At 37.6% G+C, this 72,089-nt stretch overlaps 3 protein-coding genes across 5 annotated transcripts in view; 2 read left to right on the top strand and 1 right to left on the bottom strand.

Moving 5' to 3' along the window:
* Window positions 1-2,193: 2,193 nt before the first annotated feature.
* gpd2 (glycerol-3-phosphate dehydrogenase 2 (mitochondrial)) lies at window positions 2,194-44,737 on the bottom strand. Of its 2 annotated transcripts, XM_067459238.1 has the most exons (18): window positions 44,618-44,737; window positions 42,815-42,919; window positions 41,067-41,075; window positions 38,894-39,065; window positions 38,387-38,511; window positions 34,669-34,766; window positions 33,778-33,941; window positions 29,245-29,406; window positions 28,357-28,501; window positions 28,050-28,243; window positions 21,817-21,951; window positions 20,145-20,320; window positions 19,514-19,645; window positions 14,655-14,813; window positions 12,758-12,870; window positions 12,416-12,494; window positions 9,964-10,062; window positions 2,194-4,364 (listed from the first exon to the last, which is right to left on the bottom strand). In XM_067459238.1, the coding sequence occupies exons 2-18, from the start codon at window positions 42,911-42,913 to the stop codon at window positions 4,239-4,241; spliced, it is 2,187 nt and encodes a 728-aa protein (XP_067315339.1). In that variant the 5' UTR covers window positions 42,914-42,919; window positions 44,618-44,737; the 3' UTR covers window positions 2,194-4,238. The 2 variants fall into 2 exon arrangements, with proteins under 2 accessions (XP_067315339.1, XP_067315340.1); XM_067459239.1 differs by lacking the exon at window positions 41,067-41,075.
* Window positions 44,738-46,362: 1,625 nt separating this feature from the next.
* nr4a2b (nuclear receptor subfamily 4, group A, member 2b) lies at window positions 46,363-50,933 on the top strand. Of its 2 annotated transcripts, XM_067458320.1 has the most exons (8): window positions 46,363-46,482; window positions 46,822-46,922; window positions 47,180-48,060; window positions 48,692-48,821; window positions 48,959-49,122; window positions 49,312-49,514; window positions 49,612-49,790; window positions 49,877-50,933. In XM_067458320.1, the coding sequence occupies exons 3-8, from the start codon at window positions 47,182-47,184 to the stop codon at window positions 50,110-50,112; spliced, it is 1,791 nt and encodes a 596-aa protein (XP_067314421.1). In that variant the 5' UTR covers window positions 46,363-46,482; window positions 46,822-46,922; window positions 47,180-47,181; the 3' UTR covers window positions 50,113-50,933. The 2 variants fall into 2 exon arrangements, with proteins under 2 accessions (XP_067314421.1, XP_067314422.1); XM_067458321.1 differs by lacking the exon at window positions 46,822-46,922 and having other exon boundaries at window positions 46,374-46,482.
* A 20,680-nt stretch (window positions 50,934-71,613) lies between these two features.
* stk24b (serine/threonine kinase 24b (STE20 homolog, yeast)) overlaps window positions 71,614-72,089 on the top strand; it is a 27,828-nt gene continuing 27,352 nt past the window's right edge. The window contains exon 1 of the mRNA XM_067459224.1: window positions 71,614-72,089. This exon is cut by the window's right edge and continues 229 nt beyond it. The gene's annotated coding sequence lies outside the window, so the exon portion shown is untranslated.

A 72,089-nucleotide genomic window follows, 5' to 3' on the forward strand; every position in this document is an offset into this window, starting at 1 on the left:
GAATCTTTTCTCTGAGCATGTGGGTCTGATGACTGTCTGACTCATCAGCCTCAAACCTGGAACACCAATATCCATTCACACCGCTACAAAAACAAAACAGAGATCTTGCATTGATAGCAGAGCAACACAAAGATGTCTCTAGCAAAATCTTGGAAGGAGTTGCAAATTCCTCCACATCCCACAATGCTTTGTTTCATTGTTGTGCTGTGCATCACCTCGTTGGCATGCCGACAAAGGGAATCCTCCAGTCACTGCCAGTAACAGGGCACCTCCGCAGCCACATTACAGCGGTAACAAAACCGATATCTTCTGGCCTTTTCTAAATATCTGTGATTCTATCATATAACATTTTTTATGTTCTATCATGTTGTTTGAAATCCATAAATTCAGTACATTATTGGGTCAGTTCAGTTCAGTTAAGTCTTTATTCATTTCCCGAAGGCAATTTGGTTGCAGCAAACAGGCATACACATAAAAACAGTGTCACACACACATACACGAAAAAAGGAGAAAAAAGGTACACAATAAATACATTTAACTAGAATTGAAAAACTTTACTTTTTTTCCCCACACACTATATATTAAGTGTCTTTAAACCAGCCAGCAGCCATATCACCCTGTACCTCAAGACCCACTGAAGCTACGCAGGGCTGAGCCTGGTCAGTACCTGGATGGGAGACCAACTGGGAAAACCAGGTTCCTGCTGGTAGAGGTGTTAGTGAGGCCAGCAGGGGGTGCTCACCCTGTGGTCTGTGTGGGTCCTAATGCCCCAGTATAGTGATGGGGACACTATACTGTCAATAAGCACCATCCTTCAGATGAGACGTTAAACCGAGGTCCTGACTCTCTGTGGTCATTAAAAATCCCAGGATGTCCGTCGATAAATAGTAGGGGTGTAACCCCAGCATCCTGGCCAAATTTGCCCATTTGTCCCTGTCCATCATGGCCTCCTAATAATCCCCATATCCTGATTGGCTTAATCACTCTGTCTCCTCTCCACCAATCAGCTGGTGTGTGGTGAGTGTTCTGGCACAATATGTCTGCCATTGCATCATCCAGGTGGATGCTGCACATTGGTGGTGGCTGAGGAGATTCCCCTTTATATATAAATGTAATGAATTATTATTAATTATTACTATTAAAGTATTAGCTCACTTAAAAAATAAAAATTCCCTGTTATTTTACTCACCCCCCACCTTATCCAAGAGGTTCATGTTTTCTTTCTTCAGTTGAAAAGAAAAAAAGCTTTTTTGGGGAAAACACCATTATACCATTTTCTCTGCACCGTATTTCTCTGCAACAACAGTATATATGTTGTCTGAGCTGTAATAAGCTACCCCCCCCCCCCCACACACACACACACAAAGAGGTGCTTTTTGATTATAAATTCAGTTTTTGTGTAACTCAAGCCATGTGTGTTCTAGGTTCGTCTTTTAGAAATATGATATTTATAGGTAGCGTAGTCAATATTAACATGAGAACTGTGTGTGTTATGTACTCTTTAAGTCACCCCTTTAGATAATGGGACTGAGAACCAAAATAGTTTGGTTACCAACATTCTTCAACATATCTTCTTTTATGTTCCACTCATAAAAAAAAAAAGAAAAGAAAGTCATTCAGGTTTGGAACGACATTAGAATGTGTAAATAATGACTTTTTTTTTTATAAAAAAAAAATGATTTAATGTTTGGGTGGCCTATCCCTTTAAGGTACTTTGCCAGGACCTCTGCTTGATTTAATATGCATGCAGTGTAATTATATCGGATTCACAGGGCTATTCCGACACCATCTGAAATGAGGATTAGACATAGCTGCAGACCTGGGATGCTAGTTTAATTGCATTTTGCTAGGTGCTGATCGCACTGGAATGGGCCGCACTCGTCTCCCACTGTCAAAGAGTCTATACAGGGATTATTAGGCAGGCGTATGACGAGATGCCCTGCTCCTGAAAGGCCTTCCTGGCTCAGACACCTGTTAATCAGCTATTTTACAGACATATAGTGGTGGCTTTAGAGTCAATTAGTTGACATCTTTCATTCAAATGAATGGCTGGGGGAAAGAAATGGTGTATGTGCGTGCTTACGTGAGATGGAGACATTAAATGCTTCAACCGCCACAAACATTATGTGAGAAATATGAAGTCACTGAGCATAATGACAGTCCATCACATAATAAAGGAACGTCAAAACAATGCAGAAGGCAACCAGATACCTTTAATTACAGATTTGTGTTTTTTAGGCTTTGAAGAGTGATTTACTGTACATTTTTTCATACAATATGAATTTCTTTCATTCAGGATCAGGCTGAAATTACATCCTGTCGGGACAAACAATAAATTAGTTTAACTGCTCCAGCTCTCATATGCAAAAGCCGACAAACCTGACAGACAACACTGACCCTAGAAGATCTCTGTGGTTTTCATGTAGCTTAAAAAACCCCTCAAACATATCATGATGGATTTAAAGTGTTCATTGCATGATGAAAACAAACCAAAGCAGATTATAAAACAGGAGCAGCTTCATTGTACAAAACATTTCTTTTAAATCATCAAGCTTTAAGCATTCAAGTTCATTTAAAAGCAGTTTCCATCTGAAGTCTGAACATGAACATCTAAATATAAAAATACATAAGCAAGTTAAACCACAAAAATACACAGTCAAGTAAAAGATTGCACTCAGTTAGTGTGCGTTTTGACATGCAAAGTTCATTAAGTGTCTCTTTTAAGGGATAGTCATCGGTCATCATTTACTCATTGTTTCAAGCCTGTATGCCTTTCTTTCTTCTGTGGAACATGAAAGAAGATATTTTGAGGAGTGTTTCTTTTCCACACAATGGGAGTCAAGGGGAACTATTTGGTTACCAACAGTCCTCATGAAATCAAAATTGTCCTTATTTACTTTGTTAGCCAACTTGTCTTGGGGGGGAACAATTATTAATCCGTTAATACACACAAACATTTTTTTTCCGTGGTAATCTTTAAATCAAAATCTTAAAAGTAACTTCCAGTTTGAAATGGCGTTCCGTCTCAGATGATTTCAGTTCGAGGGCTTGGGTTTGAATATCCTTAACCGCTCCCCTCCAACCGCTAGTCTGCTATGAGCGAGAGACGGGGAGGAGGAGCGCTGAGGTAAAACCCTGCCCTCTATTCAATATTCCATTTCACTTGGAAATACGTCAAATCACTGAAATAAAGCAACAGTTGCAACTTCGGGTCCACTGGGACTTAAAAATATCTTCTTTTATGTCCCGCGAAGAAAAAGTCATACAGGTTTAGAACAACATAAGGGTGAGTACATGACAGAATTGTAGTTTTGGGTGAACTATCCCTTTAAGTAGAAAGGCACATTAAATACATTCCCTGTTATCCTCTACATCAAGTTTACAGTTATACGATTTTGGATAACCAATTAATGGATAACCAATTACTTTTACAGGCAGGGTTTTATGATCATGAGAAGCATTCTAAAGTGGAGTTTCAACGGTTCGTGGATTTGAATAAGGGATAAAACGTTCAACATTCAAACAAGTGCTCTTATATTTCATTATAATCTGTAAAAACCCTCTTGTTGAAACAAAGCCAATGCAGTCCCAAACCACTGTACACAACCTGATTAAGACTCATTCAAATAACTGATCTGTATGCAATAGCATACATTCAACATAATGTCATTAATTAAAAATATTTGAGACAGGAATAAATAATGTCTTGAAATAATAGAGTAGTGCAGAACAGTACAAATGTAGCAATATGCAGCGTAAAACAGCAAAATTCACACAGTGCATCGTTTACCTCAGAAGACACCAGGAGCCCTTGAATCTTACTATGTTCAGAAGCAAATAATCTGGATTAATGAAATGGCACAACAGAAAGCTCACAGGATAAAGCTGCTCAGAGAAACATTAAGGAGACAAATCTATTCATGCGCTCTTGTTTACACAACATGGCACTGCATGCATTAGATAAAAATATATACTCAAATATTTTTAAATAATATATTCTGCTCTAATAATATATTTTTCTTTCGAGTAAATTTAAATAAGCATGCTAAACAAAAGCTTTACAAGATTTTTTAGAAACGAGTGTAGTCAAAGGCAGCCAGACGGTTGGGTGAGATAATGACTTGAGAGGATGTGCTTGTGATCTGACCGGCGTGGGCAGTGGTCAGAGCTTTTTGGTGTTTATCCAACTTTTTGGTGGGAGTTGTTGTCTGGTGGATCTTTTTGTTTGTAGTTGGGATTCAAACGCCGCCTCCGCTGCGGTCGACTGTGACGGGTCCTCTCAGGTCCAGCCCCTCCTCGGCCGTCTTCATCAGGATAGCCAGACGACTGTCGGAGATTTGGCCTCTCTGGACAGCACTCATGAGCTAACCGATCAGAGAGAGGCACAATCAAACAGGTGATGGTATCTTAATGGTTTCACACAGAGGCATTAAAGGGTTACTTCAGTGATTAACATATGGCTTTGTATCAGTAGAAACCCTGGAGTAGGTTGTTTCTGCTAAAATTCCTCCCATGACGCAAATATCGTCAATTTGCGCCATCAGAGGAATTGTTGATCAGAGGCTAAAGACTACAACCAGCAGAGGGAGCCATTTCCGCATGTTTTCAACTGCCGTGTGGGGGGTGGGATATCACACTCACAGCACTCAACTCGCAGCTGCAGCCTCAGGCATTCATGTTTAAACTGTGTGGCTAGCAGAGCAAAGCAAGTCGTTAAACTTCTCAAACTAATTCCTATGAAAGTTAAGCTTTAAAAGGCATGAACTGAAAACGCACCAGATTGAACATGCTCTGTGAATCTATGCCGCAGACGCGTTTACCTCAGCTCTCATCACGAGCTCATCCATGACTGTCAATATATCTGACTCCTGCAGCGTTTTGGGCTGTGAGACTCCCTCAGCGGCTAAATCACATATTGAACACACACGTTCAGTTTTTAATTGTAGTGTCTGTTCTCTAACTGAACTGATTTTATGAAAATGAGCGCGGTCGCGTTGGGAAAGTGATCAGTGATTCAGTAATCTAGTAGCCATGGCTTTGGGAGTGGCCTCGTAGGGCAGCGAAGCATTCTGGGAATTGTTGTCTTTCATCCCCATGAGACAAAAATACGTTTTCTGTCTTTTCTAAGTCTAGAAAGCACTAAATAAAAAAAAAATAATTTCACATTTCTACTACATTAATGACCCAGTTTAAATACAGATTCATCTTCCCAGCGCTGAATTACTCCTTTAAGGTTAAAAGGCACAATATACTGATTTTAAATACACCTCCATTGAAAAGTTCATGTGCTCTCATAATCTTTCATTTAAAATAACTTCCCCTCCCTGTTGCAGTGACATCTCTTCTCAGATGAGTGCAGGACAAAGTGTCGCTCACATGACATCACAGCAATAGCAAACCACAACCATTCAATCAATTTTCGATGGACATAATCAAGCCTTGCCCTTCATTTTTTCTTGTTTGTGAAGCCGTTTGACTGCAACAATAGGGTACATGCCGACGACAAAATATTTTGCATTTATATACTACAATTTAAAATGTTCTATTTTAATATATTGTAACAGTGATGGTAAAGCTGAATTTTCAGTGTCATTACTCCAGTCTTCAGTGTCACACGATCCTTCAGAAATCATTCTAATGATCAGGAAATATATTCAATGCTGAAACAAAACAGTTGTGCTGCATTAGAAAAATATATTTTTTAAAAATTATAAATAAATGCTTCCTTTCTACTGTTATACGAGCGATCACAGGGAAAAGTGACATATGTGCGATGCAAAGTAATGACAAATTGTAGCCTGGTTAAAACCCAGACAATTCTCAGTAGTAACTGAGTTATGGTCTGGCAAAGTTTCATAGACAAATCATTTCAAAGGGGCGTCACCAACGGACGATGACGTAGCAGAGCGACGGAGAATCATCAGAGACATTCTCTGTTTGGGATTTCAAGGAAGATGTTGCAACTTTTGCCGTTGTTGTAAAAAAAAAAAAAAAGATAATAGTTGGTGTCCACCGACACTCCATCAACATTTTTGCAAAATTTGGAACACCTAATAGCATCTCAGACCGACTGAAACATCTCGGATTGACGGTCGAATAGAAAACATCAAGCTCTGATCGCATTTGCCCCCGCTTTAAGACATTTGTATTGTGATTAAAACGCGATTTGCAATATTTTGAAAATAAAATACTATTTGAGGAGTCTTTGGATAATTGTGTCTCACAAACTTTATTCAAATTCAGTCATTTCAGATGTGTTAGAACATTTTCAGACTTGAGCATAGTTACGCTAGTTATTTATTTACAATTTTTACTTCACTACCAGATCTAGTGTGAGTAAATAAGCACAGAAAGGCCAGATACACAGCTGCTGTGTGGTGTTAGCACATGATCACACTCCCCATCCTCCTCATCAAAGTAGCTGGTGTAATCCACCTCTGGTAGCCGAGTGTTGTTCTTTGCTTGGGTTTTAACGAAAAGGAAATGTTTAAATAGCTTAAAACAGATGTTAAAGCTGATTCGAATGAGTGATGTTCCACGGCGGCATCCATCTTTGTAATGTACAAAATCTGCTTTTCCTTTCACTGGGCTGTCCTCATCGTGTCAAGTCTGCCCCAATGTTTCTGATTGGTGCCGCGATTTCGATGGATTAGAAATGGGCTTGAATGGGCTCTTAGCCAGACTACTTGCAAAGCAAATCTAAATTAGCTGGATGTTTGGGTTTTCCCAGGCTAGACAAATTGGGTCATCCCTTGATATCGGATCTCTATCAACTATCAGTTAAGGATTATACTAAATACATTCAAACAATTTTGATTTAAAATATAGTGAGGAAAATAAGTATTTGAACACCCTGCTATTTTGCAAGTTCTCCCACTTAGAAATCATGGAAGGGTCTGTCCACTGAGAGAGACATAATCTAAAAAAAATATCCAGAAATCACAATGTACGATATTTTTTGCTATTTATTTGTATGATACAGCTGCAAATAAGTATTTGAACACCTGTCTATCAGCTAGAATTCTGACCCTCAAAGACCTGTTAGTCTGCCTTTAAAATGTCCACCTCCACTCCATTTATTATCCTAAATTAGATGCAACTGTTTGAGGTCGTTAGCTGCATAAAGACACCTGTCCACCTCATACAATCAGTAAGAATCCAACTACTAACATGGCCAAGACCAAAGACCTGTCCAAAGACACTAGAGACAAAATTGTACACCTCCCACAAGGCTGGAAACTGCAAAGCAGCTTGGTGAAAAAAGGTCCACTGTTGGAGCAATCATTAGAAAAATGGAAGAAGCTAAACATGACTGTCAATCTCCCTCGGACTGGGGCTCCTCGTGGGGTCTCAGTGATCCTAAGAAAGGTGAGAAATTAGCCCAGAACTATGACTATGACATCATGGTTTGAAATCATGCATGGCATGGAAGGTTCCCCTGCTTAAACCAGCACATGTCCAGGCCCGAATTAAGTTTGCCAATGACCATTTGGATTATCCAGAGGAGTCATGGGAGAAAGTCATGTGGTAAGATGAGACCAAAATATAACTTTTTGGTCATAATTCCACTAAACATGTTTGGAGGAAGAAGAATGATGAGTACCATCCCAAGAACACCATCCCTACTGTGAAGCATGGGGGTGGTAGCATCATGTTTTGGCAGTGTTTTTCTGCACATGGGACAGGGTGACTGCACTGTATTAAGGAGAGGATGACCGGGGCCATGTATTGCAAGATTTTGGGGAACAACCTCCTTCCCTCAGTTAGAGCACTGAAGATGGGTCGAGGCTGAGTCTTCCAACATGACAATGACCCGAAGCACACAGCCAGGATAACCAAGGAGTGGTTCTGTAAGAAGCATGTCAAGGTTCTGCCATGGCCTAGCCAGTCTCCAGACCTAAACCCAATAGAGAATCTTTGGAGGGGGCTCAAACTTTGTGTTTCTCTGTGACAAGCCAGAAACCTGACTGATCTAGAGAATATCTGTGTGGAGGAGTGGGCCAAAATCCCTCCTGCAGTGTGTGCAAACCTGGTAAAAAAACTACAGGAAACGTTTGACCTCTGCAATTGCAAACAAAGGCTACTGTACCAAATATTAACATTGATTTTCTCAGGTGTTCAAATACTTATTTGCAGCTGTATCATATAAATAAATAGTTACAAAAATCATGCATTGTGATTTCTGGATTTTTTTTAGGTTATGTCTCACACAGTGGACATGCACCTACGATGACAATTTCAGACCCCTCCATGATTTCTAAATGGGAGAACTTGCAAAATAGCAGTGTTCAAATACCTATTTTCCTCACTGTATGTATAGCTTACTATATAGTATAGTGCATAATAATTGAACATAATTTCTTTGACATGATAAACTGAACATTAATAATAATAATATAGCCTATTTTTTTAACATTCATCAATCTGAATGAAGTAAAATATTTGGACTAGTGCTGGGGAAAAATGAATCATGATTATTCGCATCCAAAATAAAAGTTTGTTTACATAATATATGTGTGCGTACTGTGTTTAATTATTATGTATATATAAATACACACACATGTGTGCATGTATATTTAAGAAAAAAATTATAATAAAAAAAATATACTTCTATATTAGATAAATGATATATACAGTATATACATACAAATATTTCATAAATATAGACATGCATGTGTGTGTGTATTTATATGTACATAATAATTATACAAGGTACACACACACACACACATATATATATATATATATATATATATATATATATATATATATATATATATATATATATATATATTATGTAAACAACACAAACTTTTATTTTTGAATGCGATTAATCATGATTAATTTAACTCGTAATCTAACACTTAATTCAACATTAATTAAATATGATTGTGAATACATGCATGGTAAGTGCAAATCATTATATAAACTGTGCTAATCAGGCTAATTAATCAGGCTAATCAGGTATCTATGCTTAGCTAGTAAATAAGATAACTACAGACGTTAATGGTCCTTACAACATAGTTTAAACAGCATTTTAAAATCAGCATAACATGATTTTGTAGGAATTGTAATCAGGCACTAAATAGAGTACCTATTAAAAGTAATTTGAGCTAATGGGATCGCTTGGGGTCCTAGCAGAGACCCCAATTCCGAAAGGAAGACCTGATTTCACCAAACCGGATCTCTGTGCTTTAGTGTTACTTCTCGCCAAGCTTAACAACACACTTACGTCACGTGTCACAACGTCCCTCGCGTGATCTCTCATATGGCAGTAGACCAGAAGCATTGACTTATAATCAAAAAATGTATACAAATATTTTCTATTGTTTTGCTTCAGACAGAAGACATTGCTTGGCCATATGAATTACGGTCACAATCACTGCGTGTGCTTTTATAAGCATCAAACGAGCTGCACCCCATTCACTTGCATTATATGGACTCAACAAGATTGATTATTTTCTTAAAAATCTTTCTTTGTGTTTATCTGAAGAAAATAAGTAATGTACATCAGGGATGGCATGAGGGTGAATAAGTGATGAGAGAATTTCAATTTTTGGGTCAACTATCCCTTTAAAGGTTACTGGTTCAAACTCTAGAAAGGGTGATTATTACTTTTAACACCTTTCTCCTGAACCATATATATTAAACTAATTGATGTTTCACTATGGTAAAAAGTACAGAATGGTGCTGCTCATTATTAATTAACTGAAACGCTAGAGACTGAGACACCAGATCAACTTCATTCTCATTCTGACATAAGTAAAACATTTCAGAGCTACTAATCACTGTGAACCCATCGGATTATGACAAAACATGGATGTTCTGACACGTAGATAACAAGCACTTTTATTTTTGAGGATTTCACACCTACAACTACAAATCCTGCCTGAAAAGCAGGGCGACACCGAGACAACCTGTAGTCTAGAAATAGCTATTATTACAGCTTCTAAGGGTTCATACCTGTAAGAACTCATCCAGTTCCACTTGTCCGTTTTTGTTGAGGTCCACCTCGTTGAGGATCTCGTGGAGGGCGTTCTCATCAATCTGAATGCTGAGTTTCTAAAAGAACACAAAATAGTGATAAAATCGGTATCTAAGAGACATCAGAGTCAGGCTTAATGAAAATGTTAAGGACTGCATGAGAACCAGGGACAATGGCCCTCATTTATCAAAAGTGCGTACACCAAATTTCCAGCGTACACCTTGCGTACACCCAAACCCATGGTGACTTTGAGATTTATCAATATGGACGTTGGCGTACGGCACGCTCAAATCCTACGCTAGATCCGGAGGTGGTGTACGCACGTTTGAGTTAGTGTGAAAATGCCGGGAAAACAATTCCTAACACCACAAAACGCACTGACAAAGATATGCTATATTATGACCCACTGTTAAAAACCACAATGACAACATTCAGTGTTTATTTTTGTGCAACATGAACGTCAATGTTTAATTTGAGTGACTTTACCAAAGCGTTTGATCTGTAGGCATATGTATTCCTCCAGTGGCGAGCCTGTGCGCTTTATCTGACGTTTCAGGCCCGCCTGGCCCGGCAGCTGCGCACGGACTGGGACTACAATAATTCAGACTGACAAAATAAAAAAATGACCTTCTTCTTTTAAATAATAATAAAATCAATAAAAACGACATTCTTCTTCTGAATAACAAGCGTCATTAAGAATAATAATCATAATAATAATAAGAATGTTACAAATTGTCATGTAAATATTATTGTGAATGAATGGTATTACTACACATCACATCATCATCCCTATTGTACACCCCAATACATGTGCCGTGATACGAAATTAAATGCTAATTGTTTCAAAACGTGCTGTAAAATAATGCATTGTGATGGTAATTTCTCATCCAAACAGCTTTAAACTGCTGGAGTGCGCTTCTCAACCCCCACACTAACAGTAGCTACTCGTAATTTGGGTCCATATTTTGTTTTTGTGAGCGCCTTTAATCCCACTCTTTAAACTCCCAAATAAAACAATTTCGGGTTTTTTTCCCACTTCCCTGGTGATGGTCTCGATGGGCGCGTCTCAATCATCTCACTAGTTCAGTAGTCAGGCCACTGATCAAGGAGTCAGCCCGTTGACTTATGTCCTAATCAGTGCCCTGACTAAGTGGACTAAAGAGATGATTGAGCGCGCCCGATCTCCACGTCGGAGAAGTTTCGCCTCTTTGCCGTCTTCTGTTTGTCCATGGCGTAAAATGAGGGCGTGGGGGAGGCGGAGACTTGAATATATAGGGGCGTGTTATTCTAATGACGATCGTTTTCAGCCGTGGGATTTATCCAGGGCAAGTATTGCGTACACCTGAATTGCAGAGGTACGCACAGCTTCATAAATCAGGCGGTGAGAGGAGTGTAAGCATAATCTTACGCCAACATATACACCCGTTTCTACGCAAGATTGATAAATGAGGGCCAATGAGAGCTGAGAGAACGAAGGCTAATGAGCAATTTAAGAGAGGAATTATCTAAAATCATATTCTTTGGTGATAAATGCAAACATGTGCTTCAGTTCTCCAGCAGCTTTCCAGAGAAACTGTTGCTCTCCATTCCACTATCACTCTCAGTGGTGGAGCAGAAGATGTTTAAGTACAGGTCATCTAGTTGTTTAAATGCATATGTGTAATGTAATTGTAATTATGTAATTACACTGTAACAATTTTGAAAGAAGGCCCTTATGCTCATCAGCTTTCATCAAAATACGGTAAAAACAGTCATACTGTCAAATAGTATTATTATGTTTTATTTTATTATTTGTTATTTTCTAAGCAGTTTGCTGCTTTATATTTCTGTGGAGATGTGGTAAATTGTTTTAGGATACATTGATGCAATGTTAATTTTGACAGCAAATTTTAATTTAGTTTTAGTCATAGACTTTCGAATAAAATGCCATTAAGTTGTATTCATATTTTAGTCATTTAAATGGTTTCGTTTAAATTTACAATACATTTAGTTCACTAAAATATAACCGTCAGTCAATAAGAAATAAAAATAAGAATAAATAAATACTATAGAACAAAGATATAAATAAAATACACAATGCTTGAAGTTTGTCAGGTAGGTCAGTTATCTAACAGTAGTATATAAGAATTACTACCTACAGACACTGAATAAAGTAATCAAATGTAAAATAAAAGTGCATTGTCTGTCTATAAACCCTTATTAAAGCCACTTTAAGAACTAGCACACAGATCCAAATATGATTTTCTCCCAACTGTTAACTTTCACTTAAGCCTGCATTTGGCCTATCCTGATTAGCTAAAATGACGTTAGCCAAGCGTTTAAGAGGTATATATATTGACTAACAATGTTATATGTTTGGGAAACAATGTTATATGTAAACAAAAAATGCTAGCTGTAGAATATGGTTGTAACATTAAGATTATATCTCACCTCTAGCACCTGCTGGACATCCAGTGTTGTGATAAAGCCTTTACTCTCCTTATCAAATTTGTAAAAGCGCTTCTTAAACCTGTTATACACAAAAAAAGACAATATTAGGAGAGTGGGAGATGTAGGCTCTTGCACATGCGAACACAGGCGTAGTCGCGCACACACACACACACACACACACACACACACACACACACACACACACACACACACAAACACACACACACACACACAAACACACACACACACACACACACACACACACACACACACACACACACACACACACACACACACACACACACACACACACACACACACACACACACACACACACAATACCTTGCAACCTCTTGGCCAGTGAGTGAGATCTCTGTAGTCTTGCTGAGCTGCTCAGAGCGAGCTTTATAACCCATCTCCAGGTGCAGGAACTTCTGTGCTGCCTCCAGTTCTTCCTATAGACAAACAAAAACACACTGTGCACAACTTTCCAAAGGATCAAATGGATAAAATAGATTTTTTTAATACATTATTCAAAAAATTTACGAAACATTTGTAATTAAAATAACACTTATTTAAAAAAAATTACCTGAGAAGTATTTTATACAATTTAGTTTTTATGGATATTTTAATATATTTATTCTACAAGCTAAAAAGGATATTGAATGATTTTCAGCAATGTAATGTGTAAGACACAAATGGCATTCATAGTCCGTATCTAATATTTTTCAATGTCTTTTACCTTTGACAGTGTTAAACATGGTGTCACGTGGATGGTAATATGCATGCAAATGATATGTAGATGAGGCCATGCATATCAAAACTAGGCATGGTAAGCTCCATATATAGGGATTTCGGGGAGGAGACAGGGTGGAGAAGCACGTACGCACAATCTGCGGCTGGCTGTGATTTATAAAGCGTTTTTTGCGCAGGTTCTGGCGTACGCATGGTTTTATAACTCAGAATTTCTTTGTGCGTACGCAAAATCTAGCTTTTGTACGTACGTACACTTTTAGGGTGAAATCTACGCAAAGTTTTATAAATGAGACCCCAGTGAAGAGAATGAAACTGACACGGAAGCTAGGGCTACGTTCAGACTGTCAGTCCAAATCAGATTTTTGTGCATATCCGACTGAAATCTGATCAGATTTAGCGAGTGTTAATGGCTAAACAAAAACAAACAAACAAACAAACAAAAATCACATGAAATGCGATTTTTACAAATCTGAGCAACATTCATGTTGCTTGAAATCCTATTCCTATAATCCTACGGTGTATCCAAAAACGCAACATCATCGCCATAGAAACCAATGCAAATATTCCAGACAACTAAAGATTGGCATGGACCCATAAACCTGGACAGACTGTCCTGATGAAACCGGCGGTGATTAGTTTAGCATGAATTTGATGTAAACTATAGATCTATAAAACATTCATATACTGCATATAGTTCATAGAGCCCATAATGTATGAGGCCTAAAGTTACAGCATGAAATAATATATTTACCTATAGCATTCTACATTTTGATCTCACAATTCTGACTATTTTATTACCCTGTTAATATCTCACAATTCTGTGAAAAACCGTCAGATTAGCAGGATATAAACTAGTATTTGTGGGATAAAAAAATCAAAATTGCAAAAAAAGGTCAGAATTGTGAGATATAAACTCACTAATTACCTTTGCAGAGCTGTGATATACCTGAGCTGAATCAAGGCTCCCAGCAGAGCATTGTGTCGCTGTCCGTTCATGTGTGTGATGGGTGTGGTGCACCTGCATTGTGAGCAGATCGGAGCGCTGAACTCATGGGAACTGAACAGTATCAAAGCTGCACAGTGATCGGTGCTATTATTAGTGCTTCTGTTTATCAGACAGGAAACCCACGACCAACGTGCAAAAGCTGGGGTAACTCTATCACCTCCTTACAAACGCACTACACGCACACTCCTGTGAGCACAGACGTAATAGCCATAGTCATCCAGAGGTGTTGTGCTGGGAGTTCATTGTACAACTGGATTGTGTTCTTATCCTGAAGGGGAGACTCCTTGTTAGAAAGACTATTTAAGAGTCACACTAACAATAGCTGCAGTCTATTATTAGCTCTTAACTAAATTAACCTGGCTGAGACCTTTAGCATTCGGTCAGGACAAAAAAAAAAGTTGTGCTCAGGGCGAGGGTCGCAGGTTTGTGCAATCAATCTGCATTCTAAAGAAATATACCATGATAGAAATGACATACTTTCATTTTTTGCTCAGTCCACTTCAGTTCTTTGCCCATGATCGCAACGATACGTGGCAGAGCCTCGTCTGCAGCCTGTACGTTCAGAAAGCCCAGTCGTGTTCGACGAGCAATCACATCGATGGCTGTACATGCATACTCCTTTATAGCATACTGCACCTAAATCCAGACAGAAGGCATCACAGTTTTAAAAATAAAATGGAAGACCTTTTTAAGACCTGCACAAATAACGTGAATACCATAGTTCCATAAAAAAAACTAATACATAGAATCTCAAATAAATCTTGTATCTTAGATTATATTACTTAATTAAACAGAACCACATTTAACTGAAAAACAGGATAACTGCAAATTTAAGTTTTATTCAATATGTTTTGAAGTTGATTTATGTACTAGCATTTGAATACATATGGATTAGAGATGGATCAATATTGGATTTTGCTCAAACAATAATAATTTGTTTAAAAAAAGACAAAAACAGATTATTGTGCTGATACTAGTAAAATCTACATATTGAAATGGATAAATAATGGCTTTGGCCCACAGAGAGAGAGAAGCCACAGTAGTTTACATTGAACTAAATGCCATATGCATGCCAATTTATTGTATAATGAAAATTTTAATAATATCCAAAAGATTTTGTAGGGCTGGGTATTGTTCAAAATCTTTCGATCCGGTGCCAATTTCGATACTGGTTCTTAAAGGTGCACTATGTAGTATTTTTGCAGTAAAATTTCCAAAAACCACTAGGCCAGTGTTATATATTTTGTTCAGTTGAGTACTTACAATATCCCAAATGTTTCCAACTATTTGTAAATTGTGAGAAAATTGCTATTTTATCTAAGGATCGGGACATTTCAGCATTGCGTTTAAACGAGTAGCCTGTCATATCTGCGTTACCCTCGGTTTTATTCTGCAGACGTCGCAGCAGCGCCGAGCGAACGCACAGAGTAACGTCATAACATAATTTTAAACACACTTAAATGTATCTAATATAATAAACAGTGCTGCTTTACCTTATAATCATGACCGGAAAAAGCGGAAGTGCACGCGCGGCGACTGTGTCCCGTCCCGTCATAAAAATCCCGGTACTCGCGAGCCGTGTGTTTGTTTAACAATCGCTCAAGCGGCCGTGCTCAGCTCCACAACACTCGGTCCTGCTCTGCTTTAAACTACAGTAACGTTAATAACCGCATCCATGAACATGATTTCTGCGCGAGTCCTATTTTCTATAGTCTGTGAGGTGAAGACTACATGTCCCAAGATACTGTGCTCACACTTGGCGTCATCAAACTACGCCTTTGTTTAGAATAGGCACCCTCCAGTGGATGGAAAGTTGCATAGTGCACCTTTAACAATACTTTTTTCGATACCATATGCAACCAACTAGCAGCACAAGCTAACATACATAAAGTGGTAGTCAACGTTATGAGGATCCATTCAGCATATCTGTTAAGTATTTCCCTGAGCAGGACTGTATGCGAACCTCGCTTAGGCCCACATCTTCCAAGCAGGCCAGGGCCGGCCAAACGAACCATGCCAGGGCACGGAACGGAGCGTTCAAACGAACCGGGCTTTGGGGCTCAAATGCGCTCGGGCACAGTTCAGAGCATCTAGTTTAAGTACATCGCTGCCTTTGGTTGCAATACTCTTATATGCATATGTTGCACTTTGCTGACTCGGCATCCACTTTTATAAAGTGTAGCCACACTTCAGACCTCTTTGGAATTGTAAAATGATGCAAAAAACAACTAAACTTGTGTTGTGTCTAGTCTAGTGCAACTGCGAGTATCTTCAGAAATCCTCCCCGTGATGTTGTGGTGAACAGCCAATCACCAGTGCTTTAGGTCCTTACATACAAGTACGCTACAGGCTCACACTGACACAGCCGGTTGGCTTTTGGAACCAAAATTCAACAAGAGTAGATCATAAGCAATCCCCTGGACTAAATGTAACCTGCTCTGAAACCATGAGCCTGTAGAACTTGCATATTTAATTAAAATATTGTCTTTAATGATCATTAGGCCATATAGCGATTCCTGTTTTTATCTCCATATTGAAGACCTCCTAAAATGGTAAAACTTTTATTGAAACATTTAAGATGTTTTATGACCATAAATTTGATCAAACTGAATTTAAGACATTTTGAGGACCCGCAGGATTTAACTATTTGTCTGGATATCATCAGACCAAGCTCAGTCTTTTAAGAATGAACATTGGTCTGGGGAGCCTGCTATGTATTTTCTACTGCACAAGAGGCGTGATCAATGATGATAATTCAAATGACTAATAATTAGACTAATAATGCAAATGAATATGCAATCGGATAGTCCTTCAATCAATCAGACCACAAGAGGCATGATCAACAGGCACTGACCAATCGCTTCTCTATCCGTCATTGTGTTAAACCAGCAAATAGTGCACCAGGTGGATAAGCCAGTCTGTGATTGGTTCCCGCAAATGTGTAACAGAAGCAGGAGAAAAGTATGTACAGGTTTCAAGCCTGAGCTGCCGGGGCGAAATTAAATCGCTGGTTTATTAAATTACACAGTTTATTAAACTACAGCTTTATAAGAAATTGTTTTTAAAGATAATCCAAATTCTGTCATTTTAGGTTGATTCCATAATTCATGGAAGCTTGTTTCCACCACAGAATAAAAAAAGGGTAATTGCGACTTTTTATACCACAATTCTGACTTTTTCTTATAAGTTGCAATTGCGAGTTATAAAGTCAGAATTGCATGATGTAAAGTAGCAATTGCGAGAAATAGTCAGAATTGCATGATATAAAGTCCCAATCGCAAGAAATAAAGTCAGAATTGCGAGATGTAAACTCAAAATGGCGTGAAAAGTCAAAATTTATGCTATGTGAGAATGTCTTTTTTCCAGCTCAAATTTTTGGGGACTTTATAACTCGCAATTGTGAGTTTATATCTTGCAATTATGAGAAAAAAAGTCTGAATTGTGAGATAAAAAGTTGAAATGATCTTTTAAATAGTTTTACTTTTTATTTTTTTATTCAGTAGCGGAAACAAGCTTCCATAATGAGAATGACTCAGCAGTAGGGCTGGGATAAACGATTATTTTTTAAACGATTAATCTAGCGATAATTTTTTCGATGCATTGATTAATCTAACGATTAATTTTTCCTGTCCGATTCGGTTACGATTCGATTCGATTACCGATTATCTCCCCATGAATTGCCTAATAGCAATTTATACATGTTGATTTAATTATCTGAATGAAAAAACGAATTCCTTAACCTTTCAATATATGTTTATTGCTCTTAAAATTCCAAAGTAAGACTATACAAGAGCAATGCATTCAATAAAACCTTGAAAACATAAAGTAGGCTACACACACACACACACACACACACACAAATAAATAAGTATTAACCTACAACAAAGAAACATATTATTTGATTTTTCTATGTATGCAACTCAGCCTACAGGCTATGCCCATCGATTAAATATCAACAAGTCGGTTAATCAAATCCGGGGACACACTGCAAGCGTGAGCGTCTCGGCTGTGTGGCGTGTCCGTTTTTGTTTCGGCTCCCATGTTAACAGGTTGGAGTTTGCACACTGACTGTGACGCGCGGAAAACGCGTGCATGCTTGAAATAGAAGAGCGCCTATTTTTCACGCGTGTTGGGAGCGTCTCCAGGCAAAATAGAATAGGAAAAGATGTTTATATATCATTTTGACACGAATACATATTATTAAATTACATTGTCATGTTTGAAAGTCTGTAGGTTTACATAAATGCAGATATAGGCCTAATTGTAATAATAAAAAATGACAATTATCGATTTTGAAATATTTCAACTGTCAATACAGAACGAAATATTCTGTAGCCTATTTTGCCGTCAATACCATAGATATGTGGCTACTCCCGACGTTGTCTTTGCTGTATCCGTAGGCTATTTCTGTTTAACATTAGGAATAGGGCTTCCCTCCGCATCAATAGCAGCAGCTGCGCCGCGTCAGACTTCTAGTGTGCAAAGGCAGAGAAAACGCAACACAGCCCCGTGGCTGACCCGCAACAGAAACGCCACGCGCATCCGCGGCATGACAGTGAAAAAAGTTACATGTAGAGTACATTATGGGCGCCAATATTCCGTTTAAAACCGAAATAGTCCTGGGATGAAACTGCTCACTTAGAGCATGGATACCCTCGGTCACATCAGCAAGATTAGACATTGAACATTTTAAATTTAAAACAGCTTATTATGTAGGTAACGTAGCCAATGTATCCGATGCTTTCACTTGATGCAAACGTTTGTTTTTGTGATTAAAATACATCAAATATTACCAAAACATCTGTCTTCCTGTGTGCAGAAATTTGTTTATGTAGCCGTGACAACAAAACGCGTGCGCGCATGCCTGTGATGCTCCGTGCGCACCGCGCGCCAACCCCATAGACTGTGGCCAACCCGCAAGCCTTGCACTTCTGAAAGTCTGAGGAGCCACTCGTGTTGCAACCATAGATATACATAATAAATAATATACTTAATTACATAATATACTTTATTATGTACATCTATGGTTGCTACTACTCTCCGGCGCCGCCATCTTTATTTTGAGTCTGACGAATCGACGCGCATATTTTGCGTCGACGTATTTTTTGCGTCGACGTCTACTCAGCAGCAACACTTTACTTTTATTTATTTTTTTGGATGAATGTCAAATTTAATTTTAAATCTGAACACTCAGATCCTCTTTACATTAAAAAACCTTGTCTGAGAAAATGGCCAATGTCAACAGTTGCGATTGTAGAATTGGTCAGCAATGTTTTAAAGGTGGGGCTTAGCAAATGGTCAAATTCTTAAGTTGATTAGAGTTTCAGAGTGCTTACCTCACTCTCTATGTAGGGAAATTCCGACACAAGGCGTTTCCCCAGTATTGGCCATCTCTTGCCTGTCACGTGAGCCATCTTAGCTACATCAAACGCTCTTCCTCCATAGGTGGCGGCCAAGTGCTGGGCAACCTGTGAGTTTACAAAATAAAAAATGTTACTCCTTAGGGCTTTTTTAACTGTAACAACTAGTAACTGGTGGTCTGAAACTTCACGAGTCACCTTACATGAAACCAACTTTAACCAAGGCTAGTCTAAGATTTTAATCTGAGGCTCTAGAGGTGTTTTCTTCATAGTTCTTTAACCATCTTATGAACACCCATGCTTCGTTAAGCATTCTGACAAATAAACACAACCCCGTTTACATCGATTCAAACTCTTCTTTTATATCTCTCACCAAAGGTCAAGTGCTGTCAAAAATATCTGCATGCTGACCTTTTTAAATATGCTGGCAAAACAACATCCATGGTAGCGCTACGGCTCCATCAAGCTCTCGCGCTTCCAAACAAGGGTTTGCCAGACTTTCTCTTCCCCACAGAATCAGTGGGGACTGAAGCGTTATGGAGCAGTTGAACATGCTCCAAAGCGCTCTGACTGGCAGAATGCTAAGCAGTTATGCTTCAAAACCCACCTCGTTTTCCAAGCCGTAGTCTTGAACCAAGCGAATGTACAGGGTGGGGGTCCAGTCCTTCCCCCCCTCCAGCATCAAACCGACCGTCCTGCTGGGTCCGGCTGAGAGGTTATGAGCCTTTATAGCGGCATCAAGTGTCTCCTCAGCCATGGAACGATAAGTTGTCCACTTCCCACCTTCAGTAGACAGAGAAATCTTTATACAACCTCCGTGGAACACCTGTCAGTAACCCACTTGGCCTATTCCTCATTTTAAAACAGTGTTTGTGTATTTTTTAATACTTGGTTATATTGAAAATGTTCCTTATATTATTTGTTAAGTGAGATCTAACTATTTAAAATATTTTTTTTTACTTAATATGTATTTTTTGTATTAAAAAGAGGATTTAAAGGGTTAGTTCACCCAAAAATAAAGATTCTGTCATGAATTACTTACCCTAATGTTGTTCGACACCCGTAAGACCTCCGTTCATCTTCGGAACACAAATGAAGATATTTTTTTTTAAATCCGACGGCTCAGAAAGGCCTTCATTGATACCAATGTCATTTCCTCTCTCAAGACTCATAAAGGCACTAAAGACGTCATTACAAAGCCCATCTCACTACAGTGGCTCTACAATCATTTTATGAAGTGACGAGAATAGTTTTTGTGCGCAAAAAAACGAAATAAGGACTTATATAGTGATGGTCTGAATGGCAAAGTTTAGAACAGTTATGAATCAGTGTATTGATCGCGTGTCAAACTGCTGAAATCACGTGACATCGGCGATCCGAATCATGAATCGAAACACTGATTATAACTTTCGATACCTTGTTTTGAAATCACTATATAAGTCGTTATTTCGTTTTTTTGGCGCACAAAAACTATTCTAGTCGCTTTATAAAGTGATTGTAGAGCCACTGTAGTGAGATGGGCTTTGTAACGACGTCTTTAGTGCCTTTATGGGTCTTGAGAGAGGAAAGGACATTGGTGTCAATGAAGGCCCGTCTGAGCCATCAGATTTCAACACAAATATCTTCATTTGTGTTCCGAAGATAACCGGAGATCTTACGTGTGTCTACATTTGCTGCATTTGGGTGAACTAAACCTTTAATAATCAGAACATACACTGCTATTCAAAAGTTTGGGCTCAGAACGATTTAAAAAAATAAAAAAAGAGAAAATAATACTCTTATTCAAAACTGTACAAATGTAGCTTGGTTTCCACAAATAATATTATTAAGCAACATTGTTTTCAGCATTAGTAATAATAAGTAATGTTTCTTGAGCACCAAAATGAGCATTGCAATTACAATGATTTCTAAAGGATCATGTGACTGACCACTGGAATAATGATGCTAAAAATTCAGCTTTGGCATCACATGAAAAAATTACATTTTAAAATATAGTCAAATTGAAAAAAGATATTTTAAATGGCAATAATATTTCACAATATTGCAGTTTTCACTGTATCCTTTTGATCACATAAATCCAGCCTTGGGGAGCATAAGACACTTTTTTTCAAAAAGTTTAAAAACTGTAGTGTATTTGAACTGTGGTGTATTTTGGGAGCCATGAATGCATGCAATCATTTCAAACATTTTTTTACACTGTACAAATCCAACTAAACCATTTTAAGGAAGAAACTATTTCTAAGAAAATGGAGACCAAGGCACAAATTAGTGGCACTGACCAGCAATTGTGACGAGTCCGCTGTCGCTGATGTTGACGATGTGGTTGCGACAGATGGACTGCGTGTCTTTGGAGTTGGGGTCGGTGACCAGCGGACGAATGCCACTCCAGGCCGCCAGGACATCCCCTCGCCGCACTGAGAACCAAAGAAACCAGAAACGCTGACAATCTCTGACAGCTGAAGTGTGTGTGCAGTGTATCTGATTGACAGGACTACAATAGGCTACTCTATTGTATGTCATACATGAAAATGACAGTGATGTCTGCAATAAAAGCTATTTTGTCTGATAAATGACCACGAGGGAACATGGAAAGTGAGATTGTCCGTAAAACCTTGAATTGCTTTGTTACTTTGTTAAACCAACAAACCATTACTAGAACATCATGTACGAGTCCGGAGTCAATTTCCCTATTGTGGTGACATCTCAAGCATTAATTATTAAAAGGGAGTTGTGTATCGATCCGTGGTACACCTGCCACTGTAATATGCAGGTTGATATTTCTGAATGGGGGGAAAAACATAGACAGCACTCTCATTATCAAAGGGCATCTCTGAAACATTTATGACAAGGCTAGGGAGCTCAGCAGACAGCAGACTTGGGAGACCAATAACACACACACACCTTGAGTCTAAATGAACCTCAGCAATAGACCGCTGGGCTGTCGAATGCATTCAAGTAATTTAATTCTCAGGGGGAGAATTCAGTCCATTTCCAAGCTGTGGAATGCACTCGGAGAGTTCTCGAAGAGTCACGATCGCCATTCCTATTAGGGATACGTAATATATCGGCGTATTGGTATAGGCCAATATTAGCATTTGAAAATAACTTGCTGAAAAGGGACACTAATAATATTGATATCTATGTTAAAAATATTCTAACATGCATTTTGCCTGTCAAAATTAAATGTATAAATGGGACGTGAAGTAACACAACTGATCACAACAAACAGGTAGTTCACCCAAAATGTTTAATTCTGTCATCAATTACTTGCCATACCGTAAGACTTTTGTTTATCTTTGGAACACAAAGAAAGGTATTTTTAATTAAATCTGTGATTTCTGTCCCTCCACTGAAAATCTATTCACCCAAAACTCTTCAAAACATTCATAAAACGTAAAAAATAAAATCCAGAAGAGTCAATACTCTTCTTCAATAAGTTTTCTCAAGAGACATGTTCGCTTTATATTATGAACAGATTTAAATTGGGAATTTAGAAATTACTTTTCTTCACATATAAACCTTGATCAGCAAACACAGAGCATTCAAATAAGCTCAACCGTACTTGCTTGATGCAAGAACATTTAGAGCAAAAATTAGACAGTCAAAATTAGTTAACGCAGGAGATTTTTTTCAGTTTAACACATAAAAATATTATGTAATGTAATATAATATAATATAATATATAATATAATATATATTGTATCAATGCAGCAACCATTTTTCAATAGACCTTTAGCTAGCGTTACATTATATGATAATGCTCTTATTCATGCAAATGCTTAAAACAATTCAAGCACCACAAGACAAAAGAGAACACTCTGTCTGTTTTATTTTTATTACAATTAAAAAATATTAAAAAAATTACAATCAATTAGTAAATTTTTTAATGACTGACAGCACTAGTGTATATGTAAATGTGTGTGTGTGTGTGTGTGTGTGTGTGTGTGTGTGTGTGTGTGTGTGTGTGTGTGTGTGTGTGTGTGTGTGTGTATGTTTTTATATATATTTATGTAAAGAAATTTAAGGACTTTGCCTCCTCTTTTGCCTCTTTTTATAAAACAACACCGCACACCACAGGTCAGCAAATATGATATCGCTTGTTTCTGCTTCTTTTTCTCCTGTGTCAGAAGATTCTGTACTCTTTCAGGAGAAATATAACAGCGCCCCCTACCATATAACAGTGAAAACATTACTGTTATCTTAGTTTGTACATAAGTTCAAGAAAAATGTTTTATATTGCTACTGTGTTTTGTCCTCATCATTGATGAATATAAAAAAAATACTCTGATGCATATTTAGTTAGTTTTGATTCATGATTTCACTAAAATTTTAGATTGGAGCTTACGTGTGAACACTTCTTAGAAAAAAAAGAGGAAAACTTTATAGATTTATATCTTCCATAATTTCAGTTATCTAAAACATAAAATAATTAGGGCCAGATTTACTAACAGCTTGCACCAGCACAAACCCTTTTTTGGCATTAAAAAAACTCCAGGATTTACCAAAGACAGTGAGAAATTAGCGCTGAAAAGGCATGAACAGTTATTTTTGCAGCTGACCTTATTGCATATGCATTTGTTGTAGATTCCCTTTCAGACGCAAAATTTATGTGAGGAGAGTATTTAAATGAATCATGCTAGGTGATATACTAAGATTTGAACTTGTCAATTTCCTGTTATTTGTGGCATTATTTACTGACCAAAAAAAAGCATGTCTTAAACCAGACGCTAATTTGCGCTGCTCTTGGTAGATTGCATTGCCGTTGGTCATTATAAAAAAAAGTAATCCCATCTGCGCTTTTGTGGAATTTCACTCACCCTAATTTGCCCTGTTAAGTAAATCTGGCCCTTTTTAGCAATCAGCTAGAAATTCTATATTGGTGGCTTCCTATATGTTTACCCTCCTTTAAACACGTGATTGATTAAATTAAGGTCAATGTAATGATATTTTTAATTGAGAATATATAGTCACCCAAATTTAAAAAAACATTTTTCTTAAATTATAATCTCTCTCTCTCTCTCTCTCTCTCTCTCTCTCTCTCTCTCTCTCTCTCTCTCTCTCTCTCTCTCTCTCTCTCTCTCTCTCAAACAACTTCTCTACTTGAGGGACAAATAACAAGATCTTGCCGCAACACTGTCAGTGTGACAAATCTCCCACAGTCAAATCCCTTTAGCTGCCTTCAGTAGAGCAGTTCAGTCCAGTTTCAACCCTGCATCCAGAGGCAAGGTCTCTGTGTCATTCTTCCATCGCTCAATTTTTATTCACACTTTCAATCAACCCTCCCGGGTCAACAGAGTCGCCCATCCGGTCTCTCATTCTCGCCCGGAACAAAGCAGAAGACACCCTGCCACATGACTGCCGTCACATTGTGGTTTTGAGTATACCTTCTGTTAAAAAACCGACAGTCAGATGACTTTCCACAGTAGCTGAAAGACACATGCAGCGCTGAATGAGATAACGAGACTCAACAAACTCTTAACGACTTGCCCAACAATCAGAGAAAGGAGGAAGCGTTTTTTGCGAAGGGAGAATTAGTTATGAAGCTAATCAATCAAGCAATCAAGCCCACATCCACAGCGCTTTGAACAATTAGAGGACTGCGCTCCAAAATCAATATCTCTGCTTTCAGAAGGAGAGAGTAGTTATCAGTCCCCGCTAGTTACTAGACTCAACACAACCAGTACAAGCCTGCCTTTCTATTCATTTACGTGCATGCAGAAATGAAAGTCTCTTCAATGCCTTTGCATGTGGCCTTGGTGATCACAAGAGTTGTCTTTCAAAAACATTTTAAAAAATCGGACAAAATCCAATCTTTTGAACGATAGTGGGTCATAAGTTCACACTTTATGCAGACTGCTTTCTTAAAACAACAACAACTACAAAAACACAGTTAACACTTTAGTTTAGGCTCCAATTCTCACTAGTTTTTAAAAGTTGCTTATCAGTATGTATATTACTAGGATATTGCCTGTTTATTAGTACTTTTAAAGTACATATTAATGGCCATATACTTCTTCCTTTGATTCCTACCCACCTAAACCTAATAACTACCTTATTAACTATTAATAAGCAATAATTAGGAGTTTATTGAGGCAAAAGTCATAGTTAATAATTAGTTAATAGTGAGAATTGGACCCTAATCTAAAGTGTGACCATAAAGCCTTATCTAATCATCCTCATGTTGCTCAATCCTCAAAGCTCTTTTCCATAAAAATATTATGTTTGGTTATCATTACCAATTCCTGCACGTGTTCTGCCAATGTGGACAGAACAGTAATAAAGTCCTCTGACAGCGTTTCCTGCATTTCCTGTTTCCCTTCCATAGTATTTTTCCTCCATACACAAAGTCAATGGGTTCCATCAACTGTAAGGTTACCCACATTCTTCAAAATAGCTTCTTTTGTGTTCAGCAGAAGAAATACACATTTTCAGTAAAAAAAAACTTGAGGGTGAATAAATGATGACGGAATTTTCATTTTTGGGTGAACTATCCCTTTAACAGTGCGAGCGAGACCGGGACGTGAGTGCAAATGAGCGTAACCTGCGAGCCACAAAGAGCAATTATTGGTGCATGAATTAAGTCACAACAGAATCTGGGAAAACAGACTTTTTACAAGAATAGTTTTCATTTATTTATTTTCGAAATTATCTCATCATTCAGCATTTGTTTTTCCCCAAACATCTCTTCCCCAAAAGTACTAAAATAATAACTACTATTGCATAATATGGTTCCCCAGGTGAATAGGGTAAAACATGTAACTAACAGATATCATCATACTTCCCCAATTGATTAATTACAATATGAATTAAAAGTTTTCTGAAACATTGTTTAAATATGAAACTGAGGCATTATAATTAATTAAATAGGCAATCATTTGCAAACATTTCCAGAAACAAAACTACAAAAATTGATAAAACCAGGTTCTAAATTCTTGTTTCATTTTGTTGACATATTAGAGTCAACGGTTTTACAGGATTTTGGATATCTCTTACCAATAAATCTGCAAATGCTGTCAAAAATAATTGTTTACCAAGTTTTTAAAATCAGTCAAATGATGTATGAACAAAACTGTAAAAAAAAAAAAAAAAGAAGAAGCAAAAAAAGAAAAGAAAACTTCATAATAATAGATAAAAAAATAAAACAAAGTTTGGTGTATGCAAGTGCATGTGACTCATTTTAAGAGAATGTCTGTAATTGAAATCTACAGATTCAAATAGAGTGCAAAAAAATAAACACTTATAAGTGCATTTTGGGTGTTGTAGTCTTTCTATTAGTCTGAAACAACATATGTGACCAATGCTGGCAAAATGAGTCGCAATGAGCAAATTTTCAAAAACTAGTTATTGTTATTGCAAACCCTTCAAATGACTGAGCTACATCTTTTTGAAGTCGATACAGTCAGCAAAGTTAATTTTGAAAAAAATTTAGTTCAAGGTTTCTGAAGTTTCCAAAACAAAATCACCCAGCAACCATACCTTAAAATACCTGGTAATAACACCAAATTTGGCACACATAAAGTAAAACCAAATATCTATAGGAAAAAAATTATATTCAACTGTTTTCCATGATACCACAATTGTTTGATTAAAATGAATGAAACAGTCTATATATATTAAGGCCTACTACTGTACCGCACAGATGTTTTATAGTGTTACACATTTTATCATATATATTTATGTTATATATTTTTCCCCAACAGTTAACCAAATGTCCACTTAAGACATAACAGATAATATTTGTGTGAATACTCGCCAAGACAGATCTTTTGAAGGACTGTAATTTTGTTTGTGCGAGGTGTCTTTGTGCGCATGCATCTGATCTGTCTGTCAGTGCGAGTAAGATTTTAAAGGTACAAGAGGTAAAAACGTTATAAATACTGTTTGTTTTCTCACACAAACCGCTCGTTTCGTGTCTTAGGCCATCAGTGTGTACTTACGATGGGGGATTGTTTAATTTGGACTTCTCTGTATGCTCTTTGAGGTGGTGGCCATAGACCTGCATTATGTGAGGCACAGACAAGAACGGTTTGACCTAAAATGATCAAAATTGAAACTACTGGGGAAACAAATACTCCTACATCTCGGATGTAGGAGCATGAGGTAAGCTAAAACATATCAAAATTTAATTTCAAAGTGAACTATCCCTTTAAGAATGACTTCAGTGCCGTTCTTTGTTCTTTTCTCAGAGAAAAGCTTAACTCCAAGTCTTCCAGAGTCACGGACAAAGCTGATTCGAAAGGCCGCTGTTCGCCAGTTTCTGTGTTTACTAGAAGCACGCAAACGCAACTCGGCCGTCATTATGTTAAGCCCCGCCCACCGATTCTATACACGATGTGATTGGCCCGACCAGAGTTTGTCGTTTACAGCTCAGAAGTGCATTGAGAGTTCCTAGACGACACTCAGGGCAGATAAGATTTGCTGCCTCTAGGGTGCGTCTAAATTTCTAGGCTTACTGTCAGCATGTCACATTTTAAAACCATTTAATAGAAAAAGCACAGGCTGTGTAATTTACCTTCTACGTCAGGGCTGAGGTAATTGCGAACTTCTTTCAGGATAAAGTTGATGTCCTCCTCCATAGGGATGGGATGGGCTGTGACTTCAGTGGGCGTGTCTGTCGTGCCAGCAATTGTCATTTTCTCCCACGGCAGGAAGAATATGACACGCCCATCACTGGTGGCGGGGTCTAGAAGCCCCATGTTGTCTGGGCTATAATCGGGAGAAGGATAGAAATGTACGTCATCTCTCTTTGCACTGTTAACACCATAAAAATACACTTGGGAAAAAGAGGTTGAATAAGTTTGAAGGATTCAGGGAGGCACCTGTAGTATCCAGGGATGACAATGTGCACTCCTGCACTAGGCTGGCAGATGTTGGCAGTTTTCTGGTTGTCCATTTTGCGTAGTGAGTCAGTGAAGGGGCCGGTAGCGTTGATGACACATTTGGCACGAATGTCAAACTCCTGCCCTGTAAACGGCAGAGTAAGGTGTTACTCTGAAGTGAACACAGCTGACCTGACCCCAGGGGTCATTTGCTAAGAATGTAAGACAAATCTATTAAAAGGACGGAAACATTTAAAAGGGTAACTGAAAGGTGATCAGTTAACGCTGGTTTGTTGGAAAATTCTACTTTAAAAGAAAGCAAACATTCAAGAGACAACCTATATGTAGATTTTACTTTAGGATCTCTGTCAATATTTTGATTATTTAAATTGGTCACATGGCCGTTGGAGATAGCCTCGTGGGCAGCACGCCAACAAAAAGTGCTGTTACGCTTTGGCCAAAGCAAGTTCGAGGTCTGGCTCATTGACCTTTCCTGATCTCTCTCTCTCTCTCTCTCTCTCTCTCTCTCTCTCTCTCTCTCTCTCTCTCTCTCTCCCTCTCCATTCTATACTATCCTATCACATAAATATATATCTTAAATTGTACATTTTTTGTGGCAAAATCCAGACATTTCAATAGGAATCCACTCAAGGGCAAAAGACTTGCTCAAGCAGACATTTCAAGTTGGTCATGTGTATTCATCATGTTGACCAATAGAAAGCTGCTTGGTTTGAAAGTTACTTATGTTTGCTGTACGGTTTTTAAAAAATCATGACACCATTGGCAATAGACAATATAACTTTTTTGTCAATTGACCACAATTTTGCTAATGTCACCTCAACTTTTTCTCTGAATAATAGATAATTTCATTTTACGGGCATATCTCACCTGTGATCATGTCTCGACAACGGGCTCCACAAACTTTCTCTTGGCCCGTTGGGTCTGGTTTCTTTAGCAGATGAACCACCTCTGTGTAGTTAGCAATAGCTGCACCATGACGGGCCGCCGTAAGAGCGATGGCCAGGTTCATACGGGCGTCATTGTGCTGTCCTGAAAAGAGCCAGAGCAGAATGTCACACAATACACATACACAAAAAACATAAGTATAAGGGGTTACACTTGATTTTAAGGGGTTTGTGTTACAGTGTAATTATGCATGTAAGTACTGTGTAATAAAAATTAACTACATTTACTTACTATAGGGTATAGGATTGAATTATGCTTAATTTATAGCACTAGGGGTTATTACCACAGTGACTGCATGTAAAATGTGTAACAAGGACACTGTAAAATAAAGTGTTACCATATTAGTACTATCCCTATAAAGGCAACTTGTCCTTTTGCATTTTTTAGAATACTAAAAGAAAAAAAGAAAGAAAAAACTTGGTAAAACTTTAGAATAATGGTCATTAGGTAACATATGTTAATGTATTAACTAACATGAATTAACTGAGCAGTACATTTTTTACTGTATTTGTTCATCTTTGTTAATATTAGTTAATAAAAATACAGCTGTTCATGGTTTGTTCATGTCAGTTCACTGTGTATTTACTAATGTTAACAAGGTTTTAATAATGCATTAGTACATTTTGAATTAATATTAACAAAGATAAATAAATGCTTTATAAGTGCAGTTCATTATTAGTTCATGTTAACTAATGAGCATTATTCTAAAGTATTGCCTAAAACTTTTTTGCAGTATTCTGAAACACTTACCCTATATAACTAGAATCTCAAAAAAATATGTTTGTCACATTTCACTTAATCACAACTTTAATTTTTGTAAAATTGCCCCAAAACTATAGCTACACACACACACACACACACACACACACACACACACACACACACACACACACACACACACACACACACACACACACACACACACACACACACACACACACACACACACACACACACACACACGCAATTTACTTAGCTTTCAAAATGGGGACATTCCATAGACTTCTATTGTTTTTATATAATAATAATAATAGATTTTATTTATAATGCACTTTTCAATTCCGAAGAATCTCAAAGTGCAACAAAGGTTATACAAGGTAAATATACAGCTAGTTATACACACTATGACCTAACCCTAAAAGTTTTTACCAATTAGGACACCTCCAAAAGGAGGTTTTGTCAGATTTAGCTCACTTCTGGGTACAAATTTCTCCCCAAAATATGGTTAAGTAGGAAGTAGGTACACAATGATTTACTGTACATGCCAGAGGCCGCTGAGCCAAGACTTGCTTCAATGTTTGAAGTGGTGTGACGGCGTTCAATATTGTTGTAGGGCCATTCGAGGCTTTTGAACAATTTCAGACACATTTGAAACATGAATTACAGGAAACCTTGAAGCCAATGCGATATCACTCTATTACGGCAACTAAAGAGCTACTAGAATTAGAAAACGCCTCTGTGTTCTCCATGCTAAAGAACCAGAGGGATAGGTAACCCACGTAAGCATGTCTAATGCTAACACATGCTCGGGGCAACTCCAACAGACAATAAAATAATAACACAGGCAGGAAGCCTGTTTAAAGGGCACACTTCTCAAAGAATAATGTGCAGTGAAGGCACCAGCATGCTTTGTTAGAGATCCCATGAACCTGCGCCGGCTGGGTTTGCGCTCACGGCTCTGCGCTCAAATCATGATGCAGGGAAAACATCCATGTTAAGAAGGATACCGCGCACATATGCATGTTGGAAAATTGTTAATATCATGTAAGAGGACGAATCACAGCAAGCACGGAAAGCTTTGTCCTGCAGCGGTAGATAGAAAACGCTTGGCTGAGCTTGAATGTTTATTAGAGTACAGCTCGCAGGTACGGCGAAAAGAGCAGGGCTTTTGTGCTGCGAGCGAAATTATAATGAAATAAAGAAACCGTGACATTACAAATGACTGAAAACGCAGATAAGGGAGTTTTAGCGTCAGATTAGATTAATAAAAAAGACCTACAGAAAGAATGAATGACATATCATAGCGGAGGAAGGATGTGACGGGCGGCCGTGCGCGTGGATGAGATAGTGAAAGAAAGAAAGGGAGAGAGGACTCAAGGAGGATGAGGGACAGGAGCAGAAGAAGCGATGCGAGTAGGGGAAAAAGAGAGAGAGGAAGAGAAATAGAGGGAGGCAAATAGCGACAGGCAGGCTGCGATCTCCAGCGGAGAAGGTCAGATTCGGAAATGTCACGGCCGTGATTGTTCCAGATTGAATAATTGGAGAGAAAAGCCGGCTGACAACCCAGGGGAAGGAGGGATGGTGGTGGGAGGGGTGGGGGGTGAGGGGGGAACGGACGTGGGGAGAAGAACGAATAAAACCTCTAAACTGTCATTACAATCGCTGGGTCCGATTCTCCACACACATACATACGCAAATTAAGACGCTTTTGAGCGCAGTCGCCGGGCGGCACGTGAACACGCCGCGGCAGGGAACAGAGCATCCAGACGTCTCTTTGCCTCTGTTTCTCCCGCTGATGGACGCGATGTGACAGATCGCTGCTCAGATAGCCGCCGCGCTCCCCCTGAATATAAGCTGCCTGCGCACCCTGCGAGGGACCGTGTGTATCAGTGTGGGCCAAATGTAGTTTGACAGGAAGCACCGGAAGGCAGGGTTAGAGGGCGGGGCTTGTGCTGCCCCGGACGGGACCTTGAATAAAGGGGACACATTCTGCACACCCAGACTAACCAGGAACATATGGAAGTTTTGCCTGGTGGCAGCCTCGGGCGGCCCAGGGCGCAGACGGGCCAAGAGAGACAGGCACAATGAGTTCGGCCGTAACAGCCGGTGGCGGTTTTCCAGAGATTATGCAGGAATGTCACAGAGTCAAATGAGCTTGCACTTATTGCTGCATTAAACAACAAATGACAACAATTATGACAACAAATCATGAATTGATCATTATAACTTCTAATAACTGCTTTAACAAGCTCATTGTTTCTGCCTAAATGAATACATGCTAGCTTACTGCATGTTTGTATTATCTTATAACTGTACATTTTTTGACATCACTTCGACACAGTCACTTCTGAAAACAGATGCCGACACATGCAGTTTCAGTAAAGCTGCTTTAAAACAATATGTATTGTGAAAAGGGCTATACAAATAAATGTACGTTGAATTGTACTGAATTGGCTTATTTAAAGAATGAAGCATCTCCTCATTCTGGCACATCACATGCTTAGCAAAAGCAATACTCAAAAATATTTGTATTGTTTTAAAGAGCAAAAACATGATTCCTCTCCTATTTCTCACTGGCATAGGCGTAGCTAGACCTTATTTAGTCAGAGCACAATTCCAGTGAAATTACAAAATGAAATGCAATCAGTAAGCCCCTGTTACTGATATGCACTACTGGCAAACAAATGCAAAAAATCATTTATTTTAAAAAGCCAGATTCAAACCCATAGCCTCTCACAAGCATTAGCCTCTCTCACACACAAAAAAAGCTTTTTTTTCTCCGGTTGTGGTCGTATGAGTTGTGAACTTTCACAATGGTTTAACTATGTCTGACACTGTTTAACTAAGAGACAGATGGCATTTTTTTCGTTGTTTAATGTGTTTAAATGTGGCATTATGAGTTATTGTAGTATGTAAACTACCTTTCAAAAGTCTGGGGTCAGAAAGATTTATAAACATTATTATTATTACCTTTATTCAGCAGTGATGCATTAAATTGATCAAAAGTGAAAAGAAAGACCCTTATACTTATACCCTTATACGTTTCTATTCGGTTCCTTATACTGTTATATTTCTATTATAAATAAATTGTACTTTTGAACTTTCTATTCCTCAAAGCATGATGGAAAAATATCAGTTTCTACAAAAATAAAAAGTTCTCAACACTGATGATGATGATAATAAATGTTTTTAAGCACCAAATCAGCATATTAGAATGATTTATGAAGGATTATGGGACACTGAAGACTGAAGTGATGCTGAAAATTCAAACAAATAAATAATAAATATATATATATTTTAAATTACATCTTATAATACATTAAAATAGACTAACAATATTTCACAATAATACTGTTTTTCTATATTTTGATCAAATAAATGTAGCCATGGTGAGAATAAGAAGCATTTTTTTTTATCTTACCAACCCAAACTTTTGAACTTTTATAATACTAAATTATAAATTATTCTAGAAATGTATTCATATTTAGCATTTTAAATTGATTATTGGGTAAATAAGGAAGCTTGTTTCCACCACAGAATAAATAAAAAAAGGATAAAATAACACCTCTTTTTTATAAACCTGCAAATGCGTGTTATAAAGACACAATTGCAAGAAATAAACTTGAAAGCTTTCATAGCTAACAGAGATGAGAAAGAAAAAGAAAATGTGCATACTCCGAATATAATATTTCAGATCACACTCAAGACTGAAATCTTAGATTTGTTCCTGCTCACCATCATAATAGACAATGGCTCCCACGAGTTTGTCTTTCTTCAGCATAGGGAAGAGTTCCAGTGCTTTGCTCTTGCTCAGGACATAGCTGCTCTTCAGACAGTGTGATCCGGCAACCAGGTCGTACATTTTAATGCCGGCCCAGTAATACGGCAGCTGCCACCACCTGGTAAGAACATGTCCAGTAACAATAACACACTATTACTTTCGGTTTCTGTTGACAAACATGGCTGAGAAAAATGAATTCACCTGCATTCAAATCCAAACAATTTTGTAAGTAAAACTGATTTACCAGCCTGGTGTGTTTGATGGTCTCCGAGCCAGCTAAAGCTGGTTTAAGCATTTTTTTTAGCCAGGTTTATTACTAATTAAAATAGATATGGTTGAACATGGGCAGGATTGGATTTGTTCAAGTAACGCTAAGTCATATATAGCACCTTGTGACATTTGTTTTATGTATAAGAAAAAAAAATCTGACAGGCAAATGATGTAATCTTGAGGTTTCTCATTTCTGTGACCCTTTCACACTTCTCTGGCTGCTTTAAATATCAGAGCAAGACATAAATGCCACGAGTAATTAGTAATGATGATGGTAAGGACAGGAAGATCCTTTAAAAACCCAGAATGACAAGGGGCAGAGACTGAAGAGGCGAGAGGTTCAGCATTGATCCACGGAATTTCCGGACACCAACTGCTTCGGGTGACCATATGAAAGGTTCGATGCCATTTCTGTGAACTTATCAATGGTTTTAAATACAAAAACTGGATCTAGGATGTCTCCTGTTTTTCTCTTTAACTTTCTGCCATGTAAGCCCCATCTGTCCCTTTATTTTTTCTCTTTTAATAAAGAGGGTTTTATATTCTTGACTTTTCTGGTTGTCTGGTTTTCTTACTTGTAAACAGGAAGCATTATAGGTAAAGGTGCAGACAGGTGAGGGGCGATGTCCAGAAGATTGGCACGTTCGTGAAGGGCCTCTTTTACCATCATGTACTGAAGGCAGAAATAAATCTGTTAATAAAAAATTCTGGGTCCAGGGGATTCATGTACAGATATTTTGGAGTTATATTTGAGGTGTAAATGTATGTAATTTATGTTGAAGAACAAAACATCAAGATTTCTTTAATTAATGCAATCCACACGTCAATGTAGTCTTAAATGGAAGAAACGGCTACTCTAAAAACCCACAGGAAATGTTCATTTTGTTGAATTATCGTCATTTTGAGGCTTTTGACAGCAAAATGTTGTCTGGCTATCAACAGACCAAGCTCAATTTAAGATGAACATTGGTCTGGGGCAGTGGCGAGGCCAGAAATTTTTAACTGAGTGGACCTTGGTGGAATAGGGTGGACCTCAATGACTACTCTCAAATTACACAAATTAAACAATATGGGACAAAATCACTTGACAGTAAATATAAGCTATATATGATTTATTTTTTGCCAACAAATTCATATAATTCATATATGCAAAATTAATTTATAACAAGCAGCTACAAAGCCTATTGCAAGGTAGACAAATATAGATATTGTGCTGCTATATGACCACTAACAAGACATCAGTGTTCAGTAATTGGGTTCATTTTAAAATGGAATAACCAATTCTTGTCAACTAAAGCAACTCAGTATAACTGTTGTCAAACATGTATTTGCAGCTTAACCTGTGAGAATTTCGTCTCGTGTTATGCACCGTGGCCCGTGTTAAAAGTTTATTTCACTAGCAGACGTAAACTTATCTTCCCATCCCCTCAACAATACATGATTGGCTAAACATTACTACTAAGCTTATTGATTGGCTGCTGCAATAAGTCAGTTATATGAAAATGTTTTCGCTCTACAGTAATTATTTTTTAATAGGGCTGTCAATCGATTAAAATATTTAATCGCTATTAATCGCATGATTGTCATGAGTTAACTCGTGATTAATCGCAATTTAATCGCACATTTTTAGCAATTGTAAATCTAAAATTAAGTTTTTAATACTCTAATCAACATGAGTATGGACAAATATGCATGCTTTATGCAAATGTACATTTATTATTAGTGAAACCATACTTATTCAATAATAATCAATACAGCATGAAGATTAGACGTATCAAAGGTCATAGATGTTTATTTAAGAAATTGTTCATGTCTCTTAAGCCTAAACTTAAAAATTAAGAGTAAGCAGTGATTTTTCTCATTTTAAGAATATAAAGGGAGTCTTTACACTGGCAGTTTAATGCAGAGCAGGGCACAGTTCGTATGAAAAATTGGTAATGTGTACCAGTGAGCGCACCAGATCCACACCATACCTGGAGGAGGTCCATACTCCACGAGTAGGAATATAGTGCGGCCCCTTTAAGAGACGCGCGCTCCCTATTGAACTGCCGGTATTTTGCGTGTGCACGCCGAACTGGGCCGCGATTTACGTGGACAGTGTGAAGAACATGGACTCGGGAGCGCGCTTGTTCAGGGAAGTAACCTGTGCATTCGTTTTAGCCGATTGTAATGTATTTCGTTCAATAAAACAGGTGTATGGTGTTAATGATTTACCTCAGACATGAGCGAGAGTGAGCTGCAGTGCATCGCGCTCAGACTGCAGAGAATGTGCTCAGTGAAAAAAACGCACTTTTCTTTCTGAAGTCTAATAAAAGTTAAACAAAAAATGTGGTAGCTTAGGCTATGTGGTAGCTTATGTAGGCAATAACTGCACTTTTGGTTTAGAATATTAATGTCAACCCTTTTCTTTCCCTATTAATGTTTGCTGCTGCGTCTGACTGCTCTCACTTTTTCCAACTACGGGCTATGCCACGGATCAAACAGAAAATGCGCGCTGCGTTAATAAATTTAGTGCTGTTAAAATGAATTTGCGTTAACGCGTTATTAGCATATTTGACAGCCCTATTTTTTAATGAAACTTTTTGTACGTGTTTAAGTGATTTGTGTTGTCACATAGGCATATTATTTTCTGCTATCACAATTTTTTATTTTTTTTTGTCTGTTCTGATTGGGTGGGCCAGCCGTCAATCTGAGTGGGCCAGTGCCACCCTGGCCCTTATGTAGCCTCGCCCCTGGTCTGGGGAGTCTGCTCTTTATTTTCTACTGCACAAGAGGCGGGATCAACTGGCATTATTCAAATAACTCTGTATGCAATTGGATAGTCCTTTAACCAATCAGACCACAAGAGGCGTGATCAACAGGCAACGAACCATAGTTTCTATATCTGTCAGCGTGTTAAACTCGCCAATAGCACGCCAGGTGGATAAGCCAGCCTGTGATTGGTTCCCGCAAAAGTGTAACAGAAGCAGGAGAAATTTATGTACAGGTTTACAGACTGAGTCACAGGGCGAAATCAAATCGCCGGCAGATCAGGGCGGGTTTACTCAGTCTAAACAAAATGCTAATGCTTGCAATTAATATAAATATGCTCTTATATTTCATCATTTATCTTACTATTAAATATTTAAATAAGTGTAATTTTAGTATCATTTAGATACTATTATAGTTTTCATTAGCATTTTAGATTAGTTTCATTTTGGATGTTTTTATTTACATGAAATATGCCTGTATAGTTCTTATTCATGTGTATTACATTTTGAGTTTAGTACATCAATTTAAACTAAATTAAAATAACAACTCTTGCCTTGACAACTATCTGGGAAAATGAATAAATAATTAAATATAAAAGGTGCAGGCACAAACTTGCTTTATGTATGTTTCTGTTGATGGATACACGTGCTGGCTTCTCAGTGATACACTAAAACAACAGCGATAATAAAAGAAGAACGTGGACAAAACCGTCACTCTTTGTAAACTGTTCAGTGCATGCGAGTGCTGCTGTATGTCCGAATAGGAGCCGTTTCGCCGCCATCACCCGCGTGTAGAGCCAGAAGACGCGAATGAAAAACTGCGCGCGGCTGTGAGAAGATTTATCTCTGTGCACTTATCCGAGAGCGAGCACTCGTCGCGTGCAAATATTGAGATATCTTTCAAGTCTTGCACTTGAACGGACAAACTCACACAAAAAGTATGTCAACATGTCCATCTTGAAGAGTATCCAACTAGACATAGTCTAAATATGCCTTAAGTGAACTTTATACAGTCGAGAAAGGCGACGCATATCCCTGCATCAGGTCTTAAAGGGGCAGTAGCCTTTACTGCTGTCTTTTTAATGTCAAACAAAAGATAAAGACATCACTCACTGCTTTTGATTAATTTAGATTAATGTCAAAATTAATCTAGATTCATCTAGATTAAAATATATATATATATATACGTAACTCTACGTAACTCTAATAACTGTTTTAAATATGCATTTTTTATGCAGTTTTTACATTTGGTGGACGACAAAATTGACTGCTGTCATTTTGAGTTTCAAATCTTAAACTGCTGTTGTTTCCAATTATAACTGACAGCATCATTTTTCATTGTACTGGTAATCAGACTTATTGAAATAGTTGATGGTCAAGTTATTCATCCTCCACACTGATGCCTCAGATCTGCAGCATCCTACTAAATGTTTGTGCTTCTCTCTTTCTGATAGTTGCTCAAAATGTCACAGTGGTGGCGTAAACGGCCTTGCAATCATTCTTCTAAATATTAGGGGCAAATAGGGAAAAATGGGGCCTTCACCTGCTCATAATCTAGTTTCATGATGGCTTTCTGCAGATAGCGGACTCCTCCGTGAATGAGCTTGGTGCTTCTGCTGCTGGTGCCCGATGAAAAATCGCTCCGTTCTACCAGGGCGGTCTTCAGATCTGGACGAGGGGGCAGAGAGACAAGTAAGGAACGGATTAGACAATGCACTGGCATTTTAAGACCTTATGGTGCCAAATATTTAGACTGCAGCTGCTGTCATTTACATATGGCTTTCTCCACTTTCTGTAAAATCACAACATGCTTATTGCACCCAGGCACATTCTGCCTGGCCTCCAGAGCTGAATACAAAATCTAATGAGAATAAAGCAAAATCCAATATAAATCATCACCTTTAAAAATATATATATCTAAATATACCTTACAAATGCATTTGGATCAATTTATTATTAGATTAAAACTGAACTTCACAATAAAAACCATCATGCAAAGTTAATATAAGTAAAGTAAATATTGCAAAACTTTGTCAAAAAAAGGACATACTTCGTGTGACTGCATCTAAGGCACATCCTGAGCCCGTGGCTCCGCCGCCCACCACCAAGACGTCAAACTCCTCTGCGTTTCGTAGTGCTGAAAGTTGCTCCTCTCTTGTTGGGAGAGCATCTTTAAACGGCTCCTTTAGCTCGCCTTGCGCCTCAACATATGCTAGCCGGGCCTGAACACATCCAGCAAGTAAAAAGACAAAAACAGAACATTGTGACTGCATAACAATAGGCTTCAGGCTCTTTAAAGATGCAATCCAGAATTGACATTCTATAAGCTTTACTGTGCAACTGCATGTAAAATTACAGTCTTGAACACTATAGATTCAACCCTTTCAATATATATATTTTTTCTGGATTGATCTTTAAAAAAATAATAATAAGATAAATTTAATTAGATTAATTAAACAAGACAAACAGATATCTATAAATGTACTAGCAAAACACTGAACATGCACTTTCATAATAATTGTCAAATAATAGTCAAAATAAAATTATATTTCAAGAAACATTACGTTAGACACCATGCAGAGACAGAGGAATTAAGTGGGATGCATTATTGGTAATATCAAATTAGTGTTGGGTTATCAGAGTTCTAGTTCAGTTCTTTTAAGAAAGTTAAAAAAAATTAGCATTCATGACATGGTTACTCCTTATGGCAATTTGCACTTGCACTGTGACTTTTCATATCATAACAGACAACAATATTTGATATTTTATCCTTATGCTTTATATGAAAATACAACTGCTATTTTCAATATGAGTTTCCAATTGAACTCATTTATATATATATATATATATATATATATATATATATATATATATATATATATATATATATATATATATATATATATATATATATATATATATATATATATATATATATATATATATATATATATATATATATATATGTATATATATATATATCTCATTTAGATATATATATCATTTATAAAAGAAAATTTGGTCACACCTTAGTCTGGGAAACACATAATCACTATTAACTTCAACTTTTGCCACAATAAACTCCTAATTTAATAGTTATGGCGTAGGATTAGAGGCTGTTCATTACTTATAAAGCACATATTAATGCCTTTTTCTACAGGACCACATCACCTTAAAGGGCTAGTTCACCCAAAAATTAAAAAATTGTGTCATTATTTACAGACCCTCAAGTTGTTCCAAACCTGTATGAACTTCTGTATTCTGCTGGACACAAAAGAATATATTTTGAAGAATGTCAGTAACCATACAATGGATGTAGTACACGATAGACTTAATTAGTCATTTTTCCAATGGGGCCCATCAGCTGTTTGGTTACCCATACTCTTCAAAAAAAATCTTATTTTGTGTTAATCAGAAGACAGTTATTTCATACAGGTTTGGAGCAACTTGAGGGTGTGTAAATGACGACACAATTTTCATTTTCGGGTGAACTATCCCTTTAAAGGATGGAGAATAAGGCATTAATGTGTGCTTTATAAATACCAATAAACAACCAATATGCAAGCTAATAAGCCTCTAGTTAATAGTGAGAATTGGTCCCCAAACTAAAGTGCTACCAAAAATTTGAAGTGTTTTTGTACAGTCAAAAATTGTGAATGAACAGCTGCCAATTTATCAATATATCAGACGTAAAATTCGAATGAAGAGAAAACAAGCCTGGGTAAAGCTAGGTGTCGAGGGTTTTAGCAATGATTAAACGTTTTATTCATTCTTTTCGTTAGCATTTGGCCTAAATGATTTCATCAATCTGCCCCCAAAAGCCTGTAAGGTCCATTTGACTTGCAAATGACCAACTGAGCCCAGACATTTGCAATTTAGACAGTAATAGCATGTAAAAACAAGATTCAGTAATTAGTGTCTATTTCCAAGGACAGACATATTTAAAACATCCGCACACTATTAAGAGAGGCTGTCCTGCAATCAGGACAAGTGCATGACGGAAACAGAGAATTTCATGCAAATACGCAATCGGCCACCGCAGAGTGATACTTCAGCCAGAGTGTAACAGTGCCCTTGCCATAGAGGAGACAAACAGGCACTCACTAACACACACACGCTCAGCAAATTAACATCACAATCCCAAAGATTAGCATCTGCCACATGCATGATTGCAAGCAATTTTTGAAAGAAGATTCATTCTTTCTCTTTTGACTTTTGCTTACCCATTTAGGCTGCAATGAGATGACACAAGGGATAAATAAACATAAATAAATGGAGAAACATCAGAACAAAAGTTTGTGTCATTGAAACACGATGCAGATGTGACGTGAAGGTATGGAAGCTTGTTTCCGCCACAGAATAAGAAATAAAATAGGTAACTGCGACCTTTCTATCTCGCAAGTCTGACTTTTTTTCTCAGAATTGCGTGATATAAGCACTGTAAAAATTCCAATTGAACATTTTCTAGTGACTGATCACACTAAGTTTTTCAGTTGGCCAAATTGAATTTGTGTGAATTGATGCAATTTAATTCAATAAAAAATGTAGATGTGATCAGTCACTAGAAAACTTTCAATTGGAGTCCTGATTTTTTCTTTTTTTCTTTCACAATTGCGAGTTATAAGTCAGAGTTGTGAGATATAAACTTGTTTTTTCTTTTTTCTCTCAGAATTGGACTTTATAACTCACAATTGCGACTTCATATCTCACAATTCTGAGAAAGAATTGCGAGTTTATGTCTGGCAGTTCTGAGCAAAAAAAGTCAGAATTGCAAGACAAAAAGTTGCCATTATCATTGAAAAGTATTTTTTCGTGGCGGAAACCAGCTTCCACGTGAAGGTGATCTAATTGACTGCTAATAAAATCGTTCATGTTGGTGACACCTGAGAAAAAAATCTCTGCAAATCATATCAGTAAATTGAATAAACACAGAGCAACCGAGATGGATAGGGAAAATATCTAAACTTAAGATCTTCCATAAATGTTTTCTTGACCAAATTAATCGTGTAGCGACAATCTCCATGGAAACCATGTCCTTGAAAGTGCATAATTCTCTCGCTCCCTGGAGTTTCATTGGGATTGGAACAGTTGAGATGCAAGATAATGGACAAAATGGGCTTGGGAAGATTTAAATAAATGATGAGAGAGAAAATCAGGACTCCCATTGCTCTTCAAGGGTCTGTCTTTTTTTCTTCATTTGTTTCAGAAAGCCTTGTTGATTATCTTAATCTACTTGACCTTCCGTTATTTGGTATAGCGTCTAAACAGACAAGACCCCTGGGGTTCTTACTAGTTTAAATACAGACAGAACATGGTGTGTGACACACTCCCTGATGGCGTGAATGGGGATCAGATTGTTCATGATTACATATTCAAGAGAGATCCTTTAAACAATATGTGTATCACTGTTCAAGTGTAATCTCCCTTTAGCAAACAAAACCTGATTTTAACACGGTACTCTGCCCGAGAGAGAGAACAGCATAAGTTTGGAGACTCGAGGCAATACCTAAAGGTACAAATGAGATTTGTAAGTGTATCTGGATTTGCCAGGTTTAATCTTAATAAGATTTGTCACACTTATTCATGAAATCTCTTCTGTTTGGTTGTTGACCACATGAAAACATGAATAATTATAAACAGGTAATAGTTATAAATTGATACAAAATACAGGGCCTGAGTTGTACTGTCCAATGTGAGCCGATTAAACTTCTCTTTAAGGTCATGTAAACAATACAGAGAGCACATTCCTGAGTCAGGACAAGACATGCTGTGGGACAGATGGGTGTGAACAGCTGCGCTCTGTGTATTCTGCACTATAGCCTGTAGGAGTCACTGTATGGATGTGAAATGTGAAAACAAATTCTTGGTATTTGTCAAAAGAATTGGCCAATTTAACTTTACATTCAGATTTCAAACAGAATTAGACAGACTCCAAGCAACAACATCTATGCTGTTTACTGTAAATGTATACCTGATTCTTCCTGTATTCAAAGAACTGTGATAGGCTGATGGCTGTTGCCACAGCTCCGCCCCCTATTAGGGCTCCTTTCACTGCCTTTCTGAAAGCCATTGATCCCTGAAACAGATTTAGAAGAATAAATTATATTCAAAACATCCACACAAAAAAGGATATATTTTATTTTTCCAATTCCTGTTTAGTCTGTTATACAGCAGAACTGCGCAGATTCACCATTTATGCAGTTTAAGCAAAAACATAAGGCTGCTTAGGAATGAAAAGACTATAACATTTTTATCTACATAGATGTTTTGCTAATGCGCTAATATGTCTGCCTCCTCTCTGGTGTCTTGAAATTAAACTTAACTAAAAAGTGCAATTATCAAATACATGTATAATGCAGCATAAAAGAGGTATATACAGTCAAACCAAAATGTATTCAAACACCTTCAACATTTTCTCACATTATCAGTTTCTTCGCTATAGTTTAGAAAATGGTAATAAAATATTACAAGTACCCAGAGTTACTGTCAGAATAAAATTAATCTTGATAATGTCAGGTAACTTTGATAGAAAGAACCAATCAGCTGTCAGTGGTCAAATTTAAGTGCACAATTAGATAATAGCAATTTACGTTAAAAATTGTGGCGTAAAAAGTCACATTAGCAATAAGCAACAAGGTCAGATCAAAGTGAATAAATTTGATCCCAATTTGTTTAATCAATTTTACTGGTGGTCCACTCCACTGTATGAATAATTTTTGGGTATATAATATGTCACAGTTTACTTTATTTTGCTATCCTCGCTTACATCTTAATTCTTACTGTACCCACTAGTAAAAATTATATCTGGTGTCTGAATAATTTATGGTTTGACTGTGAATATCATATACATATAGACATTTATCAACTTACAAAACTGCAATTATGGTAATAAGGAGGCATATACATTGTATAAGTCAGTCATATTGTGAAACTAAAACCATAGCACTGACTTCCCTGTCACAATCACTGACCTTGGCATGAAAACAAACCCATAACAGTTGCTCAGAATCTCCCCAGTGTTCGTGTCAAACTCACAAATGTCAACTGTCCAAGTCCAGTTTGTGTAAATGACTACTGTAGTAATCCTAAAACTGACAGGTTCTGCTGAAGGTCAAAGTAAAGCTACAATAACTCGACCTAATGCTCCGGGTAGGGATGCAAGTCATATCACTCCATGATACTAGAGGAAGTGAATGAGTCATTTTTACTACACTGTTTGAATTCACGCCTGTCCCGCATGGCTCGTTTATGGCCAACCATGTGCAAGGCATAGAGAGGAGCCACAATGTCTGAGAGGGATCTTACAGGTTAGGCTGCTGCTTTACCAGTTCGAGTACAATAATCAAATGAATATAAGAGCAGACTTGAGTGTGAACATGTAGGCTAATTATGGCCTTCATCGAATAGTTTTCACTTAATTAGAAATAACAGAAAGGTTGCCTTTAGGCACAAATGTCACAAAAAAGTCACCAGTGATAAATACAGACTCGTGTAATCCATGCAATCCATCACATGAACCCACATTAACATCGCGTTAAATCATCACGATCGAATTCGTTGATACATAGTGCGATAACATTAAGAAAAGCCTACAGCTATGAAATGTAGCCTACTTATGATAAAGCATTGTGTAATGCAAATATTTCAATAATAGACACACTATGGGATGGAGCAACAGTGGGTGGCTTGCATCCAAGAATAGACCGGACAGGTTCGACGAACGACGTCAAATAATTACACGAACAGTATGGCAAGACCTCTGGTTTTTACTTACTGATTTTGGCGACGGTGATGATGATGATTTCTAAAAAGGAAAATCATGGACAGTGAAGGTATCAACTGTGATGTTACAATGTTACTTATTCAGGAATCCAGGAAGTACACTGACAGGAAGTATTTGACAGACAGGCAAATGGACGAATCAGTTTAGAGGATTCTCAGCTCTCGTCCAATCGTATTTAGGAAGGCGTTTACAGGCGTCTAATTGCAGACGCACTTGGAATAGAAAGGCGTTTTGTAAGACCATCTTTTATGAAAAAGGGACGGTGCACAAACACACCCAGTTAAACAGTTGGATTTAACAACCAATGGATTTAGACCACATGTATTTCTATAACATAGGCTATCCGAAAACAATCTGTTTCTCAGTTTGCTACAGCTAACTTACTTCATTAAGAAATGCTAAACAAAAGGAATGTGCACTATATACGAGTCGACTGCGTACATTTGGAATGTTCTCAAATTATTTTCCACCCAGAGTGTTTTTCGCGAGGCTTTTTATCGTGTCAGTTACACAGGTGAGACTTTCAGCCTAAAAAAGTTGAGCGCGACCGCATCAGGCGTCATGGAGTTGGAAGCTGCTGACGTAGCGATGACGCAGCTCGCTTCAGTCCAAACAAAGTTGCCTCTGTTACAGCGGGATTCCCTTCTCACAATGGAAAGCCTTCACCGCTCAGAGAGAGCAATGGAATCAGATGAAACACATCCTAATCTATTGAAACTTTCCCTAAGCATGATGCAGGTAGAAACAGATGGCGTCACTATTTTGAGCGGCTTCTAGTGCTGCATCCTTAGATTCAAATAATAATCCGATTTAGTACTGTTTTAATGCGAAGTATTTATGCCTATATCTGTTTCACCTTTTACATATACTTTTTTGCTTTGCTTTAATCTTTTTGTTTATGAAGACTAATTTAACCTAGGCTGTAGATTTTCCTCGCATCTAGCCTACTTCCAAAAAGAATATCGCAACAGTTCTGCTCCCTTTTTTTTTTTTTTTTTTTTTTTTTACTCCTTTGTAAAAAAATAAAAAATTAAATTAAATTCTTGGTGTGCTGAAAGAAGAACATTTAATTTGCCATCAATCAAGGCTGAATGCCTTTATGAATTTCTAATGCTGGCTGCATGGTGATTCCCCAAAATACACACGTCTAATGGTTTTTATACCGTAGCCTACAAACTGTACATTCTATCCCCTACACTGCCCCTGTCCCTAAACCTAGGCTACCCATCACAGGAAACATTCTGCATTTTTACTTTCTCAAAAAAAAACTCATCCTGTATGATTTATAAGCCTTTTGAAAAGTGGGGACCACTTTGGCCGCTGGCTCTGGTCCCCACAATGTAGGTGGATCTCAGGTTTTACAATCCTTATGGGGACATTTGGTCCTCACAATGTAATATAAACAAGGACACACACACACAATTCCAGTTCATTGCTTTAAATCAGTGAGATCTGATCTCTTGTAGCTGGTTTCTATATTTGGAAATGATTTTGTGCAACAGACAATGTGTAGGAAATTCAACTCATTTGACCCAGTGGACAGCCCCGCATATGCAAACGCGCAGACGATTGAATTGCGCACCGTGCGCAATGAGCGCGCTGAAGAACAGTCTCTCTGTCCAGTGATCAGCTCGCGTCAAGAGTTGACGCGCCTGACGTCACGCCCTCTTTGCACGTGGGCTGTGGCATTCAGAGTTCTCATAAACAAAGGCACATTGCGCTCGGGCTCCAGTCTTCGCGTGCAGTCGAAGGAGTAAGGTGCACAAAGGCATCGGCTCTACATGCAAACGGAACTTCTATCAGCAGGAACAGCTACATGGATACATAATTTGCAACTCTTCTAATAGTGATTTGAGGTATGTAACAGAGAATATATAATGCTGTTTTCCACCACAAAAAAAAAACCTGTTTAAAATGCTTTTCAGAATGTGTAGCAACAGCCTATATCTAGTAGGCTATAAATACATGACCGTTTCTTAACTTCAGCCATTATTCCTAAAAATAATCATTTTAATCTTGCCTGTACAATTAAGGTAGATTTTCAAAGTTTAGTTCATGTCATCTGAGTGACTTGATCTCACAGAAAATATAAAGTTACTCGCACTGAAATGCTTAGAGCGTTTATAAACATATATACCGTATGTAGATCTTAATACTTGGAAGAAAAAATATATTATAAAATATTTATTTCCCAGAAAAGCAAACGAACGGTGAGACACGCTCTGACATCAACCTGTGCAAGATCCGTGACTTCAGAGATTGTTCCACGAGAGATAAAAGCAGCAGGTGTGCGGAGGTAAACTGAAGCAGGCCAGGGAAATGCATTTCAGAAAGTTTGCATACATACTTTCCGATGGAAAGTCATGCGTTTCAATGTCTTACACATAAGGTTAAACATAGATACAAATTTCTATTTTAAAAGCAAATAAGTACAATGTATTTGCATATTAATAGAAACTTTATTTCCAAAAGTGTTAAACTATAAAACATTTGAACAAATATCATGCACCCTGTCAGAGAAAGCCATTACAATTGAGTTCTCTAACACTGCAGCCATGCCCTGCGTCCAGGCTCAGTATGGGACATCACCTCCAGGAGCCAGCCCTGCATCTCAGAGTTACAGCTACAACACCACGGGAGAGTACAACTGCGACTTCCTAACACCGGAGTTTGTCAAGTTTAGCATGGACCTGACTAACGCAGAGATAGCCGTCACTTCTTCGCTCCCCAGTTTCAGCACCTTTGTGGACACCTACAATTCCAGCTACGACGTGAAGCCTCCCTGCCTCTACCAAATGTCCCACTCTGGGGATCAGCTGTCCATCAAGGTGGAGGAGATACCCGCACACAGCTACCATCATCATCATCAGCAGCAGCAGCAGCAGCAGCATCACCATCAGCCGCACCAGGCTGAGGAGAGCATACCCCATACCGGACCTATATACTATAAACCATCCTCCCCAAACATCTCCCAGTCGCCCAGTTTCCCAGCGCCTCCGCACCACACGTGGGAAGATAGCGGGTCCCTTCACAGCTTTCATCAGAACTACCTTGCGACTTCACACATGATAGACCAGCAGCGGAAAAACGCGATGTCTCGGTTGTTCTCGTTCAAGCAGTCTCCTGTTGACACGCCGATGTCAAGCTGCCAGATGCGCTTCGATGGATCTCTGCACGTGTCCATGGGCCCGGACACCCCGGGTGCGCATCGTGCGCTGGACAGTTTTGGTTTACCAGGACCTCCAAGGAAACAGCACGGTGTGGGTTTACCCCATTCCCTTAACGTCGGACATCCATTACTGGAAAGCCCGGTGGCCTCACCCCCGGCAAGAGGATCTCCGTCCAGCGAGGGTCTGTGCGCTGTGTGCGGAGACAACGCCGCCTGCCAGCACTACGGAGTGCGCACATGCGAGGGGTGCAAAGGATTCTTCAAGGTAAGTTTATCACTAATTACTGCGAGTCTTGTAACCAAATTAGAGGCATAATCCCTTTGGGTTGATTTTGCGCAAGAGTAAATGATGGTAGTTCATGGGTAACGTTTGCAAGGTCTGAACCTATAACCTTTTGGTTGCCAGCCCAACTAGAGATGGTTTAGAACTGATCTACAGTATAGCCCTAATTATCTGAGCTGTATTGATTTGACCCAATATGCACCTAGGGACACCTCCGTTCATCTCCGCAACCATTACTTTCATCTAGAATTAAATTGGTTTGTGCTGAGAGTCGAATCGCGCCTAACGGAGCGTAACGGAACTCCCAGCGGTGACATTAAGACAGCTCTTTATGTCACCACCGAGATAGAATAATCTCGCTAATCCGACAAGAGGGGTCGCGGAGGGAGCGTCGGGGGACCCCGAATTATGACTGCCCACGGATCTGTATTTACCGAATGTCTGCTTTGTCCGGCCCTTGAATGTATTACACAGCTTTGGGTTGGAGTGCCGGGTTTGAGTGTCCTATTCTATTGTAACTTCACACTGTGATTGCAGTTCAAGTTGTTGCCATGCGAATTGAGTAGATTTACATGCAATTAATACGCCGAATACATGTGCCGTTCCTTTCTAGCGCACGGTGCAGAAAAACGCCAAATACGTTTGTCTGGCAAACAAAAACTGTCCTGTGGATAAAAGGCGGCGAAATCGATGCCAATATTGCCGTTTTCAAAAGTGCCTGGTCGTGGGGATGGTAAAGGAAGGTAATGCCAAGCACTTTTCCTCTTTTAATTCGTATGTGCAACCTATGCTTTCATTCAAATTAAGCATATTGTTAGCTATTATCTGGTTTCACAATGTGGTGCAGTGTTTATAACCAAATGTATTTATTTTTTTACAGTTGTGAGAACAGCCAGTTTAAAAGGTCGAAGAGGTCGCCTCCCATCCAAACCTAAAAGTCCGCAGGACATCCCTGTCCCTATGACACCCGTCAATCTCCTGAACGCCCTAGTGAGAGCGCATTTAGACTCCAACCCCTCCATGGCCCGGCTGGATTACTCTAAGGTGAGCATCAAGCCTGTGCACAATAAGCTTTAATGCATGCAATTATTCAAAATTCAATGAACTATTTCAGAAGTGATAATAATGCAGTGAAAAATGTGAGTCAAATTTGCATTAAAAAAGTTGCCTTTTCTAATAAACGGTTTTATGGAGGAATATTATTATTATTTTGTTATATGTATTAAATCCTAGTTTCAGACGAGTCCAGAGTATCACAGTGGAGGAGATGAATCTCTGCACATTCAGCAGTTCTACGATCTACTCACTGCTTCGATGAGCATCATTCGCGGATGGGCCGAAAAAATCCCTGGGTTTACAGACCTTCCCAAATGCGACCAGGAGCTGCTTTTCGAGTCAGCCTTCCTTGAACTTTTTGTGCTGCGGCTGGCTTACAGGTAAGCATACATCATGATTTGACCATAACTCGCTTTTTTTTATACGGATAGCTACTTTACAACATACAAACAATCTCTTTTCCATGTTCGCCCGCAGATCTAACCTGGCAGAGGACAAACTTATTTTTTGCAACGGAGTGGTTTTACACAAGTTGCAATGTGTGCGAGGCTTTGGGGAGTGGATCGACTCTATTGTCGAGTTTTCTTCCAACCTTCTGAGCATGAGCATAGATGTGTCTGCCTTCTCCTGCATAGCCGCTCTCACCATAGTAACAGGTAAGACATGTCTGACCTTTTCCAAGTGATGCACAGAATATACTGCGTGCTTCAGACCTCTGACGGCTTGTTTTTTGTCCCCACAGAGAGACACGGACTAAAAGAGCCCAAGAAAACAGAAGAACTTCAAAACAAGCTAATAAACTGTCTGAAGGACCAGGTGTCCTGCAGTGGTGAATTGTCTAAACTGTTGGAGAAGCTGCCGGAGGTGCGCGCGCTGTGCACGCAGGGACTGCAGCGCATCTTTTACTTGAAACTGGAGGATTTGGTTCCCACGCCTGCGATCATTGACAAACTTTTTCACGACACCCTGCCGTTCTGAACACTCGACCGAAGCGAAAGGTTCATAAAACTTTCATGTTTCCTCGACGGGTCGGACATGAAGAAATGAAATTGGCGGATGGTATTGTTTATGTTCGAGCACGGCTGCCTGGGACAGTTCTGTTCAAGATAACCACAGAGGAAATAATATCGATAGGTTATTCAGATATTCAAAACACTGAGGATAAAAATATTGTGGCGAGAAAAGGACTCTTCTTATGCTTGTTTAAAGTGTATTCAGTTATATACTGAAAAAAAATGCGGCGTGGTGGAAATGTATTTGTAGGCTATTGTTGCGCGTCATATTGTTTCTGTTTCCTTACAAAGCATTTATATACAACTTCACACGTGTCATGCAAGATGTAGCCTAATGATTTAAGAGATCAAAATCATTTCGACTGGTTCTTTAACCACTAGCTAATTCTGCATTATAGTATAGAGATTGTATTGAGTGCACAAGAGAGATTTTTTAAAACTGTCTGCAACATTTCAGACTTCAGAACGGATACAAACATATATAGCACGTTTTTGTGTTTATGATTTTGAGTAGTGAATTATATTGTTATTAAGACATGAATCGCGTTTTTACAGTTCAGAAAGTATGCATGGAATTCATTATAAGCTATTAACTTTCTCCAGCACTTTGTATTAATTTCATATTGAAATAACGTCCATGAGGTTTACGTGCAACTGGTTTCAAATTCTTAACATTATGCATATATTTCAGATCATTGTTTTCTATGATGTTATATGGATTTTGCACTGCATTCTATGTTAAGCTTCTCTCATCTAGTGTATTGCTGAATAAACCTAACTATTATATATTTTCTCTCGTTTTGTCAATAAGATTTACTTTCGATGTAGGTTCTATTAAAATGTTCTAATTTGCGCATATACGTTTTTGAAGGGTTTCTCGTTCTATTAAAGTAGACTATTTACCATTAACCCATACAACGAAAGAAGAAGAAGAAGAAGAAAACACTCTCGGAGGCAATATTTGTATTGGCAGCAATTCTTTAGAAGATTTATGATTATAGGACAAATGAGGAGGAAAACTTGAAAGTGTCTTGTGAATTATTTTCGAATGAAATGGCCCCCTATTTGTTTCAAATAAATAAAAAATAATTCAATAAAATAACGTTTATTACCTTAATTATTTACGAATGAAGAATTGTAGAAATAGCCTACATTTATGACCGATCTTGTTAAAATTATTTCAGTCAGCTGACAAATCTGCTGGGAATTATTTTCTTAATTAATACTCATTTGCAAGTTTCACATATAGCTGATATAGCCCAAATGACCAAGATTTTGTAGAGCAAGCATCTCTCCATTGCTATATGAAAAGCGGATAACGGCAGTTTCGTCTCTCAGTGACAGTGTATAGCCTGAACTTTTTAAAAGGTCATATCTATATTGAACAGATGAAAGAACAAAACATAATCAGGATGCAACAGCCTGTGAATCATTTTAAATGAGGGTGGAACCACACAGGTAGTCACCGCGTTGACATCGTTACGATTCGTTTTGTTATAAGACCAGAATGAGAAAGTTTAATGCGTAAAAATGTGCAGGCTATACAGATATGAAGAATCAATACTTTAACACAAAGAATGCGCAGATGGATTTTAAGCTGAAGTAAAGCAGAGATAAAAGAAGTGGACCAACTCACAGTCACGACCATAAAGTGAAGAAGTCTGTCCCCTCTTCCTCTTTTCTATCGTTCCTCTCTCTCATTATTTGGGTGATAAAAACACAGATGAAAACACTTAATCAATTATCGTTTGCTTGTTTTGTTTGGTCTTGGCATTCAGTTTAACCACTAAATGTGTTTTGAAGAAATGTTTCATTTAATTGAGAGCCATTTCAGATGTTCCCGATTTCAGTTTGTTAAATGAATGATGGCCATTCCTTTAACGGTATTTGTTTCAAGATTAGATTTCTTCCCTTCCGAACAAAGTATCATTTAATTATGGGATAGAAACAAATCAATAGTTTTGTCTACTGTTTAACTTATAGATGTATTTGAAAATAGCTGAAAAACAGTTTAATCAGATTTGAGTGAATGTTCTGATGCTAAAATGCAATCAACATTTTAGACGGAATGCCCCATCTCTAAACGTAATAGCCCTGAAAAGATTGTAAGAATAACCCCATGTTGGTTCAAATGCAGTAGGGGTTTAAATGTTTGGTAATGAACACATTAACAGTCTCAATCATTAAACATTCCTGCATTTCTCCAGGTGTCAGGTCTGTCCAGATATCACCCCCCATACCCCCCACCTCTTTGAAGATGGGAATATAAAATATTGATTTATGTTTGGTAGAAAGGCCTTATAAAAATGATCACATACACGAAAGGGATTCATGAGCCCCAGATCAATAGACATCCTGTTTCTCAATGCTTTGGACCATCACTGACTGTGAAATGTTAAAATAAAGAAATCAATATTATCTGAGAACTGTCAAATTTATTATAATTATGAGGGTGAAGGACTGGCAAAAATGTTCCTATGGGATGTGGTCTGAAAGGAGAGGTTTGCAGTCCCTCCTCTGTGTGTGTGTGTGTGTGTGTGTGTGTGTGTGTGTGTGTGTGTGTGTGTGTGTGTGTGTGTGGTGTAAGAGGACTTGAGTGAAGCCATGCACCACAGACAATGGCTTTGTCATGTTGATACTTTACATGTGTGTGTGATGTTTGATTAAAGGAGAAATGCACACTCTTTCTCAACTGGCATTAAAACTTGCAGCAATCTTTCTGAAAACTGTAAGAAAAGTAATATTAACACATTGATAAAAATGATTCTGTGGTCAAGTAATCAGAAAAAAACTAATTTCTACATTAGTTCAGGTAGAAAATTATATTAGTACTCGATTCATGCTTGCAGAAATGAAAGCTTAACATTATAAAATTAAGTAAAACTACTTTTCTGAAGCTGTTGTTCCCATCATGCACTGGTGCTTGAATAATTAATTAGGTTGATTTTTCGCTGGTTTCCAGCTCTATTTACACCGTGTTATCGTTGCTTTTGTTGTTAGGTTTAGTAACTTGCCATTTTGTGACATTTGGAGTTCATTTTTTACTCAAAATTACACATTCATCAAAAACGAGGCACCGAATTTTACCTCCACTGTATTGTGTACCAAGAATTGGGGCCATGTGTAAACTCTGTGTAGGTAACGAGTTTACTATTATGTAGATATGATATCGACACAATATCTGTATTATTTACTTAGAGGTCTCTAAATAAAGCACAAACTTTAAGAGCGTGCATGTTTTAATTCAGTGTTTGAGTAAAAAGTATTGCAAAGAAAAAAAAGGCCAGGACTTTGTTAATCAGAAACTGATTGGCTGGTTGTGGTTTACTGTCGCTGTGATGTTATGTGAGTGACAGGTTTCCTCATCCTCACACCAGTAAACACGTCATCAGAAGAGAAGAGACGTCACTGCAAGAGGAAGGGGAATTATTATACTAGAACTAACAGTAAATTATACATAATTATACGCAACTAACCTAAACCAAACTAATTCTTACCCTAACCCATGTTGTTAATTAGCATTAATTAGTACTTAAATGTATAATTACACTGTAACAATGACACCTTAAAATAATGTGTAACAAAAATGGGAATTGTCCATTTTGATTTGATGGTGACTTTAAAGACACACAGTCTGAAACAATGTGCACAATCTAATGCAAGACCACAGTGACTAGATCTCTCAGAGGATTCTCTGTGGTCTAAACAGGCAGATGGCCGGCCTGGAATCAAAGCGGGACCAAGGGACATGCCATTTGCTCTGAGCCCAGACCAGCACACTGACACTATATGTTCAGTTTCATGTAGCCTCTATTAATAATTCATCTATATTAATAGCGTTAAGAGAGATTTCTCTGATCCAATGCTACAGTAGAGCACTAAACCCACAATAAAAGGCCGCGTTATTGTGACACCTCTCTGTGTTGATAACTGAAACGTGTAAATATATATATTTTTGAATAGAAAAAACATAGAAACTGATTCATAGGCAAAAATGTGAACAGATTTTCTAACACTCGGCTGCAATGTAATGCAATGTACTGATTGTGTTTATTTTGCAAAACACTTCCGCTGCTATTGAGTTGGGATATGTAAAGTTAGGGGCAGGTTTGGAGGTGTGGTTAGGTTTAAGGGTGGGTTAATGTGTAAGGGAAGGGTCAATGGTGTAATTATAGAGGTAATTACAGAAACTAATTACAAATGTATTTACATTTTTAAATATATAAGTACAATGTAAAAACATGCATGTACACAATAAGTGCATTGTATCAAATTATTAATTTCACACAAAAATGAAAATTTGATGTTTATCTGCTTACCCCTAGGGCATCCAATATGTATATGTGTTTGTTTCTTCAGTAGAACCCAAATTAAGAATTTTAACTTCAACTGTTGCTCGTATAATGCATGTCAATGGGCTGTATTTCTATGAGAGTAAAAAACACATAGACATACAAATACATATTAAACTCCGTGGCACGTGCCGACACATTTATCTCTTTAGACGCGAAACGATTGGTTTCTGTGAGAAACCGAAAAGTATTTCTGGTATTTTGTTTACCTCATATCAGACTAATCTCATCCAGTTTTCACAATCCCATTACTTCCGCCGGACAAGGTCAAAATAACGGCGCAATCATAGATATGTGCGCATAGAGGCCTCATTCGACCAATCCATGCAGGTACTAATGAGGATAATATAAATCTATGATCGTGCCGGGTTTTTGACCTTCTCCTGCGGAAGTAATGGCGTTGGGAATATTAGATGAGATTTGTCTGCTATGAGGTAAAAAAACCAAAACATAAATACTGTTCGGTTTCTTGTAGAAGCCGTTTGTTTCGTGTTTTGAGAGATCAATGTATCATCACAAGCTGCAGGATTGAAGTTAAAAATCTTCATTTGTGTTCTACTGAAGAAACAAACACACCTACATCTTGGATGCCCTGCATGGGGGTAAGCAGATAAACATCAAATTTTCATTTTTGGGTGAACTATCCCCAAATACACATACATAGATAAAGAAGCTTAATATAAAGTAATATAAAGTGGGTCCAAAATTTTTATCAAATCTGTCAATTACACTCAGTAACCATCTCAAAACACACTAGCAGCATCACATTCACACATACTGCATTATACATCAGATAGAAACCTGAAAAAAAATCTATTTCAAATATCTGCGGAGGGTTGAATTGTAGTGGAAATACCTTTCATACCTACCCATAATGGTGGAAAACTCTTAATTATAAAATTGTAAATTGATTCAACTATATTAAATGTGCAGAGCAATTAAGAGGAAACTGCATATTTGCAAACACCTTAACATTGTTTCATTCTCATAGCTGAATTTTCGTGTTTTCCACAATACTGTGAGTGCCATGCCTTTACAGATAGTCATTTGCATGTGACCTTTAATTTAAATGTCTGGAAAGATTGAACGGCAGAGGGCTGCTATTATTTGAGGAAAGGAACTCCAGGCCAACATCCTCTATCCCTCCTCCTTTTCAGAATTCTGATAGAAAAAATTCAATATTTCATTGATTAAAGCAAATCTTCATAGACATCACAATTCGAGATATTTTAGGTTATTTAGGATTAATTTATTCACTGATTATATTGTTATGGACAAGATATAGCATATTATATTTAACAAAAAATGCAATTTATAACTTACAACATTTTGTTTTTCAATTATTTATATGAGCAAGCAGTTAACCTAACCCCCATTCATATGAACGACTTCAGAAATAAAAGCTGAATATAATGCTGAAAGAACCTTACTGAGAAGAAGAGGCTTAAAACACTCAATGGTCAGGTTGTCTTCCATACTGTTGTTCATATAGGCAACTGAGCTAACGGCTGTCTTATGTAAAACTACATGACGAATTTAGATTTTCAGCTTTGGAATAGAGTTAATTTAAAAGATTTTTCAGTGATTTTTGGTCTGATTCATAGTTTTTTTGCTAAACCAATCTGGTAACACTTCACAATATGGTTACATTTGTTAACTACATTAGTTAACATGAACTAACAATGAAAAAGGAAGCATTTATTTCTTCTTAGTCAATGTTAATTTCAACATTATTAAAATTTAAAACGTCAGCATTATTTAATGGACCATAGCTAACATAAACTAACAATGAGCTGTTTAACCCTCAGGTCTTTAGTGACCTGAGGCGTCATTCACTATCATCCTCCTCATTCATTTTTTAAAGTTAGACATCAACCTTCTAAGTATTCCTCGAGCAATTCATTATAAACACTATAACAAGATTTTCTTTATAAACAAATACTTTTACCATTCTGTAAAAATGGTATAGGGTCATTCATGACCCGAGGTGTGTAACAGTCTAAATATATTTTCATCTTTGATGAATGAATAGGTACAAATCACTTTATTCCACAAGGTGGCAATGTCTATACCGTAATGATGATGCAATATTTCACTCATAGTTACCGCCATAGATATCCATTATAAAGGCTAGATGTCTCATGCGCGCTGTTGGCCAATGGAGGTTGCCGTTCGCAACTGGCGGCCATCTTGTCACAGGCAGCTCGCTCACTCGTAACAGTGTTTTAATGGTGCATGTACTTTTAAATAGCCATAACTTGCTAAAATTTCAACTGATTTTCAAACTGTTTCGTTTGTTATAAACGTCAGAGATGTAGTTATGACATTATAAATAATTATAACCATGGACTTCAATATGAAAGTAACATTGAACAGAACAGATAGGTGCAATGAATATACACACGCACAAGGTATTTATGTTAAATCAATATATAGGCAACTAAAACTGTGTAAAGTATTATATATATATATGTATATTATATATATATATATATATATATATATATATATATATATATAATATTTTACACAGTATATATATATATATATATATATATATATATATATATATATATATATATATATATATATATATATATATATATATATATAGTTATATATAGTTATATATAGTTATATATAGTTATATATCGCTAGCTCTGGAAAAAAAGATGACCGCCGGTGATGACGATGGTGATTCCGCCGTAAGACATCTTAGCTTTTATTATGGATATCTATGGTTACCGCAGGCAGAAAACAAAAGAATAGGAAGTATAATAAGCAAAACTTGAAATGGCTCAGCGATTTACTGTAATGAACACAAATCAAATATTAGTGTCACTGTCACTTTAAGAAGCTGTCGGTGATAAAATACTGATTTTGAAGACATTGAAAAATGATAGTTTCAAGAATATGTTTGAGATTGCTGAGCCAGATGCTGAATGTTCTGGAAAATATGATGGCATAAAATATCTGCTTAAACCAAACACTTCCAAGCTCCAAAAGGTAACAAAATATGTTTTATTTTATTCTTTTGTAATCCTTTTATCTTATTACGACAGATAGAGATCCATCCGTGTTAGATATAGCTCTGGGTCACTAAAGACCCGAATATGTAGTAATGATTGGCAAAACATGCATGCCTTTAAGGGTTAATTAAACGATTTAATTGAAATTAAAAATGAATGAAAACGAAATCCATAAAGTGATCCCAAGATGGGAATCCCTAAAAGATCAAAGAACCCGTTAAGATTCTAAATAGAACCTTTTCTTCTAAGAATGAGGTCAATGATGGCCAGTTTCATTTTTGGTGGAACCCATTTCAAATAAGTGAGTGCAAACATTTTTTTTTAATCTCTATGTATTGTCTCCCTTCCTCTCTCTGAAAATGTATCTCATCTTCTTGGTAGGATGACCGCACCCATTTCTTCACCCATTAATCTGCCATTTGAAATGCACTGTATATCAAAACTTAAGCCCCGCCCACCTTTCCAATCATCTTCCCTCCACATAAACTCCACCTCCTCCATCATACACACAGATATCCATCCTGTGGTTTATGTCATGGGGGTTGGTGAGTGTGCGATCACCATGGATACATTCGAATGAAATATGACAGAGTGGATGCTGTTAATTACTCTCAAAGAAATTAAATGGAGGGGAATCAAGCTTTGAAATGTGAGTGGAATTTAAGTAGTCACGTTCTGTAATAAGGTCATCTTCCGTCTCACTGCATTAAATAAACGGTTGACCCTTGAGAGGGAGAGGCAGAGAGACACTAACATGAACACAGTCATCTAAACAAAGTTGATTAGACTGCGTTCCCATGATGCCACCAACAACCTTTTAATAGATGCTGCCATATGAATAGGACACTTGTCCAAAACACAGCAGAGGAAATTATGGCATTTAAATATGTAGTTTTTCAATTACTTAACATCACATGTTGTCTGACATACTAATTTTGTACAGCCAATTCTGAGGTGTCTGTCAGGCACTTAACCACAGGAATTAATTCTGTGAACTTTGGGGCTTTTGATGTCGGTATTGATTCAGCTACAAAGCAGTAAGACCCTTATCAGAACTCACGCAGAGGATTGCTATAAGAGCTCATACTAAGAGTCTATCTGTGACTGATAGGAGCAGGATGGGGTGGTTTTGTGCACATCCTTGCAGGGCTTATATTGACAACTGAGCACATGAAATATGACGTAAACATCGAAATAAGGAACAAACAAAATCTAAACCAGCAAAATGTGGTACAGAGGCACACGTGTTCTGTAATGCTTTCTGTAATGTTTTAAAGTAAATGCAAAGTCAATCATTTAAAATGAAATGACCAGTGCAGAAAATGAGACCACTTGTAAAAAAGCATACTTTAATGGAAATAATTTACTTTAAATTAATATTTAAGTCCAAACTGAATGTAATGTTTTCAGACACTTAATTGGATGTTATGTACAATAAATGAAAATGCATTACAGTTTATTATTACTATGTATTATAACTTAAGAGTGCTTTTTGACACACTTACAATTGCTTCTTTGTCTAAATTGTACTGCAGAATATAGCATTTCGTAACTAAAATGTACTTTAATGTAATTTCTTTTGAACTTGCATGTCATGTATTTAAATATATTTGTAATTCATAATGAATGTAATTTAGAACATTTAAAGTAATAACATCAGTTAAAATTATGCTATGTGCTTTAGGTTAGTCAACGCATCAAAATAAGTGTACATGATGAATGATTATTAAAACATCATTTAAAATGTACTTTAAAGTAAAACTTTAAATGTAACTATTACAAAGTGTACTTAGGTGTGTTTATAAACAGTCGTACAAGTACACTTAAAGGTACACTAACCTTTTTTGTTCAAAACGTACAAAATGTACATTATAAATACATTTTCTTATTGTCTTATCCTCAATCACTACGGTACGCCTATAATAAATCTGATCCATATTCTTTGTGACCAGTCATATACAGTTGCAATCGAAATGATTCAACCCCCCGACCTGCAAGATATGTTGCTGCCAAGAACAAAATATCATAAAAACATTTAAAAAAGGCATCAGTAAACTTAAAGAAAGTTTATTAATACACATTTGAGTGATTCTGAGAATGTTAAATTGATGAGAAATGAAAAAAAGGTAATTGGCTCTAAACATTCTTTTTCAAAATGATTAATTCTCCAAAAGTTACATTTTGTTCAGAATCATTTATTCTAAGTGCTTAGAAACTTCTGTCAGCTCTCTACGGCCATTCTGGCCCATTCCTCGCTTGAAAAAGCTTCCAGTTCACTGATAATCTTTGTTTTTCACTTTACTTTCTTCAAATTCCACCAAATATTTTCAATAAAAATTAGATCTGAAGACTGGACAGGCCACTTAAGAACATTCTGATACTGATCCCTGAACCAGGCTTAAAAGGTTAGTTCACCCAAAAATGAAAATTCTGTCATCATTTACGCTCCCTCAAGTTGTTCCAAACCTGCATGAATTTCTTTCTTCTGCTGAACACAAAGGAAGATATTTGGAAGAATGTTTGTATATAAGCAGATTTTCAGCCCCATTGACTACCATAGTAGGGAAAAAAATACTATGGTAGTCAATGGGGCTCAAAATCTGCTGACTTTATATGCACAGAATGAAAAAACAGCGCAGAACAACCTGCCATTCACATGAGATCACAGCAATAGCAAACTACAACCAATTATGATGGACAAAATCGAGTCCCGCTCTGCATTTTTTCGGTCAAGAAGCCGTTTCACTTAAATATACGCCACAATAGGGAAGAAAAGACCATTGCAACATCTGTTTCACATGCCAACTTAAAAATGGCCTTTTATTTCCTTAAAGGGATAGTTCTCCCAAAAATGAACATGTGATGTTTATCTGCTTACCCCCAGGGCATCCAAGATATAGGTGACTTTGTGAAATGAAGATTTTCTACTCCAACCGTTGTAGTCTGTCAGTCATAATGCATGTGAATGGTAGCAAAATCTATGAGTAAAAAAAAAACATGCACAAACAAATCCATATTTAATTAGTCTTATGACGACAGATGTCTGAAGACATGAAACCGAACAGTTTTTATATAAATTTTTGCCTCTAATTTACCACTATGTCCAACAGCCTTTAGCGCGCAAACTATCCTTTTAATAGGCCTATATTATCAGCAAGTATAGCATTTTAAAAATATAATTTTAAGAAGTACAAGTTCACATTCAATACAATTAAGCACTCTAGTTTTTCACAAGGGGCAGCCTGGTGATTTGTGCTCTCACCCATAAGCTAGCCTAAAGCTAGGACTAGGATCCAGTGTATTCAATCTCATGGGACATTTGAATCCCACCTGGAGGTGAACAATGAGATAACAAAATTCACTGTGTGAAATCAAAGTATTCGTCCGTAAAAAACAAAACAAAAAAACATTCGCTATTACTTCTAATTCAGCCCTGAGGGCAGAGTTTGTAACCATTTAAAAAGTGCATCTTAAAAAAAAAACGTTATTAATAATGTTTAAAGATAATATTCTATATGCTAAACTATATGCTACTTCTCACATTATAATTGGTTTGTTTATATCGTTATACTATGAATGTTTTCGGTGTCAATACAATAATATTGGAATCATTGTCCAGCACAGACGGACCTTGTAAGAGCACACTGGGACTCTGTTCCTGGCCACAAGAACACAGAATACCCACCGAGACTATACATCCACACCTGCCCAGCCATTAAACCATTCAATTAGCTTCCACCAGAGGGTTCTGCTAATTATCTAAATTGCATCTTTAATGATGCGAGTCAATGAAGGTATCTCCTCTAGAGCAATCAAAATGCAATAGGCTATTAGGTTAAGTAAAGCAGTGTATGTAAATACTATACTGAAAAACATAAACTATCATTAGCTAAACCAACATTAGTGCAGACATGCAGATTTCATTATTATTATTTCAGGTAGAGAGTCATGCATTTTGAACTCATTGTGGCCATTTTGTTTTACTTGAAATGAGCAAATAGGCAACTTTACTCCAGACAATACATTATATGTTTATGTGTTATTAGAGTAAAGAGTTATTATTGGGGTAATTATTAGTCAAAAATCGTTGTTCAATCCCACACACAATTTTCCAAACTACTTTTTAAAATAAAGTGACGCCCATGTTTAATAACCTTTCTAATGACAGTCTTGCTGAAGTTAAGAAATACTAGGTAAAAGGTGAGTTGGGTGGACATATAGCCTCAATAACCTACTTCTAACCTACTTCACATCTTCGTTGACCCAATATTTGACATCTGCGTTCCTTTTACAGCTGCTTTATCTCACCCTGCCATGGATGAGTTATTGATTATTTGATTTAAAGCAATTATTTGTCAGATTCCCCAGTTAAATAAGCTCTTTGCATAATTCCATCTATCAAAAGACAGATTTTTAGTTAGAATTACAAACATTAAGCAATTTGAAAAACTAGAAAATACCTTTTGGTTTGTGCATCGTCAAGATAACACTGATGAAAAAAATTTCTTCATAAAAAATAAAAAATCTGACTAATGTTAGTGATGATTGATGAATGTATATATACACTACCAGTCAAAAGTTAAAGAAATAATTGAGATTTATTTTAATGTTTTTAAAGAAAATCTGCATTTATTTGATCAAAAATACAGTAAAAACTTTTTTCGAAATATCATTAAAATTTAAAATACCTAATTTTTTGTTTAATACATTTTAAAATGTAATTTATTAGCAGCAATCACAGACTTCAGTGTCCCACGATCCTTCGGAAACCATTCCAAAATGCTGATTTGTCACTCAGAAACATTTCTTCTTCTTCTTCTTCTTATTGTTATTATCAATTATCAATTTTTGCTGTTTAATATTTGTGTGAAACATACCATTCTTGGGGTACACGTTTAACCAGTATAGGTTTGAAACTGTAAAGATCCAGAAAAAAAACAAAAGCTCAAAAATGAACAATTCCGTTAGATGTGTTCTATTAGCTATCAAAAATAGATTCATTTCATACACACACCTGGCATACTTGTATTTATGCTGAACTGTGCCTCATCCTGCTTCATTGTAATGGAAAGTCTCACAGATCTAGAGCAAACACGGTTTCACACTGTCTCTCCAATAAGACATGGACCACTGGGAATCAGGCCTTCTGTTTACCTGTGCTGTGTTAGGTCATTATTCTTCCTCCATCAGTATTCAGAAAGCGACGCTCAGATTACGAACAATATGACCCCATTCAGCCTAGAGAAACACTCAAAACATAAGGCATTAACTTCTTACAATAATGCATTATGGTCATCTTTATTATTGGCTTCTCATAAGCACATCTGGTCGGGAAAGCACAGAACTATGCATGCACTTCTTAGCTTTGAATTGAGACATCCAGCAATCCAAAAAGCACTTCGTCCTGTCTTCTGTGCAAAAACCACAGAGCACTCTGCAAATGGTGATTGAGCTCTTACAGAAAGGTCATCAATTCTTTTGATTTGTAAAGGATTCATTGAACATGATCGATTGTATTCATTAATGACACATATAAAGACACACCAGATCAATCTAAATGGTAAACTGGCATCATTGTCATCATTTTGCAGCTCAGTGCTCATAAAGTCTATTAAAGTGTGCTCAGAAATGATCATATATCATTTAATGAAGATAGCATGCAGCTCCACGTGGCATAAACCATCAGTCACTGTTCAACACTGTTTGTAGACAGGAACCCATTTGTAGTAAGATGTTGCAGGACAAACATACTATTACATTTTTCAATTTGATTATTGAAACATTCAAAATCTAATTAATCTAACAAAATCACACATAAATGTCTATAAGTGTCTATTTTAGCAGAGATCTCCACTTAAAATACAGTCTTTCTGATCTAGGCGTTTGGACCAAAATATTGATGACTCCTATTGGCAAAGCAGTAAAATTTTTCTAATAAAATTACAAAAATTAGAATTAAATTAAGCAATATCACATTGAGAAGCCTACGTGTTGTTGTTGTTGTTCCGAAAATGTAAATGCTGTAATTCCACAAGGCCATAGATGATCAAACCAGCCAACCAAGTTTGATACTGCTTACCAGTTCAATAAACAAGTTTATATTCAGTAGCTAACATGTTAGACACATTACTACCAGTTACTTTGCATGTGTGTGATTTTTTTTCTTTCTTCCAGCATACTAACTATTTCAAAACAAACACAGTCAAAGAGTTAGTGTCCCACATCTCCGAACAGCACAGTAAGGTTACCAGTTTCTTTCCTGAATTAAATTAATCAGTGCTTTGGACAAATATCGTTTGTTGAACTAATGATTCGAACATTCACTCATAAAGAGACACCCTGCGTCCCAATTCGCTATCCATCCTAAATAGTATTCGAAAATAGAATTAGTAGGCTATGTCCCAAATCGTAGGTCTATGTTGAAAAGAGTATTCCAAAGATTCCCGGATGGTTTACTATTTCCGGTCCGAATTCGTAGTATGGATCGATGGGCACTCTTCAGCTAATATTGCCCACAACCCATTGCGAGTTGGACGAGGATTCGATTAGATCTACAAACGCGGATAAAAAGCGTTAAAAAACTACAAACATGACGGATGTGCGAGTCAGACGGTTAAGTAGAGAAGTTTAGATAAAGGGGTTTGAGTGACCAACTATCAATATTTAACCTGACAAAAATATTTTTATTCAGTGATGTCCACATTATATTTCACCTGCAGCAGCATTGTGAACTTTTTTTAATGACACATTTGACCATTAACTTTTAAATGCATCATTATATTTAAACTGCAAACACATGAGGAGAGTCTCTGACCCACAAAGACCCACACATGGCAGATCAACGAGTGGCTACATTTCTCTCCGATACGGTAAAAGATTAATCTGAATGTGGAGGATTTGAACTGTGACGAATCTGACGATGATTGACAAGGCAGTTAAACGGTGACGGGATGCATGTAACTAAGCGACAGAGTCCGTTAAAGATGGCAGTGTGGTATGTCCCGAAGCTTGCATACTTTTCTGCTACACACTCAAAAGTATATACCTTTTCTTCACAAGTAGCGCAGCAACAGTCTCTTGTCGCCACTCGCCACCTGCAGAAATCTTGAAAGATCTCATGATTAATTCGTAGTCTACGCAAGGTGGCTAAGTCATATGAATTCGTACGACCTCATACGAATTGATCAACTCGTCAAATAGTATGACTTAACAAAAACCGTACGAATTTGTTCCGAAATTACCTTGTGCGGTTTTGTGAGAGCTCCTTTTGTACCATATGAGACTGCTGTGCCGATGCAGATTCCTTTATGTATTAAAAGTGGTGCCATATAGAAAAGCATAATTCCCAGTTCGAGGACATGAACAGCTGCGACTGTAACGTCACATGTTGTCATCTTGATTTAAGAAACGAGGCTTAGTTGTTTCATCAGTCATCATCACTCATCACTGTTTCGAAACACTTCAAAATGTAAATGGTTCACAGCTAGGGGGCAATGATCTATGTGAACCCACGAATCTTTGGCTGCTGGAAAATGCTATCTTTGGAGGACACATTTGAAGGCAGGAAGGCATCAAGCCACGTCCGAATCTATTGTTTGCTTCACTTCTTGTCGCATGTAAATTCAAGCTGAGTTCATCTGATCAATTTTTGAAGGCAGCATACATGTTTCCTGTGCCTTTGAGATCCCACAATCCTTACTATTCAGTGACGGGGAAAAGATGGTGTCCGAAAGTTGCGTTTGCTGGTCAGCTTGTGTGAATATGAATATGTATGTTTTTCCCCCCAATATTTTCCACTTCTGATGTAATTTCTAGTAAGAAATTACTAATGTGGTAATTAAAGGGGGGGGGGGGGGATTTTGTTTCATTCATACTGAGCTTTTTACACTGTTAAAGACTTGGATTCCAATCCTTAACATAGACAAAGTTTCAAAAACTAATGTTGGACGTTTGATGGAGTATTTTGGTTCCAAATATACTCCTTCCGGTTTCTCACAAGTTTCGTCGGTATGGGTAAGTATGGGTCGGCTTGACGTCCATAGAGGGTCCTTGTATGGGCCGTACGGGCTCTTCTCCCGGTAGGGTGCGCGGTGCCCATGAACATTCTCTCAGCTGCAGATCCACTCGTCCGTGAACACTTATGTCGTTATAGTCCGCGCCGCGCTCCACTTTATTCCTATGGGTGACATCAAGCGACTTCAACGCTTCAGCACAGCATTCCGGGAAGGCAGCGCTGCATTTGAACCGATTTGAACGCAGAAATGACGCGAAGCTTCACAACATCGCGGATCTCCACGGTCACTGCTGTCACGGGACTTCATCAAATCATACCAAAGAAGTGTGTTTTTGATGGAGCGGTCCCAGCGATAAAGGTTCGGTCCTGCTTTGGAAGCAGAAACAACATGATCGTGTATAGTTAATTTATCAATGGAGTATGCGATCTATGGTGTGTGTTTAAATACATTTGTTTAGCTGACCACTATAGGTGTCAGTTTGATTATTGTAAAACCACCCAAACATAAACCTAGCGTTCTCACAAAGCGTGCTTCGTCACGGTTACTCCATTGTTGTTCTATGTATAACGTTACACTAGTCTGACATGCAAAACCGTTTTGCTTGCTACTGCTAAGGTTTAGTCGCATACAATAGACCTTAAACCGAATCATGTCCTCATAAACTGTGAGTAAACACACACAAATGTTGACAGATACCACTAAATACAGTACATACCACAGAGACGGACGTCCTGATGTTGTTGTTTCCCCTGTTCAATTTATTTCAGCCTCCGGATCTGATTCTGGATCATATATGTATAGCTGAATCTGGTTTAGGGTAGCGGTTTCTTCTTCACACTTGAGGACGTCAACGCTTTGTGCGCACTCATTCTTTAGCTCCGCCCACATGATACGCCTCCAGGTGCTTGTTTTTTTCCGGAAAGACTCGGTACAGCCTATACTTCTTTTAGAAATATAATAAAACTAAAGACTTTTCGGAGATATGAAGGGTGCAATACTACTCTATAGGTACTCAAGATTGACATGAGATTGACTGAAAGTGAGTGTCCCCCCCCCCCCCCCCCCCTTAAATATGTGTTTAGTTCTCCATTTGGCTGTAGATCATTAAACGGTTGCACTGCCTTATAAGTCTGTCCGAAATTAGTTAAGTGAGGTGCCTTTTCAGGCACAAATGCTGCTTTATAAGTCATTGGCTACGTCCGAAAATAGGCAGCTGACTCGTTGCCTCGCTGCCTTATCAGACAATGACTCTGCAGGCAGCGTTTTGTGCATGAAGGCACCTCAAGAAACTAATTTTGGACAAGACTTCTAAGGCAGTGTAACAGTTTAATGAGCTTCAGCAAAATAGAGAGAGCTTTGGTGAGAACTAAACACATATTTAATTACTACAGTAGTGATTTCTTGCTGAAATTACATCAGAAGTGTAATATGTTGGTAAAAAACGTACATTTACACACAAACTAACCCGCAAACGCAACTTCTGGACGCCATCTTTTTTCCCAATCTCAACTGTCACTGAAAGGAAAGCACAGGATTGTGGGATATCGAAGGCAGCAAAGGACACATGTATGCTACCTTCAAAAATCGATCAGATGAAGGTCTCTCAGGAGACAGGAAGTGAAGCTAACATTAGATTCGGACACAGCTTGATGCCTTCCCGCCTTCAAATGTGTCCTCCGAAGGCAGCATTTTCCAGGTTTTCGGACGCAGCCATTGTCTGATAAGGCAGCGATGCAACGAGTCAGCTGCCTAGGTTTTCGGACACAGACTGAACCAGTGTGAACCATACACTGGATGTGAACACAGAAGTGTTTAGTTGGTTTTCACCAATGGTTTTACCTGATCTCTTTATACATTTGTGGACGTTTTAATTAGACATTAGTATAATTAAAAGGAATAATAGTAGTTAATAGTATAATATTGATAATAGTATAATATTGTTTATCTGAGCCATCCATGGAACAAACAAAACATGACCTGACAATTTATAAAATAACATATATACACTTAATATTTAATTGTATTAGAAGATTAGTTAATTGCATTTTAAAGATTTTATGTTCAATAAAATATTTGCAATAGATTTACACTGCTCTGACAGTTCTGACCAGCAGGGGGTTGTCATGGAGACGGGTGTCGACTCAGTACAGCACATTTGCTTCGACTGTTTCAGTGTTTCACAAAACCCCATGCCCCCATCGCAATGACTGGACGAGCATTTCTACCTTTTGTATTTCCACAGACCACTTCTGTTATTAATTGCTATCAGGATGAAAAAAGGCTTACCTTTAAGCAACTTATTTGTACAAATTCGTAGTTCGTATCTGATTCGTAATGAAAATGTGAGTATGAAGCTCCACCCCTACCCACTGGGGTGGAAAGCAGATGGTACAAAAAGGTCAAATAAGGGCATACGAATAGGCTACACGCACTATAGGTTTCGTAAGGTAGCCAGTTATTGACTGTTGTTATATCAACACTCTTGAAACACCACTTGGGCAATCAAATTTAAGGACTGATTATAACTGTTGTATAACATAACTATGATTAGACCACATTTGTGGTCAAAATGTTTCTATGCAATAATAAGCAATGTGTTTGCCAGATAATTGTTAAAACAGTGCCCTAATGAAGCACTACATTTCCCACAAGGCATTTTCTCACCATACGTCCTGAAGTGCAGGACGGTGAACGGCCCAGTGCAGTGGGGTTGGTGATTCAGAATAAACTGTATCCCCCATATGAGGGCCACTCTGAGAGCTTAATTAAGTTGTAGGACCCTGGCAATGACGAATGCCTCTAAACATGAGCATTCTAAGACACCGGTGCTGCTGCCCTTTAGCTGTGCATCTTCGGTTAAGCAAAATACCACCATATAGCATCCATATTTTTCCTCACAATTCCCTCTGCCTTAGTGCACAATGATTTGATGAATAAAGCCACATTGCTTTGAATCAGAGATTCCAGTGTTTTCCAGAGTCTCATGTCCATTTTCTCCTGTTTAGAACATGACAGAGCAACACAGCTAGCTGACGGGATCTCGCTGGTTCCTCAGCTCTTTTGGTGTTTCCTAGCATCGGTCTATTCATCACCATCGCAAGCCTCTTGTTCTGCTCTGTGTCTTCCTTCATCACTGCAGCTAATTAAAGAGCTCGGAGGTCTGCTACTGTTTCCACTGCCTTGTATTACCATTAATTACAATGACATCTCAGATCCTCGGCATAGCAGCACAGTGATTCATGGTGCAGTGTGTCTGAGTAAGAGACTTATCTTGCACACACACTCCTGTACATATGCATGGATGCACTCACACATACACACGCAAACATAATAAATTAGGCTCTGAAGACTGATGGCCCACAATGAAACACCATAGATCAATTAAGCATATACGCCACGCAGAGAACGGGAAGGCTAATCTCTGAATATAAAGATTCAGCTTTTCTGAAACAAACATCATATTTTGAGATTATACAAACAACCAGGACCTAACAGAAAAGGGAAACATTTCAAGCATTTTAAATGAATTCTGTGGAATTGTGTAACGGCACAAGAAAACTCAGGTAATAAAGTTTTGCACATACATTTCACCAAAAATATGGCTTAAAGTTTTATTATACAGTTATATGGCTGTTGACTGTATGTTGGAAATGTGACAGAATATTGAGTGTGATCTTTCTGTTGCCGAGGTCACTCTGTTTCACTTCTGGGTCACAGAACTGATGGAAGAAACACATCAAAGTACGGGCTCAAAGCAAAGAACTCATCAGACCGACTCTCTGAGGTCCACAGATTTACTGTAGGATCATGTGTAAGAAAATACAGTTTTCTGCTTCTCAGTTTTATGTATAAGAATGTCCTTTGACAAAAAAAAAAAAAAAAATCCTATAAAGCCTTAAACATATTTTAATGTGATATCTGTTGCATCTTTAAGATTTTTACAGTACAGTGAACATCTCTGTTTAATAAAATATTAAATCACATAAATTACATGATTACATACATTAAGATTAAATAATACACATAGCCATATGTATCTATTTGTATAATATATATTAAAGAAATACTTTTTTCAACAAGGATGCATTAGATTGATATAAAGTGACAGTAAAGACATTTATAATGGTTGAAATGGCTATTTAAAAATATATTATTAATAATAATAAAAACTTCTATCACAGTTTCCACAAAAATTTTAAGCAGCACAACTGTTTTCAACACTGAATGATAATATTTTATTTTTTTTCCTGAACAGCAAATATTAGAATGATTTCTGAAGGATCATGTGATCCTGAAAACTGTATGATGCTGAAAATTCAGCTTTGCCATCACAGGAATAAACTAGACCTACATTTTAAATTGTAAAAAAATAGATAACAATTATTTAAAATTGTAATGATATTCCACAATATTACTGTTTTGCAGCCTTAGTGAGTATGATTCATTTTTCAAAAACATAAAAATATATATATTTTTTTTTTTTGCATTAGGCTACGCAACATCTGTCTTCATATAGTCATTGTTAAATGGAATACCACAGCTGCCATTCTAAAACATAATTAACCTTTGATACCCATTTTGTTGTCTGCGATGCCTGTGAATGACTCTAAAACTAAACCGTACATGTCCCTAATCTAATAGAGACATGATCAGGCTAAATGCAGCCATTTTCTTTAAATGGACCCAATCACTGTCACAGAGACCATGTTGAATCATTCTTCATGTTTTTGAGTTTATGGTTGAAACTGAGGACGAAAGAGAGAGGGGTGAAATATCTTTTTTCTCAGGCCAAAGAGTAGATAAGCAGCTCGCTGGGGTTGGGGAATTGGTCTGTAAACATGCCGGTGATTGACACGACACCCCAGCCTGTGGGAAACTTTACATTTTATCGTTCTGTAAAACTGCATTTTACAGATCCACATAGCCTACTGCTTTAGCGGTGTGTGCGGGAGGTAGGCCTATGGGTCGAGGGTGGTGCACTTGAAGCTTGTTTTGATCGGTCCTCACTAAATATCCACCCAATTTTCACAGGTCCGAGGGAGCTTTGAAGAAAATTGGGCAGATTTGCGATGAAGAGCCCCTCTGGAGGAATTTGAGAGTGTTTGAGGATTAGGAGGTTTTTATTCTCAGCATAAGGCCCGGTTGAAGAAGTATCTGATGCCTCAGGAGGTGAAGCGCAGCTGAGCATTCCAGTAAATAGAGATTCTGAAGATAAAGTGTTGAACTGACAAGCTTATGGACTTGGACAAAGTGAGCTGGGATACAGCTTTTATGCAAAGCAAATAATACCCTGAAATGTACGGACACTCTATGTGTTAATGCAGAACCAGTCAAATAATCGAAACTTACAAGAGCAAAGAGTCTATTCACGAGGTGAATCTTTCACACATGAGTCTTTGAAGAAGAAGAAGAAGAAGAAGAAGAAGAAGAAGAAGAAGAAGAAGAAGAAAGTAATTTACCGTTGTGACTCCAAAGGTTTTATAGTTCATGGGTGTTGCCTACTTAATGATTAGCTCAAAATAATCAGAGTAATATTTAAACAGACCCATTTAAAATTAAGTCACGGTCGACATCTAGTGGTAACCAAGATTTTTGCACCTTTATTTTTCTGCTGTGGCCAAAAGATGTCGCTAGATAGCAATGTGATGCTTGCAAAAAAAAAAAAAAAAAAAAAAAAAATCTGTGGTCATTGGAATGCAAAAGTATTTTTTTTTTTTTTTTTTTTTAACAACGTTTAAAGATAGGTCTATAATTAGATTTTTCAAAACAAAAACACAATTAGATTTACAGGAAAAGGAGATTAGTATACATAAAATATCACAATCAAATAGATCTGCATGGAAATAATGCACAATCACAACAATAAAATAAATCAACAAAACTAAACAAGACAGCAGTTAAAAAAATGATAACAAGAAAAGTGGTAAACAAGAGAAATGGGGAAAATGAAGCAAATCTTCATGACAATCTAAAGGGGATAAAAACAAGGGGCATTTTCAATACGGCGCTGATTGCATGCCATATGATTAGAGTTACAAACCCCTCCCCTTTCTGGTCGGGGCGGGATCTCACGCGTCCGGATCCGCCCTGATGTCCCGATGACAGCACGGACAAGATGGCGGCCAGCTGGGAAGTGAAGTGAGGATGTCAACATCATTTCTTCAGTTCAAACAAGTCGGGATTTTCACCACCCACCCCGTCGATCAGTCAGCCATATAGTTCATGTTCCGTGCATCTGTTTTAGAAGCCGATACCGGGGCATTTTTACGGAAACGTGCGCATGTTTTTGCGCTATGTTTTGGAAATCCGTTTGCGCAAAGAGGACCATCAACTCTTGACTAGCGTTCTGGCCTGCATGAGCCTCCAAAACCCACTTCAGGAGGGATCAAAAGAGCGTTCCAACGCCAGATCGTGCGCAACATCGACTGAAACTCGCAGATCAGTCCGCTTGACGCTGTTTTGTGTGGAGTTTGCGGTGATTTCCGCGATGAAGAGCAGCAGTTCTCATTAAAGCTGCGGAAGTGGATGAGAGGTTTTCACGCCAGT

The sequence above is a fragment of the Pseudorasbora parva genome, chromosome 12 (genome assembly GCF_024679245.1).
Source record: "Pseudorasbora parva isolate DD20220531a chromosome 12, ASM2467924v1, whole genome shotgun sequence".
In the NCBI taxonomy this organism is placed as follows: Eukaryota; Metazoa; Chordata; class Actinopteri; order Cypriniformes; family Gobionidae; genus Pseudorasbora; species Pseudorasbora parva.

What these genes read in the sequence shown, in the direction of transcription:
- nr4a2b (XM_067458320.1), top strand. Translation starts at nt 47,182, where the DNA reads ATGCCCTGCGTCCAGGCTCAGTATGGGACATCACCTCCAGGAGCCAGC. An exon ending in GGTGCAAAGGATTCTTCAAG is followed by an intron (nt 48,061 to 48,691) that starts GTAAGTTTATCA and finishes GTTCCTTTCTAG; the next exon opens with CGCACGGTGCAGAAAAACGC. An exon ending in CGCTCTCACCATAGTAACAG is followed by an intron (nt 49,791 to 49,876) that starts GTAAGACATGTC and finishes TTGTCCCCACAG; the next exon opens with AGAGACACGGACTAAAAGAG.
- gpd2 (XM_067459238.1), bottom strand. Translation starts at nt 42,913, where the DNA reads ATGGCTTTCAGAAAGGCAGTGAAAGGAGCCCTAATAGGGGGCGGAGCT. An exon ending in TTGTCGAGACATGATCACAG is followed by an intron (nt 28,502 to 29,244) that starts GTGAGATATGCC and finishes TGCCGTTTACAG; the next exon opens with GGCAGGAGTTTGACATTCGT. An exon ending in ACTGGCCAAGAGGTTGCAAG is followed by an intron (nt 12,495 to 12,757) that starts GTATTGTGTGTG and finishes TGTGTATAACAG; the next exon opens with GTTTAAGAAGCGCTTTTACA.